Source organism: Peromyscus maniculatus, chromosome 6, assembly GCF_049852395.1.
Source record: "Peromyscus maniculatus bairdii isolate BWxNUB_F1_BW_parent chromosome 6, HU_Pman_BW_mat_3.1, whole genome shotgun sequence".
NCBI classification, from domain to species: domain Eukaryota; kingdom Metazoa; phylum Chordata; class Mammalia; order Rodentia; family Cricetidae; genus Peromyscus; species Peromyscus maniculatus.
In genome coordinates, this window is record NC_134857.1 from 82,519,668 (window position 1) to 82,591,756 (window position 72,089).

General features: G+C 45.3%; 1 long non-coding RNA gene across 1 annotated transcript; it reads left to right on the forward strand.

Annotated features, from left to right (window-relative positions):
* Positions 1 to 14,453: 14,453 nt before the first annotated feature.
* On the forward strand, positions 14,454 to 58,489 carry LOC143273939 (uncharacterized). The gene is made up of 2 exons (XR_013052276.1): positions 14,454 to 14,736; positions 58,349 to 58,489. It is a non-coding gene; the product is annotated as an uncharacterized LOC143273939 (long non-coding RNA).
* Positions 58,490 to 72,089: the final 13,600 nt, after the last annotated feature.

Below are 72,089 nucleotides of genomic sequence, written 5' to 3' on the forward strand. Positions count from 1 at the left end.
CCTCCAAAAATTAGACACTGTGTGCACTATGGGTGTGAAATGAAGGATGGGCTGTGGCATGGATTGGGTGCCCAGCAAAGGTAGGGGATAACTTTGAGGGTGCTCACAGGGGCAGAGAGGCAGACACAGTGTGATAGAGGTTATACGAGGGTGTTAGATCAGCCCCACATATATCACTACTAATGCTCGGGTAAAGCCCAAATGTCTACCAGGGAGAGGAATTAGCCAGCAGGGCACTGGTGCCAGAACACACTGGGACACCACATCACATAGCATTTGCTCAGGCATCCTCTCTTGGTCATCACAGCTGCCCTATGACCCAGGCCACATAAGACCAGGCACTGAGCAGTACCATGGGAAGGTGAGGCATCTTCGTGGTGTGGTTTGAGCGTTTGGTTTGGGGGAGGTCTCATGCCAGAGTGTGTGAAATTTCTATTGTTAAGGATTCAATATTACTATATTCTGTGCACTATATCATTTTAAAATGCAAATTTTTTGAGGCCGGGTCTCATGTAGCCCAGGCTGGCCCTGAGATCCCTATATAGCTAGGCAAGACCATAAACTTATGATTATAGGCATGTGCTACTATGCTTGATTTATACAGTGTTGGGGTAGAACCCAAGGCTTCATGCATGCCAAGCAAGCATATTACCAACTTAGCTAAATCCTCAGTCCCTAAAATGAAAATCTCTCCAAGAAAAGTAAAATATTTGATTTCCTTAATAATAACAGTGTGGGATTTGCATCTGTTAAGAAGTAAACTCCTGGCTCCATCCATTATCAGCAAAGAGCACAATAGAGCTTTTGGCTTTATTTTTTAGCCCTCTTGGACATTTGTTTCTTCATCGGGAAAAGTAAAAACATGATACTTAGCCACCAGGTCTGTTGAGAGCACGAAGCCAAATAATAAAGACAGAATACTTCCTACAATGGCTACCGCAAAAATCACCAATTCGTCTATCTAGTCACCAAATATTGACTGAGAGACTATGAAGTGTTACTTTGCTGGAGGTTCATCAGAAATCTCACTATCATAGATTTCATATGATAGCTCAGGAAATAAATAAATACACACTGGAAGTGAAGTGTTTTGGAGAACATTGACGCAAAAGGAGAGGAGAGAGTATCATGGAGGTGTGCGAGAGAAGGCCTCTCTTAGGAGGTGATGTTTGAGCTGGGGTCTGAGGTAAGCAAGGGAGCAAGCATCATCAGTCTTAGAGGGAGCCGGTAGAAGAGAGAAGAAGAAAAAGATAAGTTCTTGAGTTGGTGGCATGCTGGGAAAGCTGAAGAGCAGGAGCGGGAGGCAGAGTGGGAAATGAGGAGTGGAAGGAGATGAAGAGATGGAGCTGAGGGTCAGGAGAAGCTCTGTAGACAGTATGGCTTTTAGGCAAGGTAAGGGAGGAGGCAGCTCTGGCCTTGAGGTGGGAGACCCAGATGTGTGTAAGTGGTACTACCTGTGACCCGGCTGCCACAGGAAATAGAAACTGCAGAGAGGGGCAGGTGTAACTCCAGGGAGCTCATCAGGATGTGTTTGTAATAAAAGGAAATGATGGCTGTGAGGTGAGAAGAGATCAGATCCAGCCTGGAAAGCAGCTGACCGATGCTTGATGTGGTGAATGAGGGATGAGCGAGGAGGCAGACTGGCTGTTTACCGGAAGGACTGAGAGGAACAAGTTTGGAGAATAGTGAGCCCAAGAGAAAGGCCAAGCAGACAGATAAACATGGGGGTTATTACATGCAGGCAGAAGTGGGGGCTGGAACTAGAAATGGGCCTGAGAAATAGAGAAGAATCTGTACAACCATTCATCTTTTCCTCCCACTTAGGACACTGGTAGTGAGGTACACAGAAGGCTCTGGAAAAGAGAAGTGGGGTTGTGAATAGGCCCCACCCCTTCCTGGTGATGCCTACGCTTTATGCTTAATATCCCACGGAGAGTTACGTAAGACAATGTGGAGTAACATGCTCTAGTTGCCCAACTAAATAAGGGGTCATGAAGATGAAGACGTTCTAAAGAAGAGGTAGCACATCCAACTAGTATTAGCCAGTTGTCCTCCTGGGGAAGCAGAAAGAAGGTCCTGAAGAGTTAGAACTCTCAAAGAGCAGATACAGAGTGGTAGGTGAGGACGAAAGCCGAAGTGGGTGGGGCATGCTCTTCAGAGTAGGAGGGACAATGGCTTCCCGGCGCTTCCTGGGCTGTTCCCATAGCCCACGTCCCAGGCTGTTTCTGCAGGGAATTGGCCAGTCACTGCGGAGCCTATTTGCTTTTCAGCTCAAATCCCGAAGATCCAACCTGAAGGGTTTCTTAGGGCAACTGTATTCCTGCATGGAAGTCCACCACACACCAGCTGGGTAGCTCAGCACAGGCTTCTGCCTCACTGAAGGGAGTCTTTCTTGGGTCAGGAACTCGAGCAGTCTGTGACGGAGAGCCCATGATGACTACTTTCATGTGTCAGCTTGACAGTGGGATGTCTAGATAGCTGGTAAGAGGTTGTTTCTGGACTTGTCTTTGAGGGAATTTCCAGGAGAGATCGGCATTTGCATTAGCAGATTGAGCAAAGATCGCTATCACTAACGTGGGTGCCGTTATCTAACTGAGGGATCCAGTAAAGTAAAAAGGATGAATGGCAAGACTCTCTTCTTTGGGACATTTATCTCCTCCCTTGACATCAGGTTTCTTGATTCTTGGAGCTTTGGATTCTAAGACACGCCCCCAATCCGTTCCCACGCCTACCCTCCCTCCCTCCCCAGCCGCCTGTCCTAGTCCCCAGACACTGGTGTTCAGAACCACACCAGCTCCTCTGCTTCTCTAGCTTGCAGATGACACGTTGTGCAGCTTTGCTGCCTTCACAGTTCCTGGGTCCAGTCCAGAGCACAATCCACCTCCTCATGCACGTCTATGTAATCCCGTCGGCTCTGTTTGTCCAGGGAACCCTGAGACGTTCAATGGTCTAATGAGGTAGAGACTTCAAGCAGCCAAAAAGAAACTAAACGCTGCCGTTGGCATTTAAAACTGCCCGAGGGGTACACTTAGGTTCAAATTGTAATTAAATAAAAACAAAACAAATTAAATTAAATAAGAATATAAGTCAAGCCACTGGCACAGTAAAATGGGTAAGAATTTTACACATTCAGGACTTCCTGGAAGTTATGCAGATACAGAAGTAATGTCTACAATAGAGTCCCCTCTCTAAGCTACCCACAACAGAACAGATGCCACCTCTGTGGGTCCAAGGAAAGGCTTAGATATAAGAATCATCGAATGCATGTTTCTCAGGCACTGTTTTACACAATAACTATCTTTTTTTGTTGTGTTGTTTTGTTTTTCAGGACAGGGTTTCTCTGTGTAATAGCCCTCACTGTCCTGGAACTCACTCTGTAGACCAGGCTGGCCTCGAACTCACAGAGATCCGCCTGCCTCTGCCCCCCCCCCGCCCCCCAGTGCTGGGATTAAAGGCATGTGCCACCACCGCCTGGCCACAATAACTATCTTTTGACCAAGTAGATTGCAGGGTGTGGGAGGTGGCTCTGTAGGTAAGTGGTGTTGCACCAGCGTGAGATCTGAGTTTGATGCCCAGCACTCACGTTAAAACAAAAAAAGAAAAAGAAGAAAAAGGAAAAAGGAAAGCTAGCACAGTGCATGCCTGTCATCTCAGTAATCCCAGAACTAGCAGGCAGAGATGTGAAGACCCCTGTGGCTTGCTAGCCACCCAGCTGAGCTGAACCAGTGATGTTCAGGCTCAGTGAGAGACTCTCTAAGAAAGCAAAGTGGAGAGCAGTTGGAGAAGATGCCTAACACTGATATTCGGATTCTACATTCAGGCACATACATGTGTACATCCCTCCCATGAACATACACATGTATGTGTACACACAAAAACAAACAAACAAATGATAACAAAAAAGCCTGTATAGAATTCTATCTACATATGTACTTAGAGATTCACTATATCTCGGATGTGGCCTTCTGCCTTGCAGCAAGTACTTCAGGTGACTTTGAATGATCGTGGACCGCAACTGATGAGATGCTGGGATGGGAGAGGAAGTCTCAGACAAGGAGGCTGAGGGTTAGGATGGAGTTTCAGTGTTAGGGGAGTAGTTTGGCAGACAGAAAGAATCCCAGGTCTACAGGCAGCTCAGTAAAGTAGACATAGGATCAATTGCTAACTAAACCTGTGACAGGCTTCCTGTGGCGACCAAGTATGGGCCCATGTACACAAGCCCCTCCCCCACTCCAATTGGCAAGCAGAACATGGAAGAACTAAAAAGTGGAGTCAACAGTATGGGGGCCCCCACCTAGGGAAAGTACATAGCTTGCTGCTAAGCTGCATGGTATGGCAACATAATTTGTGAGGTGTGTGTATTTGTGTGTGTGTGTATGTGTGTACGTGTGTGTGTGTGTGTGTGTGTGTGTGTGTGTGTACATGTGTGTAAGTGTTTTAACCATGGCTACCTAATTAGAAGCACTGTTTCCTGAAGATTTATGAATTTATCTGTGGCACCCTTTGAGTATAAAACTATTGTTTCACAGCCATAAGATAAATGATATGAAGGCAGGCTCGTTTGTGTGTATGAACACCCCACTCAGAGCCATCACCTCTGTCTATGTCGTCAGAGAACTTTAGAAAAAGTGAATAATGGAACAGACAAGTGTGTGTCACATAGAGAGGATAAAGACACAGCTTCGGCCAACCGTGAGAGTTGGGCATGTCTAGCCTATGCCTTGGATAGCCTCATTCTGCTGACACAGAAATTTCCTCTCTTGATTGGGAGAGTGATGTATCACTTTGGACAGGTATCCAAATGAGTGTGGAATCCATGTCAAGAGGATGCACAATTCTTTCCTTTGGGCTGTGTTATGTGGTTCTGTTACAAGTCTTGAAAACATTAAAACCACCACTGCTGTCTGGCACAGGCTCTGTTTGCTTCCCCATTTTCATGATGTTTGAAATGAGTAAGAGACTTCGCTTTCCCATACTTACAGGACTGGTCTATTAATTTACAAAAGTATGTAATTGCTGGGGATAATTTGACTTGTTAATCTGACACATCAGGAGACTCTGACATGCTACATTTGTGATTGTAGCTTCATATGTCTCAAGAAAAGTACTGAATTAAAAAGCAAGTAGATAAACATTGAAAAGGATTTCATCTGTTAAACTTAAGTTGGCTGAACACTGACCAAAAAACCCAATATAATGATTTCTTAATTTTTTTCAGGGGCTGGAAAGGTGGCTCAGCAGTTAAGATCATGCTTTGCTCCTGCAGGACCCAAGTTTGTTTCCAGCACCCACACTGGGCAGCTTACAACTGCCTGTAACTATAGCTCCAGGAGATCCAGCTCCCTCTTCTGGCCTCACAGGCACCTGCACTCACTTGCACAGACTCATATACCATTCCAACATGCATACACATTAGGTGTTTTTTTTTTAAATCCAAACTCTTTACAATTGCTTCCAATTGCTAGATTTATAAGTAGAATAAGATAATTTGTAGTTTGAACTTAAAGACTTAAGGAAGAGTACTTTTTAAAAGTTAATATAGGGGCTAGAGAGATGGCTCAGAGGTTAAGAGCACTGACTGCTCTTCCAGAGGTCCTGAGTTTCAATTCCCAGCAACCACAGGGTGGCTCACAATCATCTGTAATGAGATCTGGTGCCCTCTTCTGGCCTGTAGTCATACATGCTGTATAATAAATAAATAAATAGGTAGATAGATAGATAGATAGATAGATAGATAGATAGATAGATAAATCTTTTTTAAAAAAGTTAATATATGTATATTAGATTTTTTATTATTTATTTATTTATTTATTTATTTATTTATTTATTTATTTATTTATTGTTTTTTCGAGACAGGGTTTCTCTGTGTAGCTTTGTGCCGTTCCTGGGGCTCACTTGGTAGCCCAGGCTGGCCTCGAACTCACAGAGATCCGCCTGGCTCTGCCTCCCGAGTGCTGGGATTAAAGGCGTGTGCCACCAACGCCCGGCTTAGATTTTTTTAATAAATGAATTGCAATATACATTTCCCATGTGCAAAGCATCCTTTCCTCTTAAAGAATTGCTCTAGATAGTTGCCATTATTACTCATATTAATTTCTGCCAATACTGAATCAAAAGAGACATGCCAATATTGCCTATTGCATTTACAGGATTTCAGTGAGCTTAGACGTTTAAAAAAATTTTGAATTGGGCATTTCTGATTGTCTTGAGTTTTTGGTTCAAGTTTCAAAGCTGAAATCAGTAGATGGAAAATTTGAACACATTCTAGAGAGTCGGCACCCTTCTTGGGCTTGTAAAGAGAAAGCAGGGCTCAGGGAGGAAGGGGGATGTCTGAGGAAGGGAGTCAACAGAGTAGAAACACCCATGCTCCTCTCCCCCGTGTGGGTGACCCCTTTCTATCAAGTCAGATACAAAGACTGCTAGGAGGACACATTTTGAACGTGGCAGAAGTTCTTTACATGCACCTTAAGGAAACTGATGTTTGTTGTCTGGCTAGTTGATGAGAAAAGAGAGAGGGGAGGTGCTATCTGCCTCCCACCCGGGGATGCTCCAAGGGCTCTGTGGTAATGAGGCTATACTTGCTGCAACCGCAGAGCCACAGACAAAGGAAGTTGCGGTATTGTTAGGGGTGATTGTTCCTAATTACTGTGCAGAGCTGTGATTGCTGAAGTGGATGGGAGTGAGAAAGACAAAGGGCCAGCCTCTCCCTTGGGCACTGACCAGGTGTGAAAGCACTGTTAAAATCACTATCCATGTTAATAACAAGTTATTGTCAGTTCCTACTGTAAGCATTTCTTCTGATGCTCATTTCCCTGTAAGTAAGCAAAACCTCTGAGGCAAGGTGCAACTCAGCTCCCTCATTGACTGCGGTTGGACTCTCCCTGATGCCTTGGCTGCCTTGAGCAGAAGGATCAAATCAAACACCTAGGGAGACTACTGCCCTTGTACTAGCAATTTTGAACACTCCATATACAGCTGGAGGAAGCTGCACAAGGACCCACAGCTCTTTGCTGTGGCTCCTTAAGGTACACTCGAGGCAGGACTAGTTCCAAACAGTTTGTCCTGGGTGTCTCGCCATCGCAAGTCTTGGTGAACTCTAGATGACCTGGAGTGACTCCTGTCCTGGTCACAGTGAGAGCGCTTCCCCTGACAGCTTAGCAAAGGGACTGTTGAGAGCCCCTGCAAGAGGTGATGCTGTGATTGGTGTAAAGACACACCTTCATTTGCATAAAAGTACAGTAATTGGTACAAACTCAAACCTTTGTTTGTAAGTTAGCTGTGATTGGTGCAAAGGCCGCTCCTCCAGATGTATCAGCTGGCTGTTCAACCTCACTCAGTGTGCAGCTGGCAGATACTTCCTGTGCGGTGGCCACTAATGTTGCAACATCAGTGAAAGGATGAACAGTGCTGGTGGGTCAGTGGGCGGGCAGAAAAGTTACGACTACCAGAGTTAGAAAGAGCTTTTTTAGAAAGAAACCAGGCCTGGAGAGACAGAAAGATGGCGGGAGCAGGTCCGTGTGGTGCGGCAGTACTCTGTGTAGCTTTGCGCCTGTCCTAGAACTCAGTTGATAGCCCAGGCTGGCCTTGAACTCACAGATATCCGCCTGGCTCTGCCTTCCAAGAGTGCTGGGATTAAAGGCCCGTGTGTGGCTTTTTAAGGCAGAGATTGCGTGACCACGAAGCAGTAGGCAGTCGCCCGTGCCCCTCTGCTGATGTAAGATGTTAGGCCCAGAAGAGTGAGAGCAGGATCCTAATAATCAGGCCCTTTAAACAGCTTTTCTTGTGTGGCATTTTCCTGCCGGCATTTAGTAGGGGGCTGCATTTGAGCTGGTAATATGGAAAGAAGCAGGGCAAGCGGCAAAGGGAGCCGTGGGGGTGAAACACCCGGGAGCCGTGGGGGTGAAACAGTGTAACAGGGACCCTCAAACAACCTACTGAAAGAATTAAAATGGCCTCAGAAAACTCCAGGTGCAGAGGAAGGGCTAAGGGGTAGGCGTCAGAGGAGGAGCTTGTCTCTCAGAAAGAGCTTTTCTCAGAGACAACTCAACATGGGCATTCAGCATAGCTCTGCCTCATAATTATCATAGAAGTGTAGCCTGCCTGCAGGAGGGGGGAGAATTTGAGATCTTTTCTCTCCCCAGTTCTGGTCAAACTAAATAAATTATTTTCCCTTTGTCAATTTCTATTTACTGACTTTCACATTTTTAAAAGCGATTTGTTTTTATTTATGTGACTGTGGGAGTGTATGCCACATGTATGCAGGCCCAAGAAGGCCAGAAGAGGGCATCAGACCCCTCTGGAGTGGGAGTTAGAAGTAGGCGTGAGCTGCTGGCTACAGGTGCTGAGAACTAACCTTTGGCCAGGTAGCAAGTGCTTTTAACCACTGAGCCATCTCCCTAGACCTGCTTCCTAAGTTCTTTTAAAATACGTAGCAACTAAGGCGGCAGGGCTATGGTTCAAAGTGCCTGGGTGAATGGCCATTTGGGCATATGACCAGGAAGTTTACATTTTGTTGGGCAGAGCACTCACTCTGTCGATTTTCTGTATAGCCTGGTTAAGGGTTTGTGTGTTTTTTATTTTGGTTTAATTTTAATTTCCTTGCCTGAGGTGCAAAAGCCACTTAGACTCACTTTGATTACTTCGTCACCATTGGCTCCTTTTCTCCATTGTCAGAGACTTGGGACATCCATCCAGGTGCTGCCACTGTTGTGCAGAAGAAAGGTTCGACAGGCCAAGGTACTTTGGAAGCGAGTCTGCTTGCATTTGAATATGAACGCGTCTGTTTTTGAGATCTCTATTACAGCGTGTGCAGGCATCAGGGATATTGCGTCTACGCTGTCATGGTGACCAACGGGTCTCTTATGATCTAAGAGTACATGCTAAGTTAACGTAACATTCCACGTGTCCTTTGTGTATTGTCTGAAGGTCTGCATCTGTGATGGTTGGTGTGGCAGTTTGAATGAGAATAGCTTCCAAAGGCTCACAGATTTGAATTCTTGGCCACCAGGCAGTGGTACTATTTGAAAGGATTAGGAAGTGTGGCCTTGTTGGAGGAAGTGTGTCATGGCGGGGGTGGGGCTTTGAGGTTTCAAAAGCCCATGCCAAGCCCAGAGTCTCTCTCTGTCTACTGCCTGTGGATCTGGATGTGGAACTCTCAGCTACTTCTCCAGCACCATGTCTGCCTGTGTGCCTCCATGCTTCCCACCATGATAGTAACAAACTAACCCTTTGAAAGTGTAAGCAAGCCCAAATGGCATGCTTTCCTTTATAAGAGTTGCTGTGGTCATGGTGTCTCTCCACAGCAATAGAACACTGAATAAGATTGTCCCATTAGAGATTTCTATATATCAGGAACCCCTGGATTATACAAACGGACCAATGCTTCCTCTATCCACTGCAGGAAACTCTAGATGGCTAGAGTATTAATAGAGACATCTGAGTGGTCCATCAGACACTGCAGTCTCAGAGAGAATCATCAGAACACAGCCCATTGAGGGCTGAAAGGCACACCCACAGCTTAGGCAGGAGGTGCACATAGCAGTTGGACCCCACTCCTGGAGCTCCCTTTCATCCTTGGCGTCAAGATTTCTGGGACACAAGTGGATAATTGGCCCACTGGTAATAAGAGATTTGTATTTTTTGGTGGCACATTTTCCTGATCTCAAATGTTCTTCAGCACCAACCCTTCGTTCAGCCACCCAAATGGGTCTCAAACATAAAACAGCACAGGACAAAGATTACCCAGCTTCTAGCGTTCCTGAAAACAAAGCTAGTGTGCCTGCAGTGGCTTCATTTTAGTTTTTTTTTTTTTTTAATACTGCATGCTAAATTGCCCTTATTGGCATGCCTAATTTAAAATGGGGGGGGGCATGAATTTTCAGGATGAATTCTGGATTGGGGGCTGCTGCCTATCTTTTGATTGGCTCTCTCTGGAGAAACTGGTTGCTCAGGGCCTTTCGTCCAATCAGGCCTCACTGAAATATGACTATTAAAATGCTCCAGAAGAGACGGCAACCCAGCTTACATGGAGGGCTAGAAAGACAGCAGATGGTCTCCGTTGGTTTCACTCCATCACAAACATAATTTGGATTTAACTATCTGTTTGTAGACTCAATAAATCTGCATGGCCTTACTTTATAAACGTAGGCACTCAAATTCTCAAAATCTATTAAAATGGTATGTTTTTGTGCCTGTTCACTATGTTTCATAAAACATTGAAATGTTTCTAATATGTCATCAAGAGATAGCTTATCTTCTAAAGCAAGTGTTTTTGAGAGACAATAAGTATCTACAAAAACAACTTTGCTAAAGATACAGTTTGCTTACATGAAACAATGTTTATTGAGTCATATGATAAAAGTTTGTTATGTTACAAAATTTTGTATAGGCTGCATGGATCCTAAGGAATTTCACTAAAAAAGATTCTAAAGAAATTATACTTTGCATTCATTATTTTCCCAAGTAGTCAAGGATAATCGAAAACAGGAGGATATAAAAATGCTTTATGAAAATGTATTATTTTAAGTGATTTGGGAAGCTAATATATAAAAAACCAAACATAATTGCTTTGTGACATTCTCTTAATATATGGGTGTTACCAGGCATTATTTTGCTGAGATATGGAAATATCTCAAAACACAATTATAGAAATAAAATTAAATAGCTCTAAATGATGTGCATTAAAAATCCTTTCATTACATTTTTGCCAGAGGCCTTTTTCAGGAGCACTCATCTGTACAATTGTTAAAGGTGAGGTTTTATTAAGGCAGAAGTTCCTACAAATTCATGGATATATACAGTGGTTGAAGACCTTCATGGTCCCTGGAGAAATGGCTCAGTGGTTAAGAACACTTGCTGCTCTTCCAGAGGACCTGAGTTCAATTCCCAGCACCAAATCAGGCAGCTCTCAACTATTCATAACTCTAGCTCCAAAGGCTCTTATGCCCTTTTCTGGCCTCCATGGTAGTGCGCGCGCACACACACACACACACATAAACTAAAACAACTCTTAAGAAAGATCTTTGAGGTAAATCTCTGTATCATAATGAGATCACACAAGACGACAATCCCTCCAAACAGTAAGAGGACTCAGGAAAGCTTTATATTATGTAATATGAACATAGACATAAGCATGTCTAGACAAAAGTATCAGATAGAAGTATCATATTACTAGACTTTAGCAAGAAGAGAGAAAACTAACATACTGTATTTAAACGGTGATTAAGTTGTTAAAATGTGATTTCATGAAATATTCAAACTGCTTTTTGTTAGGCACACTTAAAATGTAAACTTAAGAATTAATGATTAGAATAAATCAAAGAACTGGCCCTGTAAATAGAGGTACTTTTGAACATTTTTCTGGGCTTTTCTCCATATGAAATCTACAGATATTTTGTCAATATTGAGATGGGTTATTCTCACTAGTGGAATGATAAAATTGGTACTCAACATCAATTTATTACTAATACCTAATATCATGCATTTTGTTATAAATAATGTTATTATATTAAATATTTTAATATCTAATTTGGTATGAATATATATTATAAAATTAATAAGGCCACCACCGCCCGGCCCATAAAATTATTTTTGTTGCTACTTTATAACTGTAATTTTGCTACTGTTATGAATTGTAATGTATAAATATCTGTTTTTTCTGATGGTCTTAGGTGACTCCATGAAAGAGTTGTTGGACTTCTCCCAAAGGGGTCATGACCCGCAGGTTGAGAACTGCTGAGCTATGGCATCCTACAGTGCCATATGCAATGGGAATAGCTGAATTGTTTTGTCAGTTGGTAAAATTCTGCAAAATTCTGACTGGGGCTTCTCTAAGCATTTTCTTCCCACTTTTGATCCTTGCCTAAAGCATTTTCAGTCTAAGTCAATGAAGATGGCTCTCACAAATACTCATTTTCTAAGCAAATTCATTTTTCTTTAAATATTGGCTCTTGTTTGTTGTATTCTGTTTCCCTTGTGACTTTGTAACTCAGTCTGTTGGCATTTTGCAGCCACATGACTTCTAACAAAATAAGTATGATAATACCTTCGAGTCAGTGTAGCTATAGTTTTCCTGCCTTGCCCACAGTCAGGACAAATCTCTGTCACCCGCCAGTCCCACAGCTGCTCAGACCCAACCAAGTAAACACAGAGACTTATATTGCTTACAAACTGTATGGCCGTGGCAGGCTTCTTGCTAACTGTTCTTATAGCTTAAATTAATCCATTTCTATAAATATATACCTTGCCACGTGGCTTGTGGCTTACCGGCGCCTTCACATGCGGCTTGTCATGGTGGCGGCTGGCAGTTTCTCTGACTCAGCCTTCCACTTCCCAGAATTCTTCTCCTCCTTGTCCTGCCTATCCTTTCTCCTGCCTGGCCACTGCCAATCAGTGTTTTATTTATTGACCAATCAGAGCAACAGATTTGACATACAGACCATCCTACAGCAAGTCAGTAAACCACCATCCACAGGGAGATGGAACTCAGTTTACAAATGAGTCCAACAGTGTTTTACTTTGCATTTCCTTGATGGCCAGGGATATTGAACACTTAGAAAATGTTATTGGCCATTTGTGTTTATTTTTTGGAAATGTCTATTTAGTTTATCGGCCCATTTGTTGATTAGCAGTTTTGTTTCCTTGGTATTTAGTCTCTGCAGTTCTTGGTAAATTCTGGATGTTAGGCCCTTGTCCAAAGTGTAGCTGATAAAGATGTTCTCCCATCCCGTGAGATGTCTGTTAATTCTGATGACTGTTTTCTTTACTATTCAGAAACTTTATTTTCATGTAGTCTCATCTGTAGATACTTAGGGTTATTCTGAGGTGCCACCTCACCCCAGTAAAAATGGTTAACATTAATAAATGTGATTACAAATGTTGGAGATGATGTAGGCAGAGAGGGACCCCCATTCACCATTGATGTTGTTGCTAGCTAATATAGCCATATGGAAACCAGTTTGTAGCGTTCTAAAAAAATTAAAACTAGAACTACCATGTGACCCAGTTATTTCATCCCTAGGCATCTATATCTATATCTATATTTATATATATTCAGAGAACTCCATACCCTAACACAGAGATATTTGCACCCCATGTTTATTGCTGCTTTATAGCAAAGAATTGGAATCAACCTAATTGTTCAACAACAGATGAACAGGCAATCAAAGCTATAAAGAGAAATGCAATAAAAAATCTACATGAAAATAGATGGACTTAGATTTATAATATTAAACAAGGTCATATCATCTCAGAAAGAAAAAACAGCATGAAGCATCTTCTCCCTCATATGCGGAATTTAATCAATAATGTATCTATATATGTATGCAAAGGTACTTGTGGTACAGCATAAGATGTTGAACAGAAACAAGAAAGGCTGATTGTTACGGGATGAGGAAGAACTGAATTCAGGCAATGAACACGAGTTGGGAGGGAGGGTATAAAGCTAATCACTTTTCTGGTTCTAATTCTACCATGGATTTTCTGGTGGGTGGTAAATAAGTGCATAAAAGTATAGTCAACAATAAGAATATAAAATCTAACACGAAGTTCCACGTCTTCCATTATGTATGGTTGCTCTAACTGCAGACAAATTCATGTGCTATACAGCCTTTGGGTGAATTTCTATGTGTGATGGTTTTGTTATTTGCAATGTTATTTTCATAATGATGTTCAAACCAAAAATAGGAAGAGAAGGATCTCTGCAAGCGAGGTGCAGAGAAACCACCGACCTAGACCGCTCTGTGGGTAGAAAAACAGTTTATTGGGGACAAACTGCCAGGCTGCCTCATGACAGTGGAGATCAGCAGCTGGGCGGGACGCAAGCAGATTTTATATAGATCAGCAGAGTGGGGGGCTGTGGGCTGTTGCAGGCTGTTCAGGTTAATCAGGAACCAGAGGCACTTGCCTGTGGTAGTTGACTGTTGGGGGCAGAGAAGCAGTGGCTTTCTTGACAAAACAGAAAGGCCATGTCACGAGGCTTCTGAGGACACTCAGTTTAGGCTTCTGTTTGTTTACCAGTTAAGTAAGAGTCCTGCCTGGGGCTGGGCCTGGGCCTGGAGTTGTCCTATCTTAGGACACTGTCAGCAGCACTGCCATGTTGTTACCCTCTGTGACCTGACAACCTCTAAGTAAATTCAGACTGAGAACCCTTCTTTCCAAGCCGCTCAGTTGCTTCAATTTGGCCAAGAAAAGGAGCCTGTGGTGTCTCTGGGAGGGCCTGCCACAGGTGTGGGATCAGACCAGCTGGGGAAAAGCCTCCTATTAGTGACAAGGAGGATGAAGCCAAGCTACGCAACAGTTTATAGTGTTGTCAGCAGGGTGAGTTAAAGGGGAAATTCTCATCATCAAGATGGCACCACTCATGTTGACCCTTACGACGGTTGCTACAGCAGAGCGTCACAGAGAAAGACTCCTGCACAGGCGCCTGACACCAGCCACACTCCTTTTCACTGCTAGAATTTTGCTGCTGTTCTTCGTTTCAGGCACAACAGACCTCAGAGGGTGCTAATACCATCCGAGCATCCATGTCACGGTATCTCAGACCCCTCAAGATGGAGGCGCGAACAAAGAAAGCAAGGAGACTGAAGGCGAGTCACTGGCCCTAAACATTGGACCCCAAAGAATGAGCACTTCCCCAGAAATCCCGCGTCGGAGAAGGGAAGGCTGAAGCCCTGGAGTCAGAGGGAGCTAACCCCCCAGAAGAGATTCCGCAGTTCTGACTGACGGCTCGTCTCACAGGTGGGTCAACACATGCACATTTGTTTCCTGGCCTGTGGGCTTAAGTTCTTTTCTTGAAAATTTTAATATTGCTACAGGAAAGATGGAGAGAATTTGAAAACCTTTGTCCTGTTTTCTGTTTTTGTTTTTCGACTTGACTCAAGCTAGAGCTGTCTGAGAAGAAGAAATTACAACTGAGAAAATGGAAAATGTCCTACAAGACTGGCCTGTAGGCAAGCCTGTGGACCATTTTCTTAGTGATTGATAAGGGGAGTCCAGCCCATTTTTTGTTGGTACTATCAAGGCCAAATGGTCTTAGGCTGTGTAAGAAAGGTAGCTAAGCAAGCCACGGAGAACAAGCCAGTAAGCAGTGTTCCTCCATGGTCTCAGCTTCAGTTCCTGCTGTGAGGTTCCTGCCACAAGTTCCTGCCCCAACTTCCTTGGATGAAGGACTGCAAGCTGTAAGATAAAATAAACCCTTTCCTCCTCAAGTTGCTTTTGGTCATAATGTTTATCACAACATAGAAACCCTAGGACCTCCCCCACCCCAACTTCTGGTCAAACTGTAAATCTGCCCCACCCATTTCTGTTTTCTATTTTCCTTTGAAACACAGGGAACTAAGGTGAAACATGAGCCAAAAGGGTGTATCTGTGAATATATACCAATTTATTAATGGATACTATGGGAAAACAGACTCACGGGTACAGGATAAGGTAGATCTAGTTGCAGAGTCCTTCCATTGTGCCCAGGAAAGATGGAGATCGACACACGCTGCTCCACGCTGCCTGACTCGGTCTCCACCACCCAAGAGTGACCTCCTCTCTCTCCTCTTTGAAGTGGTCACATAGGCAGACAAGAAGCCACGCCCTAAGGCTTGTACCCCAAAGCTATTGGTGGAATGAATTCCTATAACACCTCCCTTTTTTTTGTCTAAATAAGAGGGTTCTAAACCTAACACAAAAGTATATACAATAAGAACAATGACCAAGTATTGCCCAGGAGAAAAGTTAATAATACAAACAATAATGGAACTACAACCAACAAGAGCAACATCAAGCAAGAAACACATACTAAATGTCCAGACCATAAGGAAATGGCAAATTACAGAGATGATTGCAATAGCTGTCCTATCCTGAAGAATCTAAATCTAGTACCTGATGTGCTCTTAGCTAAATCACGAGAGGATTGTCACTGTAGCTATCTAGTCTGCGGAGTGGCCCATACACCAAGCTGTGGAAATGGTGCAACATCTGGAAGCTTTGCTGGCTGCAGAGGAGAGCAACCTCAGGAATCAGGCAACCCTGACAAGTGGCAGAGGTGGAGCCCCAGCAAGGTGTCCCATAGCCTTGACAAATAACAGGGACAGGGCTGAGGGGTCCGCAGGCAGAGCTGGGAGCACAGGGATGTGGTCAGAGGGCTTTACTGGCAGCTGCAGAGAAGAGCTGTGGAAGCAGCAGAGGCAGCCACAGCAGCAGAAGGAAGTGTGGCAGCTCTTTTCCTAGTGATGTCATCCGTGGACGTGGCCATAGCCGTGGACATGGCCATAGCCACGAATGTGCAATGCAGCTGTAGCTCAGACCTGCGCTTAGCTGATTGCCCCAGTGGGAAAGCTGAGTTCCTGAGGAGAGGTAAAGCTGGACATTAAAGATGACTAATACCACCAACTTCCCTTCCCACCATCCAGATTCATGCCTAACGCTGAGTCCCGCAGTTAGAGCGTCATGTGTAGTCATATTTAACAGACATGTTGTAACAAATAAACTAGTGGACAGCTGCCTCTGGTACCAAGGCTGTCACTTCTGCTCCTAGCCCTCCTTCTCTGTCTGCTACTCACTTTAGACTTCCCGTCTACCTACCTGGGCTTCAGTGGGGCCCAGATGCTCGGGGCGTTGCACATGCCTAGTTCTGCATATCTGTTTGACATGTCTCTTCCATGGAGTTTCTGCAGTTCTGCCATGTGGTATACCCACATGAGTCCCCTTGGCCATTGTGGGGTGTAGGCAAACTGGAAGTCTAGGGAGCGGGTGCCCATGTGGATCTCCCTGACTGCTCCAGGAAACAGATAGAATTCTGAGTGAAAGGTGCTAGCGTGGGTACAGCTCCTGTGAGAACAGAACTGGGTAGGGAAAGCCTTAAGGCAATGCAGAGCAGACACCTGTGAAATGGAACTGGGGCTGGACAGGGGGATCCCCAAATGATGAGGCAGCTCTTCCAAGTCTCAGCTGGCAGAGAGCACTGAAACAAAATTGGCCCATACTAGGTCAGAATGGCAAAGCCCCAGCCGAGTGTGGTGGCACACGCCTTTAATCCAACACTTGGGAGACAGAGGCAGGCGGATCTATGTGAGTTTGAGGGCAGCCTAGTCCACAGAGCGAGATCCAGAAGTCAGGGCTACACAGAGAAACTCTGTCTCGGGGGTGGGGGTGGGGGTCAAAGTCAAAGCACCAGGACCCTGACACACTCCCTCGAAGGGAGCTCTCTCAAGCATGCTTCAGTGGTAGCATGTGAACCAGTGGGGATTACATCCTTTCTGCATCTACCTTGAAGCATACAGCTCTGCGTGTTCCATGCTTCCAAAGAGGGCTCTCAGAGAGACGGAACTCTTGCTGCCTGCAGCAACAATCCGCTGTCTAATGCACTTGTGGTTTGATGTTTCCTTCTTCCCCTCATCTCTAAAGAAGTCTACTGGTAAGAAAGAACTCATCTTCTCCGGAGCAGCTGTGTACTGGGGTTCTTAATTCAACAGCGCCCTCTGCTGTTGATACAATGAAATTCAGTTTCTTTAATGAAGGGTGTCGTGTGTGTGTGTGTGTGTGTGTGTGTGTGTGTGTGTGTGTGTGTGTGTGTGTGTGTGTGTGAGTGTTTTAGCATCTTAGCTGGCATGCTCCGGATTTTATGACAGTGTTTCCAAGGACAGATAATCCCAAGGTTTTATGTTTTGTTTTATTAACAAACCTCTAAGGATTGTTGCCCTTTTTCCAAGCACCCCCTTTCTCCTCCTATAGTCTCTAAGGCTTACACACTTTCTAAGGCTCTTTATTTTCTTCAGATACTGACTTAATTCCGAGGTTATTATCACTAACTCTCCATTCAGGGTAGAAGGCTCTTATTCTGACACTGTAAATCTGACAAGATTATTTATCATATCCTTCTATTTATTTTATGTAGCCCAGGCTGGCCTCAAACTTTCTATGAAGCCAAGGATGACCTTGAACTCCTAATCCTCAAGCCTCCACCTCCCAAGTGGGATTTCAAGTGTTCACATCCACAGCTGACTGGTGGAGGTTGTTTATTCTCTGTTACTATATGGGTCTAGCCTCAGCTCTCTTGCACAAAACTCTTGCTTCATTCTTGGCTTCTCCGCTGAAGAAAAGGTTAGTCATGTGACTCTGCTCCTTGGGCAAATTTACTCCTCATATGTATGCAAATTGCTTTCCCATGTTGGTGTGGCAGAACAGTAATTCTGCTGTGTATATTGTCCTGTGTAGCTTTAGGAGTAAATCCGGAGAGACCTATCTTTGGAGGACTACCCCGACTCCCTGTAGGAGTCAGAAGTCTTGACCCAATGTTACTCTTTTTCTTGAGTCAGTATTCAAGTCATAGCTAAGAACTGTCATTTTTATTAAGGCTCCAAATATGCCCAAATAAAATTTACCTCAAATATTTTATTACTAGCTTTAAAATCTTTACTATAGATTTTCTGGCTCTCTTCATTACTAGTATGGTATTTGTGCCATTTTTCTCTGTTATATCACAGAGTTTCTAATGTGTTTATATTTCCAATGAACCATTGTTTGGGTTTACTGGTTTATATCTTTGCCTTTCATTTCATTTCTATTTCTTTGAACTTCCTATGTTCTTTCCTCTATATATTTTTTAGTTCTATTAATCCTCCAGTCTTCTTTAATATAAAGCACAAGGTCTCAGATGCATTCCTCAGGATTTTGTAGGTAAGTTTCTTTTTTAATCATATTTTATAAAATGTCTTAACCCAGTTCAGAAAGCAGCGCCTAGCTGGTCACAGCTCTATGATCCTAGCACTGAGGAGGCTGAGGCAGGAGGACGGCATGAGTTCCAGACCAGCCTGGACAACAGAGACCTTCCCACCTCCAAGAAAAAAGAAAACAGGAGTCTGAAGCAATAATGATAGTAATACTTCAAGGCAGTAAAAACCCAAGCCAGAGAAAGCAACCGGGAAAGAATTGAGGCGAGAACCTGCATCCAGCGCTGAACTACGCTGCCCGCTACTCACAGGAATCACGAGGGCAACTGATTCTTCTGGCGTCTGTGTTCACTCAGTGGGCAAGGAGGGCCCTCCCCTCGGAGTTATCTGCAGGGGAGAGAAAGGAGAGGGAATTCTTTTCTCAGCTGCCTTTCACAGCCCACTTCCCATGAGCCAACATGCAGACCACAGGAAGCTCATTCACCGATGTCTCCAGGATGGACCCTATGGCACTTCAGCATCTGCTCAAGCAGCTGAATCCAGACCCCACAGGAAGGTGTTTCACCAACACCCAGAGCACAGAGGGACCCGTGTGGGGACCACAGACCAAGAGGTGTTCAAGACTGTGGGGGCACATGGGTTTGTTTCTCAGACACTCACAAGATGTCTACTTTAGAGTGTAGGTGTTTCATCCCACGAGTTATTAAGTATGTTGCTAAATTTCCATGTACAGATTTTAAGGCCATCCTGTTTTTAAAATTAACTTTATGTGTGCCCGGAGAAAACGTGTCTTCTCTCACTGTTAGATGCAGAGTTTCCTGTGTGCACATTAGATAACTATGTCGTCCAAATCTTACAGATTTCCCTTCAGACGGTCTTGCTAATTACTGAGGTGATAAAATGGACTCCACTGTGAAAGTGATGAATTTTTCTCTGCTGGTCAATTTGCTTTACATAGAAAGGATTTGCTAGGGGCTTGTAAGCCTAGAAATGCTGGTTTTCCAGACAGAAGAAATCTTTTATCTCCACGTGGAGTCTCTTTAGCTCAAATAACTCTATTAGACTTAGAGTGTATGTTGATGATTTTAACATATAGTTACATATTTCCTGTTGGGGTATTTTAAAATTTATTATTATTATTATTATTATTATTATTATTATTATTATTATTATTATTATATGTGAGGGATATGATGTGTGTAGGGGGGTTGATGTGTGTGTAGGTTTGATGTGTGTGTGGGGTTATGATGTGTGTGGAGGGTATGATGTGTGTGTGGGGTATGGTGTGTGTAGGGGGTATGATGTGTGTGTGTGGGGGGTATGATGTGTGTGAGGATATGATGTATGTGTGGGTATGAGGTGTGTGTGAGTATGATGTGTGTGTGTGGCTATGATGTATGTGTGGGTATGATGTATGTGTGTGGGTATGATGTATGTGGGGGTATGATGCATGGGGGTATGATGTGTGTGTGGGTATGATGTGTGCGGGTATGATGTGTGTATGGGTATGATGTGTATGTGTGGGTATGATGTGTGGGGGTATGATGCATGGGGGTATGATGTGTGTGTGAGTATGATGTGTGGGGGGGTATGATGTATGTGTGGATATTATGTGAGGGGTATGATATATGGGGGTGTACACATGTCACAGTGTACATGTGGAGGGCAGAGGGCGACTTGGTGGAGTTGGTCCCCTTGTTCCACTTTATGTGGGTTCTAAGGGTCCCCAAGCTTACATGGAATATTTTTCCAGCTTTTGCATTCAGTATTTCCTTGGTGATTAGTGCCTGCCTGTCTTGGAAACAACACCTATGTGAATTAAAGGAAAACCTAGTCTGGCCATCTTGGTCATATAATGAGAACTTTAGAGGCATCCGCACACGCCGTGATTACTGCTACTGTGAGCTCTCTCTCTTATTATTCCCCTTTTTCTTGTCCTCCTGCGGGCTCAACACCCTTCCTCCCTGTATTTTCCCCACCTTGTTAGATTGATAGTTTTAAAGTCTTTTGCTCACATAGTAGTCTACTCATGCTCCCACAAACAACTGTAGAAACTCAGGGGTCTCTCTCTGTCCCCCACGGACACACAGACACAAAAGAAAAAGGGGAAATGGGTGGTGGGGTGGGGTGGTTCAGTGGTTGCTGTACCAACCCTCCCTGCCGAGGTTTACAGGCGAAGAAGTTAGACACAGCGGCACGCATATGTGACCCCAGCACTCCTGTGACAAGATGGGTCGTGCAGACAGGAGAATGTCCCCAAAGCTGGGAGCTAGGCTCAGAGACTCCTTAGAAACAAGGAGGAGGGCAAGGGCTGACTTGTGGTTGTCCTCTCACCTCCACAGTCATACCACGGCACCCACGCGCCCCCCAAATATTAAAATAAGAAAGCAGAAGGGGGCCCGGACAGGAAGAAGGTGGAGATAGGTGGGAACTGGAAGAGAATAAGAGAGGGCAGTGGGGTTTGGGGTGAAAATGATAGAAATATACAATAGACAAGAGTGAAAATGTCACTGCAATGCACTGTTATGGAGGATTAATATATACTACTAAAAACATTAGAAAAGACCCCTTCCCATGCGCGCTAGCCCTCCCTCAGAACACAAGGCACTCGGGACATTCACTCTGGCCTTCCCACCCATTTTTGGTGCAGTTACTTGTAGATGGACTTTTCTTTCTGCCACCAGCCCCGAATAACAACAGGGAGACTTATTATTAATTATGAAAGCTCGGCCTTAGCTTAGGCCTGTCCCACTCACTCTTATAACTGAAATTAACCCATTTATATTGATCTACCTTTTGCCTCATGGCTTTCTATATCTCTTTCATTCTGTATGTCTGATTCCCTCTATGTCTCGTTGGCATCTCTTCTGCATGCCTAGAATCATCTTCAGTTCCTTCCTTTTTCCTGGAAGTCCTGCCGATCTCTTCTGCCTAGCTATTGGCCATTCAGCTTTTTATCCCACCAATCACAGCAACACATCTTCACACAGTGTACAAATATCCTACAACAGTTGCTACGCTAACGTTATTTGTTTTCTAAATTCATAGGGTCTGTCATCCTTACATCGTATAAGGCATGCAGCTTAGGCGTATTTGTGGCATTACTGTTTTATTTTTATCATTCTGGCTTACAGTCAGATATTGTTCTTCTATAGTAATTCTTCTTGTTTTAAAAGAATACCCCCTGAATTTTTTAATTAATTAATTAATTAATTAATTAATTAATTATTATTATTATTTTTTCGAGACAGGGTTTCTCTGTGTAGCTTGTGCCTTTCCTAGAACTCACTTGGTAGCCCAGGCTGGCCTCGAACTCACAGAGATCCGCCTGCCTCTGCCTCCCGAGTGCTGGGATTAAAGGCGTGTGCCACCACCGCCCGGCCCTATTTATTTATTTTTAACTGTGTGTGTGTGTGTGTGTGTGTGTGTGTGTTCACATGAGGGCTGATGCCTGTGGAGGCCAGAAGAGGGTATCAGGTCCTCTGGAATTGCGAGTTATGCAGTGTGGGTGCTGGGACCTGAACCTATGTCCTCTAGGAGAACTGTACAAGTTCTTACTGTTATGCCAAAATCTTTCCAGCTCCCATGAATTCCTTTTAATGATGGTCTCTTGTGGTTAATTCTCTAATTTTTTAACTGAAGATGAATTATTCTGCCTTTGTATTTGAAAGTTATTTTTATCTAATTCATGTTACTGTACTCTGCCATCCATTGTTGCCTTTGAGAAAGCACCCAGAAAAAGAGCTAAGCAACTGCAACTCTCCATTGCCTTGGTTCAAAGCACACCTCTACTTCCAGCCCGGTGCTCTCCAGGAGGATACACAAGGCCTGTTTAATTGCTAATTGTAAAAAGACAAAAGGGAACCCATCTTAGATTTTTTTTTTTTTTTTGGTGTTCTGCAATCTTATGTGGATTTACTTTTACATTGTTCATTTATTTAAGATGCAGAGCACATTACTCAGCATGTTTAAAGGCAGGCATTGTGCACATACTAGTTCAAAATAATCTTAGATGGTATTATTAAATATCTTTACATATCAGGAAGCCAAGGCCCAGAGAAGTTAAACGACCTCCTCAAGCTCACACAGCAAGGGGATGATAGAGCTCTGTTTTCAACCAGGTCACTCTGGACCTGGAGTCTCATTTAGAACTCTAAGAAGGTTCTAGTAGATTAGCATCTTGGATAATTTGTGTCTGTCAAGACATTGATTCATTTATCTGCACTTTGTTAGCTTAGAGTCTCTCATAGCATTCCTTTGCTTTCTTTCAAAGCCCCTGGGTGGTCTAAAGAGGCTCCCCTTCATTCTGGACATTGACAGTTGAAGTTGTCTTGTCTTTACTTGCTTGCTTCAGGCTTAATAATTTATTAAATAATTTTAACTGAGAGTGAGATTACTGATTTAAAACCTTTCTGGTATAAACAGAATACTGCTTTCATTGAAGTTTTTGTTGGCATATATTGATTATACACAACAATGGGTCTCGTTATGACATTTCCATACATGTATACAATGTATTGTGATTATATTCACCCTCAGTTACCCTCTCTTGTCTCCCTCCTAGTCCTACTGATCCCCTTTCTTGTTCCAACTCATTTTCCTTCGACTCTCATGACTTTATGTGTGTCTGTGCACGAGTGTGTGCGATATATGTGTGAGTGAGTGTATGCATGTGTGTGTGTGCATGTCTATGCATGTCTTTATGTTTGTTTGTATGTGTATCTGCATTTATGGTGTATGTGTGTATGTCTGTGTCTGTACATGTCTATATGTTTGTGTGTGAATGTGTGTACAATGCGCTTGTGAGTGTGTATGTCTGTCTCTGTGCATGTTTGTGTGTGTCATGTGTGTGTGTGCATCTGTTCGTGTGTGTATATGTGCATATGATGTGTGTATGTGGTGAAGTACATATTATATTTGGTTTTAATGTCAATTTCCCACAAATTAGAATCACCTAAGTTAGGACCCCCAGCTGAAGAATTGTTCTCATTGCCTTAATCCGTGTAGGAAGACCCATCTGGAATGTGGGCACCGCCTTCTGGTAATAGTCCAGGCAAAAGGGCCTGGCTGCAGGAAGGTTGATTGTTCACTTGCCCTTGGATCTCTCGGCCTTCCCGGAGCTGATTTACCCCATCTCTCGGCCTTCCCGGAGCTGATTTACCCCATCTCTCGGCCTTCCCGGAGCTGATTTACCCCATCTCTCGGCCTTCCCGGAGCTGATTTACCCCATCTCTCGGCCTTCCCGGAGCTGATTTACCTCGTTCCAGTGGCTGCTGACTCCTTCACTCATATCAGAACCAGGACTTCCATGCCGCCACCATGCACTAAAGATCAGTGGCTCTCCAGAAACCCTCCAAGTTTTAGGCACCAGATTGGGACTTGTAAGACACCCCAGAGTCAAGGACTGAGTAACTCCTGGGTTCTCAGCCTCTTGGGGGCAAGATAACTGTTGTCACTATTTTAATGTAAAGTGATTTAATAAATTCTCTCTATATAGAGAAGTAAGGCAACTTACATAAAGAAATATAATAGATTATGTATATATGTATGTATGTGTGTGTATGTATATGTATGTATGTGTGTATGTATGTATGTATGTATATTCATCCTGTTGGTTCTGTTCCTCTAGAGAACTCTGAGTAATACAATACCCTTCAAGTAAAAACTTTGCCAACCTCTGCTCCAGGTCATGGGAATGATGGGAGTTCAAAAGTGATTACATCTTAAAGAGTGAGTCAAGAAATACATCACTTTGACTAACGTGTAAAGAACAGATTTAAGAAAGTAAGAGAGAGCGGCAGCAAGGCCAGTTAGCAGAGCTGTTGAGTTGCCTGTGGAAGAACGGCAGGGCCTGAATTCAAGCAGGACAGGAAGGAGGCGACGTAACAGCCCAGAATCTTCATCAGCATCTTTGGATCAGCCAAGGAGGGTTACCAACTTCCTATTTGGTGGCTGGAATACAGTGATACCTATATGAGCTGGAGAAAGGAGGAAGGTGGTATATTGTTCATACCTCTCAGCACTGTGACTGATACCTGAGGAAGTTAACCCGAGGAGGAATTCCGTTTCCAGAATCCTCGGTCCATAGTTGGCTTGCTGGTCTCACAGGCCTGTGGTGAGGCAGCACACCACGATGGAGGGGCATGGTGGAATCAAGCTTCTCTTCTCATGGTAGCCAGGAATCAGAGAAGGGGAGGGGGGTGGGGGGGCTCAGAACCAATGACCCTTGAAAGGCACACCCTCCCTCCATGATTTACTTCTTCCAACACGCTCCACCTCAGAAAGTTTCCCTCATGTCCTATGTCACACAGCAGCTGAGACCCAAGCCTTCAACACCTGAGGCCATGGGGGGTGGGGGGTGGGGGTGGGGATCCCATATCTAAACTCCAACAGACAGCTCATTCTGTATACCAACCTAACCATGGCTTCCTCGGGTATCTGGTAGTTGTGGTGGTATTGTGTTCCCCAAAATATTGTGCACGCCAATAAACTTATCTGGGGTCAGAGAAGAGAACAGCCACAATATTAAACATAGAGGCAGTACTTTGCCAGACACAGGTCTGAAGACCGTATTTGCTTTGAATCAGAATAGTACATGGTGCTGTTTTCTCATAACTGGGATTCATGGGTTCAGGAACTGGGGGTGTAAATGGGGGTGGTACCTCTCACCATCACCTCTAGTGATACGCTAATGAGATTTTGTTTCTCCTTACTCCTGTGAACTTGTACTCAGCTGACTTGGAGATGTTGGGTGCAGCTTCTGCTAGGAGTCACAACAGGGATCCCACTGAACTAGGCTTCAAGACTGGCTTCGAAGGAGGGCCCAGTCACTGACTTCGCTAACTCCTGTTCGTTTCTGAGTCCATCTTGTGTCCTTCTGAGTTCCTGTGAGTCCTTCTCCACTACAGTTACCTCGGATCCCGGGAACAGCAGGCTAGAAGGATAAACTTATTAAGAGAAAAAGTGTAAACTACTCCCTAGTCGGCAGAGATCTTGGTATCACTTAGCCGTGCAAGGTAGATCCTGAGATAATGATCAGCTAAACTAAGGCCAGACTCTGAGACCAGGACTACCCGACTCACCACCGCTTGTCTCTTCAGTTGATGCTCTGGGAGGTATTCCTGACCCTGTCTGTTGGGAGCCCCAGCAGCTGGGGCTTCTCTAACCTTCAGGAACACCTTCACTTGGCCACTTCTGGATCTTCATGCTTCTGGCCACCAGGTCAAGGAAGGAGATGCTTGGTGTAGCAGGCTTTCTTTTAGACCCCCAACCGGCTCCCAAATAAGGTCAAGGAGACTTAACATTAGTTATGAGTGCTCGGCCTTATCTTATGCCCTTGTTCCACTAGCTCTTACAACTTAAATTAACTGGCTTCTCTTCATCTCTGTTTTGCCTCAGGGCTTTTAACCTTCCTTTCATTCTGTATGTCCCACTCCATGTCTGGCTGCCTGGCCCCGGGCATCTCTGTCACTTTCTCACCCTCCACCTTCTCTCCCTCCCTCCGAGCCTAGATTCCTCTTCCTACTCATTCTCTCTGCCCACCAGCCCTGCCTATCCCTCTACTGCCTAACTACTGGCCATTCAGCTTTTTATTAGACCAATCAGGTGCCTTAGGCAAGCAAAGCAACGCATCTTTATATTGTTAAACAAATGTAGCATAAACAAATGTAACACATCTTTGCATAGTAACATTCCACAACATAAGCAAATGTAACACACTTTTACACAGTTAAAGTAATATTCCACAACAGCTTAGTGTGATTTGCCTGGTTACTGATCTTTCCAGGGGGACATTAGACTGTTCCAGAGGTAAGGAAGAGTATCTGTGAGTACAGAAGGCTCTTACACTACCTCTTAGGATTACTGGACCCTGTGAATAAGAGCAATGGGAAACCACAAGGACCCAATGCAGACAAGATTGTTAACAACCAAGACCCCTCAGAAATGAAAGTTTGTGTCACCTTACCAGGTAAAGAACCATGACCAGCTGAGTAAGTTTCTTATTGGCAATGATGGAGACAGAGTTCATAGTAGAATAGGAGTCCTGTACTTGAAATAAGAAATGTTCCCCCTACCCCAGGCTCTTGTATTTGAATACTCGGTCCCCAGTTGATGGCACCATTTGGGAAGGGTTTGGAACCTTTAGGGGTGGAGACTTGCTGGACTAGTGAACTTTGTCCCTGTGGTGGGCTTTGAATGTTATAGCCCACCTCTATTGCTTGTTTCTGCTTCCTGTGTATGGATGGAAACATGATCTTTCTGCTTCCTGCTCCTGTGGCTCTGCCTTCCTAGACACCCTGGACTCCATCCCTCTGGAACTGTAAGCCAAAATTAATCCTTCCCTAAATTGCCTGGGTCATGGTATTTTATCTCAGCAACAGGAGGTAAACTAATATGAGGGTACTGATAGAGAGACAGAGACAGAGACGGGGGGGGGGAGAGAGAGAGAGAGAGAGAGAGAGAGAGAGAGAGAGAGAGAGAGAGAGAGAGAGAAAGAGAGACAGAAAGATTGAATGTGTATGTATTTATGGATTATTTGTGATTTCCTCCATTTTTCTCCTCCTCATATAATAGTTTTATAATATAATTATAGTGTATTTATAATATAGCACTGTGCCTTGCATATGAATGTCCCCCAGAAGCCTCTTGTATTGAAAGGCTGGTCCCAGCTGGTGGTATTGTTTTAGGAGGTTCTAGAAGTTTCAGAAGGCAGCAACCGGTGGAGAAAGTAGGTCATTGTCGTGTGGCTGTGTATTGTCACTGGCTGCTGCTTGGCACAGTCTGCTCCTTGGCTGGTGTGAACTGCGTGGCTCTCATGCCCTGACTCCCATCGCCAAGTGCACAATGGATGATGGACTGAGCCCTTGGAAGTGGAAAGAAAACCAACCTATCTTCTCTTAGGTTGTCCTCTTAGGTATTTTGGCCACACAGAGACAAGAATAACCAATACAGGTCGCATATTGAAACACTTTAACTTTTATATCATAATATTAAAAAGTTGTCAAATTAGGAGCATACATCACTCAAAGTCTTGGCCTCCTTTCCTTGGCAAGAGTCCAGTGCATTGTTTCCAGTTGCACACAGGGGTGTTGTGTTTCTGTAAGTGGATTCATGACCATTTTTATTGCTTTCATTTAAAGGCTAAAGATGTTTTAAGAAAGTGTGTATGGCCGGGCGGTGGTGGTGCACGCCTTTAATCCCAGTACTCGGGAGGCAGAGCCAGGCAGATCTCTGTGAGTTCGAGGTCAGCCTGGTCTACAGAGTGAGATTCAGGACAGGCACCAAAACTACACAGAGAAACCCTTTCTCGAAAAACAAAAAAAGAAAAAAAAAAGTGTATGTGTGCGCACATGGCAGGTCAACACAGGTAGACTAGTGAGGATTAATTTTATGTGTTAACTTGGCCATGGGATACTAAGATATTTGGTCAAACATTATTATTATATTTGTGGAAGTTTTTTAAATTGAGATTAACATTCAGGTCAATTGGCTGCATAAACTTAACCTGGGTGGGTCTCACTTGATCAGCTAACGTACGAGGAGAAGAAAACACAGACTCGGCTGTGAAGAAGAGAGAGTGCCTTCCACCCAGGTATCTGAGCCGGAGCAGGGAACTTTCCCAGTCTTCAGACTCTGACTAAAACATCACTCCTTAGGTTTTGAGCCTCTCTGTTTTTGGACTAGAACCCGAGTTCTTTCTCCCTAATCTCCAGCAGATTTGGGGATTTATAGTTGTACGAGCCAACGCCTCAGATCAAACCTATTCCTATACCTGTGACATTGTGTTGGTCCAGTTTGGAGAACCCTGGATAGCACAAGACTTATGTCGACATTAGAGGTGAGATATTGAGATTAAGAATTCAAAAGTGGCCATGTTATTCTAGAAATGGTCAGCATGTGTCTCAAAAAACAGTCTGCATAGTTATTCAGCGGGAACATTTAGGAGAAACAATCCTTCGCTAGTGGTTTTCATCCTATGCTCCAGAGAGCTGTCTCATGAACTCCTTTTCTTTTTTTTCTCTTTTCTTTTTTTTACCCTGAGATATTTTCTAGAAAAACACATTGGAGCTGTGTGTAGCTCAGTGGAACAGCACTTGATGAGCGTGCACAAGGCCCTGGGTTCAACCTCAGTGCTTGGATGTTTGAGGAACCACATCCTTAGATTCCACACCAGGCAAATGAACTTAAAACATCGAGCTGACATCAAGCTCATTTCCAGCAAGCATCTCAGGGAATCTTCACACGCTGCAACGTCAAAGACAGGACTCTGTGACAGCCACCTGGCCAAGCAGTGGCATATGCTTCACACTAGATGGCGCCACAAGCACAGTCTAGAATTAGATGCTGATTGGCTTCCTCAACCCTAGCCCTTCTCTGCCTCAGGAGAAGAGAAAGATGGCTCTACCTTTAGTCACGCGGCTCTCAGTCTGCTCATGAAAGGCCTGCCTGGAAGAGGCTAAAGTTACTGGCATCAGACAGGTGAGGAATCTTCTCTTCTGAGCCATCACCTGGAACCACGCTTTGGTCCACCAGCAGTTCTGGCGAGGAGTCATGGAGCATTGAAGAAGACCCAGTCAGAGGCAGGGCAGTGGAGAGCCAGAAGGGGCGCTCCCTTCCCAAACCACCATCCCTCCTGGTCAGTGTCCACATTCCCCCATCAGGCTCCTTCGCTTCTAGCAGAAGTGGGAACCACACACCTCGGTACCCTCCCTCTGCCTTCACCCTTGGACACAGTGCTTCACACTGAAGCCTTTGCTGCCGCTTTGACCTTCACGTCACCCCAGTCTCCGTCCCCTCCCCTTGGGTGTGTGTTTCCAGCTGTTAGAGTTTTAAATTAGAGGTTTTTACTTCATGTGCATGAGTGCTTCTCTTACATCTATGTGTACCCACCACGTGGGTTCAGTGCCCCTAGAAGCCAGGAGAAGGGGTCAGACCCTCGGGAACTAGAGTTACAGATGGTCGGGAGCTGCCATGTGGGTTCTGGGGACAGAGATCACAGTGACAAGAGTGACAAGTGCTTGTACCTGCTACATCCCCTCTCTGGCCCCAGCTGTTAGGCATTAGGGCACTGCTATTCAAGTCTCACCCCCTTAGCCCAGCACTGACACCTCTCACCTCTGGCTTAATGTCAGAACTGCTGACATTATTCCTGGAAGAAGAGCGTTCTAGAATTCCTCAGGCCAGAGAATTGATAGAGAGGACCTGGGGCGCAGAAGAGACCAGGTGCCATGTTTTGGGGGAAGGATGGCGGGGGTAGCCTGAGCAGCAGGCATGATCCCCATGGAAGAAAAGGATCACCTAAGCAAGTTGACTGTGGAGTTGCATAGAGCATAAGGGATGAAGGAGTGGACCTGATTAGGGAAACCATAGGTAATGAGTCATGTGATGTTAATAAGGGGACTAGACAACTACTGTCTGTCTTGGTCCCCTTTCTAGTGTCATGACAGAATAATGGAGGCTGGGTGCTTGATTCAGAAAAGAGGCTGCTAGGATCTTAGTGCCAGCCCCTCTGGTTCTGGCAAGTGCCTTCTGGTTCCAGTGCTTCAAATAGCATCATGGCCAAAGTATATGAGAGAAGGATTGATCACACAGTGAGGGGGGGAGAGGGAGAGAGTGAGAGAGAGAGCTGTGACCTTGCTTTATAACAATCCGTTCCAATGAGACTGGATCCACTTCCTCACTCCAGCTTTAATGCCCCAGGGTAGTACCTCATGACCTAGTTACCCGCCATTAGGCTCTACCTCAGAGAGATTCTTCCGCCTCTCACTATTAGCACATGGGGACCAAGCCTCTACACACGGACATTTAGAGGACACTCTCAAACCACATGCACATTACAGCAGAATCTCCAAGACAAAGGTGAAGGGGGGGGTCATTGCATGTGTCAGGAGAGCCACCGCGTAAGAGAGAACCAGGCCTACATGGAAGCGGGGCAGTCAGCCCTTCTCCCACGTCTGCCTCTCACTTCTACTTCTGACCACATCATCCCAGTATCTTCCTGAGGCCTGTGGAAAACCAGAGAGCAGTGGACACCTCTGACGAACATCCGGTGAGAACTGGGCAGAAAAACAAACAAATCAGGACAAGAATGTTGGACGCATTGGAGGAAGGTGACCTGGGTGTGACCGTCACCTGACAAGAAGCAGCTTTAAGGAGGCAGTGTTGTGGACTGTTCCTTTACATGGTGTGAAGATGTGTCACTGTGATTGGTTGTTGTGGAATACTGTTTTAAGGTGTGCTACTTTTGTTTATGTTGTGTTTGCTTAACTCTGTGAAGCTGTGATACTGTGCCTGTCTAAAATACCTGATGGCCTAATAAAGAACTGAACGGCCAATAGCAAGGCAGGAGAAAGAAATGGCAGGCAGAGAGTATATAGGAGAAATCTGGGAAGAGAAAAAAAGGAACAAACCAGAAAAGGAGGAGGACCCAGGGGCCAGCCACCCAGCTACACAACCAGTAATGGAGTAACAAAGAAAGGTACACAGGAATAGAGGAAGGGAAAAGCCCAGAGGCAAAAGACAGACAGGATAATTTAAAGTTAAGGGAAGCTGGCAAGAAACAAGCCAAGCTAAGGCCGAGCATTCATAATTAAGAATAAACCTCCATGTGTGATTTATTTGGGAGCTGGGTGGTGTGGGCCTTCCAAAAGAACAAAAACAAACAACAGCAAGGAATCTTGAGAAGGACTGGTCAGAGGTCCTCAGTTGGGAAGCAGAGAGCCCTGAATGCTGGAACCCAGGTAGCCTTCTCCTTCCCCGCTCTGAGTGAGCGATGGTGTCATGCATTTATGGGGAGGTTAATCCTCTTTGGAAAAGCCCTCACACACACACCGATGGAGTGCCTCATCAATGCCCCAGGCATTTCTTAGTCCCTCACACCGGAAGAACGAGAGAATGACCAGCATAAGAAGCTGGGACTATGAGCAACACACCTCAACTTTCAGCACTCACAGTATCGTCACTGTTGTGAGGGCCAAGTGCTCCACCAGGATCTGTCCCCACCACAGACACTTGGTCAGGTGCCTCTAATGCCTAACATGGGACAGTGGGGATTATAACAAGTATCTTCTGTGTTTGTACAGACTCCTCCGAGTGTGGCAGCACGTATTGGGTTCAAATTGTTACATTTGGTTATTTTTGACCCGCTGATAGCATGTCTTAGAGTGAAAGGTGTTCAATTCCCATTATCTCCCTCCTCTTCTCAGAGTGTTCTAAGAAGACAGTTGGGGAGACAGAGACCAGACCTTGCCTTCAAGTCTCACTATCTAGAGGCCTGACTTCTACTCTTTCCAGAGACAGGGAGCTTCCAGGCCACGCCATTGTCTTCTTCTGCTCTGTCCATCCTTCTTGTCCTCAGTGTCCCACTGCTGCCCACCCTGTTCCCAGGACCCAGCAAGCATCTCACCTAGGGCAGATGGGGCACAGCAGCCCTCCTGAGGCACAGGAGCCTACCTGCAGCAGAGGTTCTTGTAGTTTTAGGGTCAAAGAAAAAAAATTGACCTATGAACATCAGTCAGGATTGAAGTGGCCCCAAGGTTGCCAGCGGCTGGTGAAGAAATGTCTGTGCTCTGGTCTCCCCACTCCCAGATTAGGTCACCAGAGGTTTCACCTTATGTAGACAGCAGCAGCATGGCATCTACAGCTACTACACTTCTGTTCTCATACACACGCACACACACACACAGAGAGGCACACACACGCAGGCACACACACACACACATACACTCACACACACACACAGAGGCACATACACATAGGCACACACAGGCACACACACATACACACACACACACACACACACACACACACACACACATACGCACACACATGCTGCTCCACTTGCATAGAATGTCTGTGGGAACCTTGGCAGAGAGCAAGGGATGTGGGCTCAGCCTCCCTTGCCCAGAGAGCCTGAAGCATGAGTGCTGTACAGCCTCCATATGTCAAGTATTCAGAGACACTCTTGCAATTGTTGTAGACATTAAGGGGAACATTTGCAATTTGCCCTTTTAATGATCCCAGTACATATGTGTGCATTCTCTAAAATGAAGCTGAGCCATCCAGAAACAGCAGATTGGAGTTTTTCTGGTTGTGAAAGGCCTGGTGCCCATCAGGTCACACCCTACCTAAGATGAAGTCACAACTAGTAGACAGGAGACTTCCAGCCTACGGCCCATCCGGCCCCACCCTTCCTCTCTAAGAGATAGCCTTGACTTAGAAGAAGCCCACATAGTAATTCTAGACTGGGGAGACCTGGGGCTCCCCAGCCCTCCCTCTGCTTCCTCTTGGTGGGTGGGCTATCTCTCCTCTCACACCAGGGGCCAAGGCTACTGTCCACACAAGGCAAGAGGCAGCTCTCAGTGAGGCCTCTCCAGCTTCAGCAGCCAAAACATACACGTAGAATTTGCAGGGGACACGACAGAGAGCTTCCCCAGGATTGAACTCTGAAGCTGGGTGCAGTCACCTGGGGCATCCAGAGTCTCCGAGTCCCAGAAATACACACCCAGCTCAGGAAAGATTGCAAATCCCAGGCCCTGGCCTCCAGAGGCAAAAGCCTTGCAAGTAGAAGCAGACACTGAGGATTAAAAATGTGTTAAGGGTAAGCAATTAGATCAGCCCTCTTCTTGATCTGCTAAATGGAACAGAGGGAAAATCCCAAGGGAGGAAGCAGGGATAATAATACAATAGCCACTTTCACTCTGTGCCAGTAACTGGGCTCCGTGTTTCATATGCATTAAATCCTAACAGCCCTGCTAGAATTTGGATATTGGATATCGTTTTTCTCACCCAGAGAGGAAGAAAAATTAAGAAATTTGCTTGCTCACCAGATGTGAGGAGTAGGGATTCCACACCAGATCGACCTCACAAGCTCTTTTTGTTGGCAATGTCTTCTGCACTACTTTAATTTTTGATTAATATGTGTTATTGGACATAGTAATGAGGATTTACATTCCCACTTCTGGAGTGGAGTTGTCACTGATGGCGTAGATCTAGACTGGGTGTTTATAAGTTTGGGCCTCTCATCCAGAGACTTGAAAATAAGGGCTCATGCAGGTGTGTAGAAGCAAAGTAACTTTATTAGGAGTGAAGCAATAGTCACCGTGGGCCAGGTGGATGAGAGTAGGCAGGGGTCCCAATAATGTTTAGGGATCCCTTCTATGAAGTTCAGGAGAGGGGATAGGTGGTTACTAAGGGATACAGTAAGAGTGAGATTCTCTTTTTGATTGATAGATTAGGTCATATATTAATGTTTCTTACTGTGCATAGTTCTTCCCACAGTGCATCTGATTTTGATCATATACCTACTCTATTAAGCATGGGTCTAAGATGGTAAATAGAGGACTCTCACTAAAAGTTTACTGGAGGACGTGACTTACTGTGTTTACACCCCAAACCAGTTCAGGTCAGATCGATCCTCCTAGACTTCCTACCTAGATACATTGGGAATGCACTTGAATAGAAACTGTCTAACTTTGATTTACTAGGGGTGAGGAGACTTACACTTTGTTCAGAACTGGGATACATGCAGCCTGATGCTGATGAGAATAGAGAGGGTTGTGAGGCTGCTAAGCATACTGTTTGAAGATGGGTGTGTGTGTGATCCTCAAATTTGTTAAGGATCTTAGCTTTCTGGAAAAGCAGCTACTTTTTTCCTTCCTTATTCCTTTCTCTCTCTCTCTCTCTCTCTCTCTCTCTCTCTCTCTCTCTCTCTCTCTCTCTCTCCCTTCCTTCTTTCCTTCCTTCCTTCCTTCCTTCCTTCCTTCCTTCCTTCCTTCCTTCCTTCCTTCCTTCCTTTCTTTCTTAGAATGGTTTCTTTTGGCTTACAGTTCCAAGGGATCACAGTCCATCAAGGGAATACAGTAAGAAAGACAGACAGCAGACAGGAACTGAGGCTGGCTGGCCACATTGCATTTGCTCTTAGGAAGCAGAGAGTGGGTAGGAAGTGGGGCTGGGTTACAGCTGGGAGCCTCAAAGCCTGCCCCCCAGTGACCCACTTCCTTCAGTGAGACGCTACTCAAACTCCTCAGACAGTGGCAGCAGCTGAGCACTGTTCGATCATGTGAACCTATGGGGACATTTCATATTCAAACACAACACTGGGTTACAGAAGGAGCAAGCCATTTGAAGAATTCTTTAAGCAGATAGCTGAGCAAGTGCCAACATTCTGAAGCAAGCCTAGATTTACTTGTTTGCTGAACAGGATGGCGGAGGCAGAGAGACAGAAAACACAGGGGTGAGTGGGGCAGAGCTCATGGAGGGTCTTGATCTAAAGCAGGCCAGGCACACATGCAAATAAACATGGTGATGTGTGGACAGAACATACCATTTGTATTTGCAAATTCCAACATTCAATTTCTGGGGCAATTCGAGAAACCATGACTTAGCCAGGAGTGACAATTCTGAGTGAATGTCTTCAATGGCACTCTTTAAATTGTAGTCTTTCTTTTCTCCCATGAAGCCATGTTTAATGAAAGACAATTACAATTTAATTCATATGAGCAAAAACCAACTGTAAGCTGTGTATCCCTTCATGGCATGTGGGTGCATGGATGTCTGGTCCCCGGAACCCTAGTAAAGGCAGAACTGATTCCGTAAAGTTGTCTTGTGACCTCCACACATGTGCCATGGATCTGTGCTCATGTAGACACACACACACACACACACACACACACACACTGAAAACTTAAAAACACTGTCAAGAAGAAGACTGGAGAAACAGGAAGCTAACAGAGTGACATTTCAATTAATTCTACTTGGATGTCACTTCCTGGAGCCAAGGAAAATCTTTTCTGTCCTTAAGTGTGTGCTCCTCTTACTTGGTTCCAACAAGGGCATCCATTCAATTGTCAGATAACTTCCAATTACTGAAAGATAACCCTTCGGGAAAGGTAAAAAGATAATTCAGACAAAGTAGACAGCTTAAAGAGTTTACTTTCCTCTTAATGCCAGGAGAATACAAAGAACAGGGATGTATATAAGACATGTTTAGTCCAACATTCCCAGTGGAATGCTGCTTAATTTTACATAGTGAGTCAGTATCCACATAGTGATAGTCAGTTATAACTTTACCAAACACAGTCTGCATTTCCATGGACAGGGATCAGATCAACTGCTTAATTCCTTCAGCACACAGAACTGTAAGTGATTTCACAGACAAAGATAAAAGGTAGAGGCAGAGTGTCTGGGACAGGACCCCACCTAAAACACTGCTCTCCTTCCACAGCCTTCTGTGATGTGATGTCCCTGGCAGAGCACTGTGTGGGCATAGGCTCCTTCTCTGTTCCTTTTCTCATGTTATTCGGTAAGAATCCTTTCTGAACCTGTCACTCCAGGTTCAGCCTTGGATGGTGTATTAGTCAGAGTTCTCTAGAGGAACAGAATTTACAGAATGAATCTCTCTCTAGAAAAGGGATTTATTAGGATGGCTTACAGGCTGTGGTCCAGCTGAACCAACAATAACTGCCTGTGAACTGAAGGTCCGAGAATCCAGTACTTGTTCAGTGCGTGAGGCTGGATGTCTCAGCTGGTCTTTGGTATACACTGGAATCCTGAAGTAGGCTCTAATGCCAGTGAAGGAAGGGACTTGCTAGAGAAGCGAGAACAACAGGCAAAGAGCAGAAGACCTTCTTCCATGTCCTTAGACAGGCTTCCAGCAGAAGGCACAACCAAGGTTAGAGTTTTTGATGGGTTTTCCCAGCTCAAAAGATCCAATTTAAAGGTGTGTATTTCCACCTCAAGACCCGAGGTTAAAGGTATGTCTTTCTACCTTAAAGATCTGGGTTAGAAGTAGACCTTCTTACTTCAGATTAAGCAAAATTCCCTCACAGATGTGCCCTTCCACTTTTAGGTTTTAGTTGATTACAGACGTAATCAAGCTGACAAGCAAGAACAGCCACCACAGGTGGGTGGTAGTCATTGGCTTCAATTCTAACTGGAAACAAGGGAGGCAGATTATCACCGACGACTACATTGCTGAAGGGAAGTTAGGAAACTCCATGAGAACTTCCGATTTGGGGACCAGATGATCTGTGGCAGGTGGGAATTAGAGACCTTTATTCCAGGTAGAAAACCAGAGTCTGGTACACTGAGGATTAGAACTGCCTAAGGAGGAGAACACTATACACTACACACACACACACACACACACACAGAGAGAGAGAGAGAGAGAGAGAGAGAGAGAGAGAGAGAGAGAGAGAGAGAGAGAGGAGAGAGAGAGAGAGGAGAGAGAGGGAGGGAGGGAGGGAGGGAGGGAGGGAGGGAGGGAGGGAGGGAGGAAGAAACATGTGCAATGTAGGGTAAAGCTCTAAAACCTGAAAGCCCACGCCCAGTGATGTCCTTCTTCCTGCAAGGCTTCACCTCCCAAAGGGTCCATAACCTCTCCAAACAGCTCCACCAACTAGGAACTGAGTGTTTAAATAATTATGGGGGGGACATTTCTCATTCAAACCACCACAATAAATAAAGAAACCATTTTTTTCAACAATAGAAGTCATGATAGAGTTAGATAAAGCATAGAAAATCATTCTGTTAAGATGTGAAACTTTTTATCTCTAGAGAGATTCCAGAGGTGGTGACTAACAACTTTTTACATTCTAGACGAAGGCATTTGATTTTTATTTTGAAATTTGTGTTAATTTCTTTATTTTGTGTATTATGTGGTGGGAGGGTGAGTTCATGCCATGGTGTGTATGTGTGAAGGTCAGTGGGCTGGCATCTGTTCCCTCCCTCCCCCACGTGGGGCCTGAGGACAGAACTCAGGTTGTCGGGCTTTAAAGTGAATGCCCTTACCCACTGAGCCATCTCACCGGCCCGATGAAGGCATGTTTAAACCAGGGAGCAAACCCATCAAAAGTAACCAGAAGTTTAGCAGAGTTCATAATTTCTGTTTGCATCCAGATGGTTTGCACCCATCTAAGAAGCTGGGCATAGCAGTATGCACCTTTAACCCCATCCCTGAGGTGGCAGAGGCAGGAGGATTCCTGGGGCTTGCCACCCAGCCAGTCCAGTGAATTGGTGAGCTGCAGGTTCAGTCAGAGACCTTGTCTCAAAATGTGATTGAGGAAAACATATGCCATCAACTTTGGTCTTCACGTGCACAAGCGTGTGCACACATAAATACCAACAAACAATTCTTTTTCCTTTTCAGTACTGTTCTTGTATCACCTCGATTGGCGGTGTTATTACTTTTTTGTTTCCTTGGAAACAGGGTCTAACTATGTGGTAACACAGGTCTAGAACTCTCTACATAGCTCAGGACTCACAATTCTCCTGCTTCTGTATCCCAAGTGCTGACATTTTAGGTATATGCCATCTATAGCCGGCTTATTGTTGACAAGTAATTCACTTCTATTTTACAGAGAGGAGTGAGAGAGAGAGAATTAACCTCTTCAAATATGGGGTGTTTTAGTAGAGCAGCAAAGATCTTGCCTGTACAAAACACAGCCTCTTATAGCCACCTGTAGGTAGTTACTCCCTCCAAGTTAAAACATTCCCTCCTGGAATGAGGAGGAAGGCTCCTCAGAGTCAGGAAGCCAATGAAACTTACAAGGCTCAGGAAATGCTGTAAAGTTACAGGATTCACAAAGCCGCTGTACCTCTACTGTCTGTGCATGAGTCAAGGAGCCCAGGCAAGCAGCAGCAGCAGCAGCATCCATGCTGTGGTGGATGTCTGTGATCCAGATGCCTGCGACTCACCTGTGCTCCTGGAAGGAACCTCAACAGACCCATGGGTTCATCGAGCTCAGACACAGTGCAACTGTTTCTTTGGTTTGCTGTTGGAACCGTATCTGGAGTACAAAGAGGTTTATGTTGTGTGACCCACAAAGAGTCACATTAAGACCATCTAATCATGTATCTATTAAATACATATCAAAGTCTCACTATGTGGTCCAAGCTGGCCTCAAACTTGTGGTCCCCCTGCTTTACCCTCCAGAGTGTTGGGATTTCAAGTGTGCATCACCAGACCCAGCCTTCTTAAGGTGACAGAAATGAACCCAAAGATAAGGCCTCTCTGTAGTACATAAAAATAAGAAGTAAATAAATCATTATTATCCTTAGAAATCTGTGTTTATATCCAGTATTTCTTTTATTGGCTCACTTTAATATTGGCTTCAGGTTTTAATTACTTAGGGTCTTTAAAAATATATTTAAGTTGAACCCCACAAGCCACACTTTGGATGATATAAAAAGTTTGTTGATCAGGAAAAGCAAAGTTCTGTTTCTACGTGGAGCTGCTCTGGGAGCTGAGGAAACAATGTCATTGAAATAACATGGCCTGTGACATTCAAGTAGTTGATGTGTGATCCTAATTAGTCTTGTCAATAAAAACCTGGAGTCGGATATCAGGGTGAAAGCCTTAAGACCAGAAAAGCAGAGCAGCAGCCACTAGAGACTTCTTAACTCTAGGAATCCTCAAACCAAACAGAGGGCCAAGATCCTCTCTCCGCCCTGCCTTATTACTTCCTGTCTCCACCTCCCAAGTGCTGGGATTAAAGCTGTGTGCCATCACTGCCTGGATTCTATGGTTAACTAGTGGCTAACTCCACCCTCTGATCTCTAGGCAAACTTTGTCAGAACACAGAATGTCACACAACCTAGCTTGTGCTGCCATTTGCCTATACCCCTCTGGAGAAGCCCATGGGGCATTTTAGGGGATGGTCTCCAAACCTACTAAAATATATATATTTTTTTCAAAACTGAAAATTCATTACTCTCATAGAAAATTTTAATTTATAAGGAAGATTCCTTCCTTAAATGAGGAAGGAACCTCAGTGAAGTCCATTGGATCAGAATTTGGTGTCTAGTGATTTATAGCCATGATGGGACAGCAGTTATTGACATTGTTACAGAGAGAAATCATTTGCATTGCTGTGGAAGAAAACATTCTGACTGCTATCAGTTTCCTGAAACTTAGCTTCTGACCCCAGAGAGTCATAAAGTAGACTCATGAATCAAAGCAGTCACAGGCTCACGGCCCACAGTCATGTTGTCCCACAGTCCCACAAAACAAGGCCAGCGTCCTCTGGAAGGTATTCCTAGCAATTTGCTTTATTTTACGTCTTCAACAGAAGTTTTTAACCTGCGGAGAGAATAGTTTTGATGGAGAGAGAGAAGGTGAAGGGGTGAGGATATGGTAAGTCACTTTATGAGTTTAAAAAGGTTATGTGTCTTTGTGTCGTTGGAAACAGTCCAGGGAAGACAGACTTGGAGGTGGGAAGTCCAGTTAGCAAGTCTGTGAATGGTCCTAGGAAGAATAACTAGGTCATTAGATTGTCTGGAAGGGGACGAGGCATGGTATTTCAGGGGTCAAACCAAGGTATTGGTAAGAAAGGTGAAAATAAATAAAACTCACCTACTCTTGGCAAGATATTCTATTCAGAAACCCAGACAGAGTCCACAAATATGGTCTAATATTTCTAGCTTGTAGCCATTGTCAGAGTCTGGGACTAGAGATGGGGTGGTAGGTTCTAGAAAGAGCTCAGTTTTAGGGATGCTGTATGAGAGGTCTAGAAGCCTTTAACGATGATGGACATCTAGAAGGCGAAAACAAGATTGGGAGACAGGAGGACAGTGAGAGCAAGGTGGGGGGGAGCAAAACTGAAGGGGCGGTGTTACCTTCTACATCAGGACAGAACAGGGTGAAGTCATTCCGGGAAAAGAGGCAGGGGCCCCGGAGGAAGCGGAAAACTGAGTTCAAGGGAGACCAACGGGGCAGTTCCTTCCACTACCGCTATAACACAGCCAACTGCAAACGATCTGCTCCAGGGAGAAAAACACATGCACATTAAGTTAGCTAAAACAGGTGGATTCTTCACAAACAGGCAAGATTAAACAGAGCCTAGAATTCATGATCGGAGGGTCCACTCAGGCTCTGCAAAGCTGCTCTGGGTAGGCGGAGTCTCATTTGCATCCCATGGGACATCACCCTCGAATTGCTGAGCCCAAACGTTGAGAAACAATCCCTTCAAGGAGAAAAGAGCTCACAAGCTGGGTGACTCCAGACAATTCCTCCCTATCTCAGAATATTCCAGTCCTTGTGTGTTTAGAAACTACCCTGGCAGCTACAGGCAAGGACAGAGAGAGCTGGGAAGCCAGGGAGAGAGCGTGCTCAGCAGAGTGCTTGCCTTCCAAGTATGGATGCCTGAGTACAAAAAGCTAATGTGGTGGCACACGCTTGTAATCCAGCGATGGGAAGGTAGAGATAGGAGGGTCTCTGGGGCTGACCGGTCAGCCAGTCTAGCCTACTTGGTGGGTTTTAGCGAGAGACTTTGTCTCAGAAACATGGTGAACTGATGCTGAGAAATAATACCTAAGGGCTTCCTCTGACCTTCAAACACTTATGCACACACACGTGCTCATGTACACATATGTGCCTATAGATATGAATGCATACATATCAGAGAGGGGGAAGGAATAGGGGGCATTTGGAGTATTAGCCTACTACAAATGTCATTTTTTTTTTTTTTTTTTTAGACTTTGGAGAGGCTCTTTGGTGATATATTTCTCTGACCTGACCCAGCAGTGTTTCATGCTTTAGCTCCAGAAGCTAGCCATGGCTTTGAGGGAAACGTCGACCTGAGACAGAAAACTGGGGACACCACAGGGCAACATTTGGAAGGATGACATGAGTAAGTCCCTCTGCCTTGGCATCAGTGCAGTGCCCCAGGGCAGATGTGCTGTAGGATGCTGTCTGCTGGTGCCCACAAGCCCTGATTGCCTTCTAACCACCTGGGTAGCGGAGGCACTTGGAGGGAGACTCCTGTGGAGAGGAACAGGATCTCCTACACAGCTAGCTGATTGGCTGCTGATAGTATCAGTTTATTAACATCCACAAGGATGGAAAATATCTGTCTCCTTATGAATCTTTAATTTCTATTTCGTTTCATCTCTGTGCTAGAATGACCATTAGATTCTCTTGGTCAACACATGTGCTTGCCCATTGCTATAGTTTGGATAAGTTTTCTCCAAAGGCCTGTGTATCAGAGACTCAGTGCCAGCCTGTGGCACCAATGTTGTCTGAATCTTAAATGGTCTTATTAGTAGAAAACCTGGAGCCAGATATCAGGGTGAAAGCTGAAAGATCAGAGAAGCAGAACAGGCCACAGCCACCACCTACCACCTCACCAACTCCACCAATCCTCAGACGGAAATCCTCTGAGTCCTCACCCAAAAGGGTCTCAGCTGAACTGCCTTAGTTCCTGTTTCCTCAAGTCTTATAGACCTTCCTCTGCCCAGCCATGTCACTTCCTGGGCTTAAAGTCATGTGTGCTTCCCATTACTGGGATTAAAGGTGTGTGCCACCACTGCCTGGCTCTGTTTCCAGTGTGGCCTTGAACTCACAGAGATCCAGATGGATCTCTGCCTCCCGAGTGATAGGATTAAGGATGTATGCCACCACTGTCTGGCCTCTATGTCTAATCTAGTGGCTGGCTCGACCCTTCGATCCCCAGGCAAGTTTGTTAGGGTGCACAGTATATCACTACACAGCACTGGGAAGTGGTAGAAGTTTTAAGGAGTGTGGCCCAGTGGAAGGAAGTTAGGTAGTCAGGGCATGTGCTTGAAGGAGATCCCAGGACTCTAGCTTTCTGGCTGCTAGGGGATGAGCTGCTCCTCACACATACTCCCAGCATGATGTCCTGCCTCCTCAGAGGCCCCAAAGGGACAGGTCCTGGTCCCAAACCTCCAAAGCTGCAAACAAAAAACTTGATTGTGGTATATGTATATATTTTTCTCAGTGACAAGAGCTCATTAACACACTCATTGTCTTCCTGCCTTTTCTCTGGTTACTGGCTGGCACCTTTCTTACTTAGAGTCATCATCTGGAACTTTAGAAAACTATCTTCGGATTTTATTAATCAGAAGTTAACAAATTCTATGCTACATTAGTTTATAGTCTTGTTTTATAATTAAAACTAGCTTGGAGAATAGGGTTTTTCTTAAATGTTTTACTTATTTTGTGTGTGTGTGTGTGTGTGTGTGTGTATACAGGCATGTGTACTGTGGGACATACAGAGGTCACAGGACAGGCTGAGGGAGTCTGTCCTGTCCTTCTACCGTGGGTCTCAGGGAACGAACTTGGGTTATAAGGCTTGGTGGCAAGCCCCTTCCCCTGTTGAGGCATCTCAGCTTTACACTTGCCTCCTGCGAGGCAATGCTGCACTTTCCATTGACCTGGGACTTCATCTCTGCACTGTGTCACTTAACGCTCATAGGAGCCAGAGGTGGGTGAGGTGGCCTTGGCTGTGGGTGAGGGCATCCAGCATGGCACAGTCTGTCCAGGCCGAGAAGAACACACTGCAGCTTCTTCTTTTAGCAATAGAACAGGAGTGAGCAAGCTTTCCCAAACACTTCTATCTAATATCCATGACTCGCACAGAAAGCAGAGCAATAATTACAGTGACACTTTCAGAATCCGTTAATATCATTCCAAATGCAAGAAACCCCCAATACTTGAAGCTTTTGGCAGGTAGTGTGCTTTTTTTAAAGCAGAGGTTCCTATTGCTTTCAGCTAGAAGAGTCTCAATCTAGACAAAGCAGATGAACTCAAGAGAAGATCTGAAGCTTTGCTTTTAAGAAACAGTTTGTGTATGTGTGTGTTTGTGTATGAGTGTGTACACTATGTGTGCCCAGGTGCGTGTGTGTGTGTGTGTGTGTGTGTGTGTGTGTGTGTGTGTGTGTGCAGGTGCTCTGTGTGTGTGCATATACCATGTGTGTGAAGGTACTTGTGTGTGTGTGTGTGTGTGTGTGTGTATGTGTGTGTATATGTTTGTACCGTGTGTGTGTTGGTACCCATATAGACAAAAAGGCATCAAATTCCCTGGAGCTGGAGTTATAGGCAGTTGTGGACCCTCAGGCATGGGTGCTAGGAACTGAACTCAGGTCCTCTGAAGGAGTAGTAAATGCTCTTAACTGCTGAGCTGCCTCTCCAGCCCCCAGGAGCTAAAGCGTTAATGTACAGCTAATAACTGAGAAAATATTAGGACCATAAACTGCTGTGTGTTGATTTTGTAATCCTTTTCAATTTTATTTGTGTGTGTGTGTGTGTGTGTGTGTGTGTGTGTGTGTGTGTGTGTGTAGTGCAGGTACATGGGTGCTTCAATGTGCACATAGAGGTCAGAGGACAGCTCTCAAGAGTCAGTTCTCTCCTGCTACCCTGTGGCATCCAGGAATACAGCTCAGGTCACCAGGCACACCCACAAGTGCCTCTCTCCCCTGAGCCAGCTCATCTTACTGGCTGTACGATCTAGTGATCTAGTTAAGAGTCTATCAGTGAATCAGGGTGCTGCAGATGCTCACACCAGTGAGCTGCCAGCACTCACATCTCCTGGCTAGTGTCTTGTCACTGACTGCGGGCAGCGGCTTGTAGCCTGCTGTGGCCACATCAGTAAACTCTATACCAGCCGTTTGGTGAGACGTGGCTACGGAGCTTTGCCTTAGTTCAGCTGTGATCACAGGAGGAAGATGCCCTCTTTCTTACAAACAAGTCTGTGTGGGGAAGTCTGTAGGCCGAGTTATTGGTACAGCCTCCAGCAGACTGTAGCCGTATCAGTGATCCAATGCCAATGCAGAAGAATCGCCCAGCCAGGCCACAGAATCATGAAAGTAACGAATCATGTTAGGTCATTAAGTTTGGGGGCAGTTTGTTATGTAGCAAAGATAATAAGTTGTATTGCACAAGTGGAAATATAGAAATATGTACATAAGTGAAGCACCATTTATTCATTCATTGATAAATGTTTTTTCAAGGGCTGGTGAATGCATATTATCTAGTCTTCTCTCAGAGATGCCTCTGCCAAAGAGTGCAAAAACCCTTTATAATAACTCTGTGGCGCCTAGAAAATCTAGAATCAGGAAGGAAATCTCAAATTAGGATAATATTCTACAAAGAATGATTTCAAAGTTAGGAAAAACTAGACTCACCCTTCACCCCTCAGTCCAGGCCTGTAATGCAAGCCGACTGGTGCATTTCAACAGGAAATAACCCTGCTGTGTTTTGTGGTTTCAGAGCTAATAACTTTCCTTTTTTTGGACTTCATGGCAGCTTTCTATGCAGTGAAGTCAATTTTCTGTCCAGTGGGTTCTGCCCAAATGGTCTGTCTTTATCAGATAATGATGTGTTCCTGTATCGCATTCCAGATTACAAAGTGCTCTTTGTTTTGCAAAACTCTCTTGTGCATTATCTCATTCAACCTGTCACAATGCAGAAAGGTTATTTGTCCCAGATCTGCTGGACAGACATGCCTGTGGAGGGCTGGTGTCACCTGTCACCACCGCTGGACAGATGATTTAAACACAGACATTACAAGTGGTCCAGCCTTTCATAACCCTGTACTGAAGATGACGTGCTTGTGATCTTCAGTGTCAAGAAGATGAAGAATGGAGTCTTCCCAAGATGGGTCAAAAGTCGATTTCCCATTATCTGTGGTATTAAGCAGTTTTTAATTACGATTTTAGGTCAATTTCTATTTCATTCTGCGGAAGTTTTAATTAAGGCAGAACTTCAACACCTCGCTTTCTTCACAACAGTCACCAAAGCTTTGCATTTTTCTTTCTGAAGCTCTCACTCCCTCAGGCACATTTTAGCAAAAAGATGTGATTCCAAGCTTTCCAGATGTTGCCTCTCAGATGTGCCTCAGCACGAATCCAGGAGCCATCTGGCCACAGCAACAGCTGGACTGCTTCCAAACGTAGATGCTTGTGCAGGTAAGGGGTGTGAGGAGAGGAATGTGGACTCCTCGGGACTTTGTCAACTAAGTTTGTGATACTGTTTGACCAGCTGTTGAAATGAGCTCTCAGCAACGAAGGCAGCTTTTAGAATTTCCCAGTCAGTTTTCCTGTCTGGATGCCCGATGGTTATCTTCCAGGGGCAGGTGCCACAAGCTTAGCACCCAGTGTGGTAAGGTTGAGGGGGAAACCCTAGGAGGTGATGCTTTGCAGGCTGTGGTTAGCAAGTACCTGTAATCCCAGCAGGCTGTGAACAAGGCTAGTTCTCCACCCCATCCCCCAGCAGTCAAAGAGCATTTCTCCAGTCCTTCCCTGGCTCTGAAGCCCTTCATGACCAAATTCACCCCAACACACACACACACACACACACACACACACACACACACACACACACACACACACACACCACTCTTCCTTCTTTCCTCCCTTCCTTCTAGTAGATTCGGTCAGCCTCACTTTTCACTTCTCACGGTGGGACTTTTTCCCCTCATTCTTCTGCTCCTTCCTCTCTTTACGGTATGGACATTTCAGCATAATAATGACTCAGTGTAGGGAGAGGTGATCATTTAGCCAGAAGAGAAGAGCTGACTCAGCAGACTTGCAGAAACTGCTCTTTAAGGACAGCGCTCTTGTGAGTTGAGACTCAGGGCTTGGCAGCAGGCTAAGAGGAAGCAGCAGGAGGTGAAGGCAAGACGGGAGCTGTGGAGAAGTGAGACAGAAAGGAGGCTGTGGAAGGGGAAAGAGACCTCCCAGAAACCTTTGGGAGGTACAGTTAGCTTTAACCCAAGGGGGAGAGCAGAGGGCTATTTGTCCTGACTTCTCTGCTCTAGTATCTTCATGGTCAACTGTACACTGTGTCCTTTTTGGAAATGGACCCTGTATGTGTTTTCCATCACTGTGGGGTGTATCTTCAAGATGCTCCCACCTTCCAGTTGTATGGAAAGGCTCCTTGTTTCTTGTCCTCAGCCCATGCTCCCCTTCTGTCTTTACTCCGTGCTTGTCTTGGCCAGGACCCCTTACACACTCCTACTCACCAGCCAGTCTGAGCCAGTCTTTAGGAGTCTGCTCAAATGCCAGCTCATTGGTCTCCTGAAGCCTGGACCATAGTTAGAACTGAAAAGTAGAGAATAAAAGAAGCATGGATGTATGTGATGTACGTGTGTGTGTTGTGTAGGCTGGGGCTGTGTGGAGAAGTGGTCTCTTCTAGATTTTCAAAGACTTAAGAGTTAAGATAACTAAGTGCATTTTGGACTGAATCCCTACTACTCCCAAAGCTATAAGATTTTGAGATTTAGAGATAGTTGGTGTGGCGGTTTGAAAGAAAATGGCCCCCCCAAAGGGAGTGGCACTATTAGGAGGTGTGGCCTTGTTGAAGTAGGTGTGGTCTTGTTGGAGGAAGTGTGTCACTGTGGGGGTGGGCTTTGAGATCTCTTTCCTCAAGCTTCACTCAGTGTGACAGTCAGTCAGCTTCCTGCTGCCTTCTGGTCAAGCAAGATTAGGCAGCACCATGTCTGCCTGTACACTGCCTTGCTCCCCACCATGATGATAATGGACCGAACCTCTGAAACTGTAAGCTGCCACCTCAACTAAATGTTTTCTTTGTAAGAGTTGCCGTGGTCATGGTGTCTCTTCAAAGCAATAAAAAACAAAAAAGCCTAAGTAAAACTGTTGGTGTGGTGGTTTGACTAAAAATGGTCCCCATAGACTCAAATATTTGAATGCTCAGTCGCCAGGGAGTGGCACTATTTGAAAGGATTATAAAGACTAGAAAGTCCCTTGTTGGAGGAAGTGTGTCACTGGCGGTGGGCTTTGAAGTTTCAAAAGCTCATGCTAGGCCCAGCTTCTTTCTCTCTACTCGTAGATCAGGATGAAGCTCTCAGCTACTTCTCCAGCCCCATGTCTGCCTGCCTGCCGCCATGCTCTCTACCATGATGATAATGGACTAAACCTCTGAAACAGTAGGCAATTCAGTGCTTGCTTTTATAAAAGCTGCCTTGGCCACAGTATCTCTTCACAGCAATTGAACAGTGACTAAGACAGTCAGGAAAATATTAACAGGAATTATATAACAGGTGGTATTAAGGAACTGTTGTTTAGTTTTTACAGTGATGTTAAAGTTAAATGAAAAGATGGCATCTTTTGTAGATGACTAATAAAGAATCATTATGATTATAATAACTTAGAAAATATGTATATTTGTATACACACTTATAATGCTGTGGGATGGTCTGTATGTGCTCTGATTGGTCAATAAATAAAACACTGATTGGCCAGTGGCCAGGCAGGAAGTATAGGTGGGACTAACATAGAGGAGAATTGAGAGAACAGGAAGGTGGAGGGAGACATTGCCAGCCGCTGCCATGACAAACAGCATGTGAAGATGCCGGTAAGCCATGAGCCACGTGGCAAGTTATAGATGTATGGAAATGGATTAATTTAAGCTATAAGAACAGTTAGCAAGAAGCCTGCCATGGCCATACAGTTTGTAAGCAATATAAGTCTCTGTGTTTGCTTGGTTGGGTCTGAGCGGCTGTGGGACTGGAGGGTGACAGAGATTTGTCCTGACTGTGGGCCAGGCAGGAAAACTCTAGCTACACTTATAATGTGGCAAAATGGTATCATTTAGAACTAGTTGGTGGATTGTTCATTTTTTCCAGGCTTTAAATGATTCTGTAAAGGTAAAATCTTTCATAATACAATTACTTTTTAAATATTTATTTTATTTTTAATTATGTGTATTTATGTATGCAGATGCCCTCAGAGGCCAGGAGAGGGCATCAGATCTCCTGGATCTGGAGTTACAGGTGGTTGTACACCAACCAACAGGGTTCTGGGAACTGAACTGAAGTCATCTGGAAGAGCAGCCAGTGTTCTTGATCTCTGAGCCATCTCTTCAGCTACATAAGGAAATATCCTTAAATAAAAGAATAGAATTTATTGTTTGTAACTACTTTAGAGGTCAAACTCGATCCTTTCACAGGGGTCTGTCTCCTAAGACCGTTGGAAAACACAGACATTCACATTATAGTTCATATCAGAGGCAAAATTGCAGTTATGAGGTAGCAACAAAAATAGTTTCATGGTTGGAGGTCACCACAGCATGAGGAGCTGATTAAAGGGTGGCAGCATTAGGAAGGCTGAGAACCACAGCTCTAGAGCATCACCAGACTTCCTGGCCAAGGCCAAGATTCCAGGACCAGGACAGACTGCAGCGCTTCCTTTGCCAGAGACTCGATTTCAGCCATACACAGGGCCCCTTTGCCTGAGGCAATGCTTTCTTCACCTTAACTACGAGGAGGGGGAATGAGAGGACCTGTCTTCAGTCTCTCACTTCAGCAATCCATTCAAAATTTGATAAAACCCTACTCCATTCCAGATGCATTCAGACACGACAATTTACTTAATTCTCACAATCATTGGGTGTGACAATTTTTGTTCTTGCTAGTCCCATTTCATGGGCAAGGGAAAATAAGCCTCCAAATTTAGTAGGACCCCTCCCCCTTTTCCTTTGAGATCACAGAACTAGCCCATGGCAGCAGATGAGAATTTGATCTCAGTTGTGCTGATGTCCCACATGAGGTCTTTCTAGACCAGTGCTTCTTACCCTCCCTAATGCTGTGACCCTCTAATACAGTCCTCATGTTGTGGTGACCCCCAACCATGACATTGTTTTCATGGCTACTTCATAACTGTGATTTTACTGCTATGAGGTGTAAATGTAAACATCTATGTTTTCCAGTGGTCTTAGGCAACCCACGTGAAAAGGTCATTCAACTGCTAAAGGGTCACGACCCACAGGTTGAGAACCACTGTTTTAGTTTTTTTTTTTTTTTTTTTTTCTAGTGCTTTTGCCCAGCAATAGGGCTCAAAGCCCTCAGGCCAAAGCCATAAGCTCAAGGAGCGAGCATGAAGTATTAAGGCTCCTATCTGGGCCTGTTGGAGTACATTTAGGGTATGCTATTTTGTGAAAATAGTCCGTGTTGTGTCCCCGCCAGACCTAACTGGAGGAGCATGTTGTTCCCTGGCTTCTTCACAGCATCCCGGAGCTTACAGGTTTGTTAACTGCCTGTGCATGTGTTTGAAGACCCCATGTCTAACCACTGAGCTAGCGTGCACCCCACTGGGACTTCTCCAATTCCACCGAGGGAGCGCTGACAGTGATTTGCAGAAGGAGTCAGGAAATCCATCTGCAGCCAGGAGTCAGGTTCTCCTGGCAGAGGGGTTTCTGAATCAGAGCAGAAGCAGACACCCCACCACATCAAGGGGGAATGAGCTCTCAGGCAGACGCCAAGCTGCTGCATTCGGGACTGCCTACTGATTAGCCGACCGCAGGGTGGAACAGGCCGGGCTCCTCAGCCAGGCCAGAGGACAGTGAGGCTGGAAGGTGAACGAAGCAGGCGGGGAGCACAAAGTGTAAGGTCTGCGAACATCTGGGGATGCTTAATCGGGAGGAAATGCGGACCTCCCACACAGTAGCACTTTTATGAGCTCTGATTATACACCAGAGAACACGGAAAAATAACAGAAACTAATGCCCTGGTAATGCATAGCCTTCTGATGGTGAATCATGCTGCCTTCCCTTTCATGGAAGGGATGAGAAGGGAGCTGAGCAGGTGTCCATGTATTGTCAGCTCCCGGGAGACCCCGAGTCATAGAAGATGAAGGTTTGGGGACACTGGAGAAATGGGACTCCAAACCAGCTCAGGAAGTGAAGACTAGGGTAGGAGGTAAGGGTTGAGGGAGGAAGGGAGCAAGTCGCACTTATTCCTCCATCCCTCCATTCATTCGGTGTTAAAAACTAGTGCTCTGGACTGAGCTGCATCTGGACTCCAACCAGACTTCGCCACCTGGGAGCCCTATGAATACCGATAGTTGTTTGGTATCTTTAGGTTTCTGTTTCTTCATGTAATGAAAGAGATCTGTGCCATAGAAGTGTGTGTGTGTGTGTGTGTGTGTGTGTGTGTGTGTGTGTGTGTGTGTGTGTGTGTGTAAGTCAGAAGTTATACCTTCAGGTGTTTTCCTCTATTTTCCCCACCCATTTGAAGACAGGGTCTCTCACTGAGCCTAGAGTTTGGCATTTTGATTGGACTACCTGCCAGCAAGCCCTGGGAATGCACCTGTCTCTGCCTCACCCCTTGTAACCCCCAGGATCCAGGGTTCCAGACATATGCCACCAGCCTTGGCTCTTACACGGGTGTGGGGATCTGAACTCAGGTCTTCAGCCTTGAGCAGCAAACACTTTACTCAGTCATTTCCCCAGACCCTCCAGAAACATTTTGGAAAATAAAGTGCTCAGTCCAGCAATACAACAGTTCACTGCGCCTGACACACACTGATTGCTCAACACCTCCTATTGTTAAGTCTTAGATTAGATATGTAGAGTCCCGGGCTGCCTGCTGAGGGCCCAGGGGTGGTGGGTTTGGAGACATAATTTTACTCTGCACTTGTGAAATGAGACACTTACCCAACTTCTCCCCTTTCGCTCCCTTTCTTCCCAGTTTCCCACAGACAGGGCACGGAACACGTGCAAAAGAGAAGGGAAGTCCTAAGGGCAGAGGGGAGATAAGGAAGCAGGAACTGTGGACTGGAGAGTTCTTTGTACCCAGTTCACAATAGACACTTGACAGTGGGATCAATGGTTACTTCCAAGGGTCAAACACTCAGGAAGATGGGAACCTTATTTTTACTTTTCTGGTGTTTTGATTAAAATAGAGTCACTCATTTGGAATTCCAGGGCTGTGAGCTGGTGGTCCAAGGACCAGGTCTGACCCAGCAACATGTTTTATTTGGCCTGAACAGTACGTTAAAAATTGGAAAATTCAGCCCACGGTTCTGGCTTCTTTTGAAAACAGAAGATCTGGTGGTCCTGGGCTGCAGTTCCTCAAGGTAGCAGGCAGAGGGAGCCTGGCAGAGGCTGGGGTTTTAGGAGACTTCCCCGCTGATGCCCTCAGGCACCCCATCCCTAACCCAGTACAGCACAGTCCCTTCTCACACGCCCAAGGAGCTGTGATTACAGAGATGGCCTCATCCTGGAAGGGGATTGCAGGGGAGGCCAGTGGGGACAGAAGGGCCATCGCTGCTCCTCGATCCATCCTCTTGACTATGTCTGGGGAGACTGATTGACACCTCACTTTCTGTTCAGATACAATGGCCTCATGTCAGTGCCACCAAGATGAGCCTTCCTTCATGGGACCTGCCCTTCCAGAACCAAGAAAGTGACTGAACGGTCCAGGGCAGCTTCCCTCTGGTTAGGGAACCACAGGACGGAGCCTGAGTGAGAATTCTTCACATGCTTCTGATGTGATAGGGAAGTTGCTTCTCATGGCTTCTATGATTCAGAGCCCAGCATGTTTCCAAGTGGGAGCTTGGATACCACAAAGCACCATGGCTCCATGCTTACCTTGTCTTTATTGTTTTTGACCACAGGTACAACCTTATTTTTTTTTCTCTCTCTTTTTAAAGATTTATTTTGTGTTTTAATTGTGTGTGTGTGTGTGTGTGTGTGTGTGTGTGTGTGGCACTGGAGTCTGGACCTCTGAGTGTGACCCAGCTGGGCAGATGTGACTGTCACTCTGCAGGGTTCTAGCTAGACTTGTGTGCTGAGCAACAGTACTCTGGGGACCGTGGCTCTGAGTTTCAGGTTTCCTAATGTACTACCACAATTGAATTCTGCTCTCTGGGGTCTCCATACTCCAAGACGGCCACCAGTAGCCTCTTCAGCCATGTTTTGTTCAGTCACCTCCCACTTTATACCAGGCTTGTGAGCATGGCCAACAGAACGTGGTAGATGTGAAGGGTGTCGCACTGTCTTCTCTGTCTCCCAGGTCACTCACTGTGGTAGAGACTTCATTGTCAACATCTCTGTGGCCAGCTGACAGGGCGAGCAGCCGAAGCCCGTGCTCTAGACAGGGGAGGGTACAGAAGCATGGCCGACAGCGCCAGGCATATTCTCAGCATTGCAGCATTCGAGGCTAGCTCAACAGAAACTGTCTGAGGGACCCTGAGCCAGAGTAAACCATAACAGCCTGACTTAGCTGCTCTCAGATGCCTGCTCTTCAGGAGTGGTGGGACTGCTTGTCTTAAGTTGCTGAGTCTTGGGGTGATTTGTTACACAGTGATAGGTAACCGATACACTTTCACAGTAGCAGAGACCTGAACAGCTCACCTTCACCAGCACTGGAGGGTAGACACTGAAGTCAGTTTAGTACTAAACTGGGTGGCTTAATCACAGAACGTCTATTAGTTACACTTCTGGAGGCTGGGAGCTCCAAGATCAAGGCACTGGCAGAGTTTGTGTCTAGTGAGGACTTTTTCCTGCTTCAAAGATGGCAGCCCTTAGGCTGGCTTCTCATAAGGCAGCGAGGAAGCAACTTCTATCGGGACTGCTAGGGATGCTAATCCCATTCATGAAAGCTTAACCCTTGCTACAGTTTGTATATGGTTCATCCCCAGAATTCCTGTTGAGGATTGCTTGTCAATGTAGTGGCATTGGGAGGTTGGGTCGAAGCGAAGGATGTCTTTGATAAGGACCGGATTATTTTTTGTAGACATGGGTTGCTTCTCATGAGAGCAGGTTGTCATAATGCTGGTAATCTTGTTTGTCCTCCCCTTCCCCCCTTTTTTGGCAATCGCTTCTCCTGTGCTTTTCTACCTGTGTGAGGGAGGACGGGAGTCTCATCAGAAGCTGGACATGCTTCCAGACTTCCGGGTCTGTGAGTGAAGGTAAAGTTCTTCCTTTATACAATGTCTCAGATGTTCTGTCACACCCCTCACAACCCCATCTACAGCTAGCTACCACCCAAATGGCCCTGACACCATCACACTGTAAGGTTGAGGTCAATGAGTTCATGGGGGGCACACAAGCATTAGGTCCATGACAAGCATCCTTCAGAAAAATTCAAAGTCCACAAGCATTAGGTCCAAGACAAGCATCTTTCAGAAAAATTCCAAGTCCTATCAAAGCATCATAAATGTTTTACTTCTTATAACTAAAATGTAAGAAATTTTAAAAAAAGAATTTATGTGTTATTTACCACACACACACACACATTGCTGAAGTTTTTTTTTTCTTTCTTAAAAGAAACTCTGTATGAAACCAGAGATAGTATTTTTAAATTGAGATGTAACTCACACAGCAGGAAATCCACCATTCTGAAGTGTTTCATTTAGTGGTTTTTAGTGTACTTACTATGTTGCACAATCTTTACCACTAACTCTAGAATATTTTTATTCTTCCAAGGAGAAGCTCCATACTTTCCCCTCTCTCTTCTCATTCTCTGCCAACCATTAATCTGCTTTCTGTCTCGACAGATGTGTTTATTCTGGACATTTCAGCTCGGTGTAATCATACAGTATGCGGTCTTTTGTGTCTGGCTTCTTTCACTCAGCGTGTTTACAGGGTCCTCTATGACTCAACATGCATCAGAACTGCACTGCTTTTTTCTGCTGAGTCACAGTTTGGTGTGTGGTTCTTCTACAGTTTGCTTTTCCATTCATCCACTGATGGGCATTGGTAGTGTCTCCACCGTGGGGCTGCTGTGAATAGTGCTGTATGCATTTGTGTGCATATCTTTACATGCACATGTGGTTCCATTCTCTTAGATACATACCTAGGAGTGGAACAGTGGCCTCATGCCATAAATCTAGGTTCAACTTCTTGAGGAACTGCTAAATCGTTTTCTACAGTGGCACACCATTTTGCATGCACGATGGATGTTTCAGTCTATTAAATACTCTAGCAACTGAACCAAAATAAAACATCAAAATGTGTAGAAAATTGAGACTTGAAAATTTTCCCTTATTATATTCAAGTCTCTGCTTCTTACTTATTCTTGTCCATAATTATATTTGCCGCTATAAGCTCTGGTCTAATGGGTTGTTGAGCCCGCTAGCTGGACTCTGACACTCATTCTTCCCTTCTAGAACTGAACCCTGACTCTAAGCTGGGCACTTCCCTGCCAAAACAAAAATGACATTTTCTCACCCCCACTGAGCTTTTGTGGCCATTGGCTATGTTATGGTAGATGAGGTAGGAATAGACATCTAGAAGACGACTTTCAAAAAATTCTCTCAAAGGAAGGAAACCTGCCCCCTTTCTTCTCCCCCAGCTCCTGCTGGCTGGAATGCAGACGCAATGGCTGAGCTCAGGCTGCAATGTTGGACCGGATGGTAGACTACACAATAAGGAAGGCAGAGCGAGAAAATGGAAGCTGTGTGGAAATCCTTAACATGACACAACCCTAAACTAATTACAGATTGGCTGGCTGAAATACGTTTGTATCTCATTTTAATCTCTGGTAATTAGGACTTCATTAAGGTCATATCAGTTGAGCTTAACTTTGAATGACTGAAAGAGTAGTGTGTAGATGTAACTAACCATCTAATTAAATAAGAAACACAGAAACAATGTAAAAGAGAAAGCCGAGAGGTCAGAGCTCAGAGCTAAAATCTCACCCTTCTGCCTACAGTGTCCCAGCTTCCCGAAAAGAGACCTATTTCCTGTCTGTTCGTCTATTTATAGTATTTTGTTCTGCCTTCTCATTGGTTGTAAACCCAAACACGTGACTGCCTCGTCACTGTCTGAATGTACAGCCCCCTAGGTCTTAAAGGTATATGTCTCCAATGCTGGCTGTATCCCTGAACACACAGAGATCTATGGAATTAAAGGCGTGTGCCACCACCGCCACACTCTTGCTATGGCTCTAATAGCTCTGACCCCCGGGCAACTTTATTTATTAACATACAATCAAAATCACATTTCAGTACAATTAGAATACCACCACAGTAGTGGTCGAAGCTCAAACCACTATTGTGTTTCTCCTGGACTTGTAGCATCACTGACTGTGTGGTCACACACCCACACCTTGTTTCTTTTTAACCTGCCTTCCACATGGGACTCAATGAGATCTTTTCAACCCAATTCTGCCTCCCTGTTGTCCCATTTACCTTCTCAGAAAGACCAAGGTTCTCAAAGGCTCCACAGGATTGCCTGAGCGCAGCCTCTTCTGCTGGCCTCTGTCCTCTTCAGGTTCACCGAGATTTGGTTCCTTTAGTTGGTCCCACTGAATCTATGACAAGCTTTGTACATATTTCAGCTGGAGGAAACGCTCTCCCGTAGTCCATACCCTCTTTGCTCTTGGTCATACCTAAGCTCTAATTGAACCCGTCTCTGATTTTCCTCCTTTGCATCTGTTTTTCCACCACATGTGACCTAGATTCTGCTCTCTATTATACAGGGGCCAGCATGTGGCAGAGGTTCATGTTGGAATGTCTCTGAGTGCTAAGCGAAGAAATGCTGGTACCGTGTTGTCTAAATCTGTTTTCTGTTACTATGGCAAAATACCTGAGCATTCGCCCTTGGCACCCCCAAAGCCAAGGCACTGGGAAGATATTGGTTGTACTATTAAGGCAACTCCACGTAGTTAAAAGGGAGGTTTATTTTGTGGGGTAACTTACAAGTAAAGGGATAGGTTACAGGGTCCGGGAAAGGTGTAGCGCAGTCCGGCGGTGTTCTCTGGAGAACTCTGCTCAGTCTACCTCCAGCGTCCAGGGTCCAGGAACCAAGAGAGCTGGCACATCTGGATCTCAGGTCTTAAGGGCTCCTGTCTTGGCCCCGCCTTGTAGGGGCTTAGTTACCAAAGCCTCAATGGAGGTTGGAACTTCCAGATCAAAGCTGGAATGGCTACCCACTACAGGAAGATATGAAGACCTTGGTGAGAGCATTGTGCCTGTCAGTTCATGATAGAAGCAGGTAATGGCAGGCAAGGGAAAAGGAGGTTGAACTCTGTAGATAGCCAACCTATGTCCCTAAGAAAGGCGTTAATGCACTCCTGAAGGCTCTGGCCGCATGACCCAAATACCTCCTCCCAGACCCTGGCTTTCCACTCTGCCTCACTGACAGTCCAAGTTCAACATGAGTTCAGGAGGGAACAAGGTATACGCAAGCCACAGCACATGAACGTCCTCAATATCCACCCTCACCACCCTCTGTTTTCAGCTACCTGTTGGAAAAGTGGGTGATCGAGGAGTAAATGGTTATCTATTCTCCTTGAATATCCACTTACTCATCCATAAAATAGGGAGGCACAGGCACCACCTTCAATGACAGCAGTGTGTTGGGTTAAAATGTGAAGATGGTTTATATCTAACAAGTGCTCAAAACCCAGAAGAAGCCAGGACTAGTTACTGCTTACCAGCCAAAATTAACATTCTCCTATTTGCACTCTTCTGGGGCAGTCAGGCCAGAGCACCAGGCCACGGTGTGGACAGCCAGCGAGTGGGATCTGCTGATAGGGGCCTCAGGCCTAGGGCCAGGCAGAAGACAGCAAGGATCAAGAGGTCTTGGACTTTCTGGGGCTGTTTCCCGTTTCTTCGGCTTCTCCTCTCCTGATCCCACCACTGAAGTTTGGAGTCAATGACTTGTTTCGCATTTGCAGGCTCAGGGACCACAGGCATCCCGCAAAGACAAACCACACCTTGATTCCAATGCAAATGTGGACTTGGGAGTTGGTGCTGAAATGACTCAGACTTTTGGGTCTGATAGGGAGGGATGAGTATGTTTGCTATGACTTAGATGTGGTCCACTTCCTCCAAAACTCATATGGAAATGTAGTTACTGAGGTGACAGTACGGAGCGTTGGTGAGCCCGGAAGAGGAATCTTATCATGAGGACTTCGCCCATCTGAAGGGACGCCCCGTTGCTCTTGCAGGAGGTAGTCCGCATGGATGGCAAGAACAGGTGGATGAGAGGGAGCTCAGTGTCCTCTGGTTCCTCCGGCTCTGCCACCGCAGACCCCCCCACTCTTCCGTCGCGGTCTGAGGCAGTAGGAGGCTGAGCGGAAGCGGAACTTCACCAGCACCTTGCTTTTAGACTTCCCAGCCCCTAGAGCTGTGGACTAAACAAGCTTTTATTTTTTATAAATTATTCAGTCTCAGGTAATCTGGGGTTGTCACAGAAAACGGATTATAACACTGGTCTTCTATACATTGCCTGCTCTGTCAGAGTTTTATTAACCTCTCATGAGCCTACACATACCTGAGATCTCAACTGAAGACTTGTCTCCATTGGATGGGCCTGTAGGCATGTCTGAGCTGCATTTTCTTAACTAATGACTGACATGAGAGGGTCCAGCCCACCATGGGTGGTACAGTTAGTTCCCAGGCAGCTAGCTAAGAAAGTAGATGAGTAAGCCAATAAGCATTGCATCTCCATGGGGTCTGCTACAGTTCCTGCCTCCAGGTTCCAGGTTTCTGCTTTGAGTTCCTACCCTAACTTCTTTGAGTGGTTGACTGTGATATGGAAGTGTAAGCCAAATAAAACCTGTCCTCCCCAAGTTGTGTTTGGTTAAAAGTTTTATCAAGGCCATAGAAAACAAACATAAGATACATTGCTTGTTCCCTAAATGACATAGATTGATTTCCCTCTCTCCCTCCCTCCAAACACTTACAAAATATTACCACTGCTTCCCAAAAGAAAACTAAAAAATGAAACCAACCTGACATCTGGGCCAGGCTTCTTCCATGCTTGTGGGTAGCTAATAACTCTGCAAAGTGGTCTTCATTTAACTCCTTGATTTGGGGTGGAGCTTAAATTGGCACTTATTTTGAATTGAGAGACAGGAATCTTTCTAGAAGTGCTCCGAGAATCCTGAGGATGTGGACCATCGGTCCATGTAGACTCTTGGCAGGACATCACTTTGTGTGGTTCACAACCATCTTTAGATTCCAACAAAATTCAAATAATCACAGTACAAAAACAAAGAATATGGGAGGCTTGCTTGCTGCCCAGATAAAAATCTTACTCAGCTTTCTGATGACATGTGTTGAAATCTTCATCCTCTCATCAGGTTTGCAATTGCTCCAGCACAACATGGGGCCGGGTTCGGTCCCTCTGGAGACTTAGATAAACACTCCAGTTCCTTGGGTGAACAATTCGCCAAATCGCAAATTGCTTTGCTTCCTACTAGATGGTTTCCAGCCGCCTGCATGTTCTGCCTCCCACCTCCTGGCCTGCAGCTGGAGTGTCCACTCTGAGCCTCACCCTTGGCCGCTCTCCCAAGAAGACGAAAGCTGACAATGGAATTTGAATGAAAAATCACTAGAGATGAGCCAGGCGTGTTAGCTCATGCTGGTAATCATGGCACGTGGAAGACCGAGGTCTGGGAGAACACGGTGAGTTTGAGGCCAGTCTGCGTTTATATGGAAGACGCTGTCTCAAAAAAAAAATCATTAAAAATGGAAAATAAGACTAGAAGGTACATAATAAGAGCCTGCTAAGTACTTCAAAAGATGAATGGGTGAGGGAATAAAAGACTGAATCAATTTTCACTCCACAAACTAGCCATTTTACTAATAGTTTAGAAACCGATAGGGAGGGTTTTCAAAGAGTTGGCAGGTTCAGGGTCCAGATCCTGATCTCTGAGACTTTGGCTTCTGCTAACAAACTCTTCAGGGAGTTTCTTAGGTTAATGAAGATTGGACAGAAGTTTCACTGCAGGCACCTGTGCCTGAGGAATTCTGAACAAAAGCCCACCAGTCAAGGAGCTTTGCCACCAACATTAATGCCAAGTGGCTCCTTTAGGGCTCAGTGGCTTGGAGGAAAGATTAACAAATTCTCACTTTGGTTTGTGGGCTGCACTAAAATAAGAACAGCCTGGAAGTGTTAAAGGACTCAGAAAAGCAAGGACCTGAAACATGCTTCTTCTGCTCTCTGATGAAAGAGAACTAGTGACCATGATTACTCAGAGGAAGGTGCATCAGTACAGGGCTGGCTTAGCAGTAATGTCCCTGAACATGCCTGGGAGCTTCATTTCATGCAGACTGTAAGCAGCAGGAGGTAGAGGTGCAGATGGGAAGTGGGAAGGGGAAGGTCGGGTAGCCCAAGAGTCATCGGATCTCAGAAACAAGACACCAAACAGAAAAAACAGAAGTGCGTTCCTTGACAATTATTTCCCCTTTGAAAACACCAAGTGTGAGCTATAGACCACATGTGGAGGCCCACACAATATTGAGTGGAGTTGGGAAGGTTGGAGCGTGGTTCCATAAGGAATATTCCATGTCTGCCAAAATAACATTAATGTTACTCAGTGAAACTGCATCGGGAAGGGTTGGGATGTACTCAGTCAGTAGAGTGCTTGCCTTGGACGGTACAAAACGCTGGTGGGAAGTAGAGGCAATGGTGTGTGTGTGTGTGTGTGTGTGTGTGTGTGTGTGTGTGTATGTATGTGTGCCAGAAGTTCAAGGTGATCCCTAGCTGTGTAGAGAACTGGAAACAAGTCTGGGTTGCATGATTTTGGGATGTCTCAGAACAACAACAAAACGAAACAAAAACCAAACCAAAGAAACGAAAAACTGCCTGAGGTTCCAACAATTTGTCTATACGACTCTGATGAACCAGACTGCCTCCATCGTAGGTAAAGACAAACTAGATCCATTCCTGTTTATGACTGACTCTGTTTCTCGAGGATTGGACTATGCCCACCCTGTAACCTTAACTACACATGGTTTGGTACTGCGTGGAAATGGCAACCATGTCTTTGCTTCAAAAAGTTATAACTACCTTGCAACCCTACGTTTGTTTCAAAGGTTGTTGTGACTACCTGTTGTTATGACTACCTTGTAATCACCTTGCAGTCATGTCTTGCAACTGTGGCTTCCTCCTCCTGGATGACTGCACCCTGACCCAGCTCACCTACAAAGTCCTCCCACTAGCTAACCACCCCCCCCCCCCGGGGGGGGGGAATGCACATCATAAAGCACAACAGTTCCAGGCTGTTTGTGTAGTGGGTGCTGGCCCAGCACAGTGAGCACAGTCCACTGGCTCCCAGCATTTCTATTAGCGCGTCTCTGTGTCTGTCCTTTATTCTTTCCATGCCCCAGTCAGGTTTTCAGGGTCAAGCTGGGCAGGACTCGGTGGACACCAGTGTGAAGATAAACAAGCATTTTGATATGCAAAGCATAAGGCTGTTCTGTGGCCTAAAGGCCAGTGAGGGTGGAATAGGCTAATTGCGGTGCTTATGAAGTGGGCTCTATTTATTTGTCAGATGGCTTTTTCCGATAGACCCAAGAGAACTATGCTTTATCTCCACATGACCTTTCTGTACTTTATCTCCTACATGACTGACAGATAAGAGCCACTCATTAAGTGTTTTTGAGTGAATCAATAAAATAATGATAAAAAGAAGTAGGGTGGAGTGAGGTTGAGTCCAGCCAGAGTGAGACTAGCCTGCATAATGATCTAATTGCCTTGAAATCCATCAGAGGCTTTATGGACGCCTGCCAAGAAGCAATAGCTCTCAGAGCTAAGAGTTCACAAGCAGCAAGACTCCTACACCTGCAGGTCCTTAAACACAATGCGGTAGCGCTTGATTTTGTACATGGAATCCACGGAAGGGTGGTTGGTAGCTCTCTGCTTTTCATTTACTTTGCTCCATGAAAAAACAAGTTGGTATGCTTTTAAGAATAAATTAAAGAATCCAAACTATTAGTTGCTCCTTCATGGTGATTCTAATATATATATTAGAATGCCAAAGAGAAAACCCTAAGCTTCACCATGAAGGCATGGTGAGGCAGGCCTTTAATCCTAGAGCTGAGGCAGAGGCAGAGGCAGAGGCAGGGGCAGGGGCAGGGGCAGGGGCAGGGGCAGAGAGGCAGAGAGGCAGAGAGGCAGAGAGGCAGAGAGGCAGAGAGGCAGAGAGGCAGAGAGGCAGAGGCAGAGGCAGAGGCAGAGGCAGAGGCAGAGGCAGAGGCAGAGGCAGACTGAGCTCCACCAGTGCCAGGCTACCCTGGTCTACACAATGAATTACACATTAGTAATAGTGAGTAATTAGTAATAGTCTGCATAGTGAGACCTCATTTTAAAAAGTCCCTGCTTGCCTTCCACATATTCTTTCTTCCCAGAATCATATGTGGCAGCTGCTGGCCTCACTGACAGGTTCAGAAGCTGGTGTTTAATCTGAGCCAAGGTGATTCCATCACCCCATTTCCATGTCCACAGAGATAAGCATAGGCGAGTCAGAGATAAGACACGAGTGCACCTCCCTGGGACTGTCTTGAGGGCCTCAGACCTCTGGGTACACAGATGTGACCTGGCCGGATAGCCACATCACCCACGGGGCAGGGGAGATAGACACCAAATGTAAAGATACCGAGCCAGGAAACGGCTTAGTGAGCGTGCATGTGTCCCTTCCTGTGGGTGTGTGGAACCTGTCTCCCAGCCCAGCTCGAATGGGATTTGTTATCTGCAACCAGAATAATCCCAGTTCATCCGTGTTGATGCTGAGACTCAGCACTTCCAGGTAAGGTCATTGCTTTTCTGGTCTAAAAGATGGTTTTATCACATTCACATGAGTTATCATTGTCTTCACGCAATCACCAGCATCCAGCTGCCGAGGCAAGTGGCTTCCTATGCAATTAAACTGCTTTTGATACCAAACACAAGCAGCTTGTTTTCTAAATGCAGGTTTATTTGTTTGTTTGCCATGAAAGATGCAGCTTTATTACTCATTCGCAGCAGTCTTTTATTTTGATGGTTTAGAAATTCACTTGGAAGCTTTCAGAGGTCTCTGTCTGCTTTAACATACTTCTAGACCGTGTCAATCAAATCACAGTCCTTTAAAGAAAATATTTTGTCCTCCCCCCACCTCTGCATCTGGTTCTGTCTCATGTCAGCCAAAAAGACAAAGAAAAAGTCAAAGTGGTAAAATAAATGATACCCAGGTGAAGGACATGAAGCTTTTTAGAAAACTTTGCAAAGTTGATCTGTACAGTCAACCTCTGAAGCTGTCAGAAAAGCTATTTCTGTCCCAATCTGGATAATGAAAATATTCTTTCCATCACAAGGATGGTGGTTTTCAGCTTTTCATTGGTCAGCCAGTGCTGAGTACATAATTCAGGAGACCATGCTGTCTTCGTTTGGTTTTCTATTGTTGTGGTAAAACACCACACCGTGACCAAAAGCAACCCAAGAAAGGAAAAGGTTTATTTTTATCTTGTCTGTCCAGTCCATCACCCAAGAAGTCAGGCAGAAGTTCAAGGCAGGAACCGGGGTCGTGGGGTGGGTTGGGGGGTGGGGGGTCAGTGGGGGGATTGAAGCTGAGACCACAGAGACGCAGCAGTAGACATGCCGCTTCCTGCTTGCTTCCGGGCTCTCATTCACCTACCTTTTTGTACAGCCCGGGCCCACCTGCCTAGGAAATGGCACCACCCACAGTAGGCTGGGCCTTCCTACATCAACCAGCCACCAAGACAATGCCCCACAGACGTGCCCACAGGCCCATATGATGGAGGCAGTTCTGTAATTGAGGTTCCCTCTTCCCAACCCTCTTTTAGGTTTGTGTCAAGTTGACAGCTGAAGTTAACTATGACACATGTCCTAGTATCGTACTCACAAAACCAATCAAGATCTAGTGTCTGGGAAGCTGAAGATCTGATGTCTATGGCATTTTGAAGAGCATGTGATTTGGGGCTTAGAACACTTAGAAAACCAAGAATATGCTGCTTTGAGCTTCAAATTTAGAGCAGAGTGAGACCTCAAAATATGCTACCTGAAATATGTTTCTTTGGCATATTCCTACGGGGCATTGTAGACCTCTACAGACACAGTCAACACAGAAGGAATCTTGTTTTGTTAAAGAAGTTTCCATCTATACAGGAAAGTTGCTTAGTGACTTTAGTTGGAGCCTACCTCGGATTCCTAGTGGCTTTACCCAGCAGGACTGCATAAGAGGATGATTGGACCATGGGCCTGAGTACCAGGTGTTTGGAAGGGTCTACACTTGGTTGTAGCAAGGGGAGGTCTTTTTGCATCGCCCCTTGGCATTGTTATAAAAAGCCCTTTTGAATAAAGTTCTGGGCTGGTGAGATTTTACCCAGGCCCTCCCGAGGCTATCCTGTGCTTCTGTCTTTCCTCTCATCATCTAGGTCTCTCTTCCCACTTCTCCCTGCTCAAGAGTACCCTGGTTGTAAAAGTGGGGGCTGGTCCCCCACAAGTGACAGGGGCCATGTAGAGACCAGTGGCAGATACCAGTGGCTCCCTTCCCACCTGGGATCTTGCTTTCTGTCCAGGAAAGACCTTGTCACCGGAAGAAGAGAGGAGACCGACGCCTGTTCAGACAGGGATGACCACAGGTGGCTGTTGCCCAGGAAACTTCACTGCTTGACAAGACAACCTTTATTTCTTGCTCTGCACCCCTGCTGCGCCTCCACCGCTTGCCCAGTCCCTCTCCCTATATACCCAGGCCCATCCCTTCCTTCAGCTCTGTAGAGGGTTCCCACATCTTACCCTTCCTTTGAGTCTCTTATCTTGCATAAAGGTGGGAACTTCTAGAAGATATTCTGTCTCTAGAATCCTCTCCTAAATATCTTCAAGCAGGAAGAGATTACACTTGACACCACTTGTAAAATCCAGACAAACTCTCTGGCTATGTCCATTCTCTGGCCTCATTCATCGCCCCTAAAATAATTCACTCATTATTTAAAGTGGCCTGTACCCCCCACTAGCCCTCTCCCTTACCAAGAGGACAGCATAAAGGAGTTTAGTAGAGCTTTGAAAAGCTTCCACATCTTTCTTGGCGGTTTGGTACTTGTTTTCCTGTGATGGCTTCATGTACAAGCTGAGTTTATATTTCTTTGTGTTTTGTGTTCGGTTTGTTTCCTCATTAGTTTCTAGAGATTGAACACATGCTAGGAAAACTCTCCACCACTGAGCTGGGACCCTGGCCTTTCTACTTTTTGTATGAGTCATGGATGGTCTCACTAAGTTGCCCCTGCTGACCTTGAGATCATTATGTAGCCCAGTCTAGGTTTGAACATTTTTTTTTCCCAGCAAGGAAGAAGTTTCCTGGTCACTTTGAGGTCTATTTCTCTGTGTCCTGCCCCCAGTGTGTGTGGTGTGTTTAACAATAGAGTCTTACCCTGTGGTTATGGTAGGTAACTGTGTTGGTTGGTTTTGTCGACTTGACACAAACCAACAGTTATCAAGGATAAGAAACATCAAGTGAGAAAATGCCCCCATCAGATAACTCATAGGCCTCATTGGATTAGGTGTGGCCTTGTTGGAGGAATCGTGTCACTGTGGGGCTTGGTTCAGTTGTCTCTGTAGGACTCCCCATCATGATCTTAATGTCCCTTGCTGAATCCCTCTTCCCTCTCTTCAACTGGACTCCTGGGGCTCAGCTGTGGATTCTGTCAGTTACTGGATGAAGGCTCTATGATGACAGTTAGGGTATTCACCAATCTGATTACTGGGGTAAGCCAGCTCAGGCCCCCTCTCCACTGTAGCTAGTGGTCTAAGCTGGGGTCATCCTTGTAGATTCCTGGGAACTTCCCTACCACCAGGTTCCTCCCTATCCCCATGATGTTTCCCTCTATCATGGTATTTCTTTCATTGCTCTCCCACTCTATCCCTGTTCCAGCTCGACCATCCCATTCCCTTATGTTCTCACCCCCCATCCCCTACCCTCTATTGCGCCCCTCAACCTGCAGTTCACTCATGGAGAGCTCATCTATTTTCCCTTCCCAGGGCGATCTGTGTGTCCCTTGTGGAGTCCCCCATGTTAGTGGCAGTAGGATCAGGATTCATCCTTGGTGCATGAACTGGCTTTTCGGAGCCCATTACCTATGGTGGGACACCTTGCACAGCCTTGATACAGGGGGAGGGGCTTGGACCTGCCTCAACTGAATGTACCCATGGGAGGCCTTACCTTTTCAGAGGTGGGAATGGGGAGTGGTTGGGGTGGGAAGGCTGGGGGGGGCAGGAAGAGGGAAGAGAGGGGGATCTGTGGTTGATAGGTAAAATGAATAAAACATTTCTTAAAAAAGAAAAAAATAAAAAGAGTTGCTGTGGACGTGGCATCTCTTCACAGCAAAAGAAACTCTAACAAAGATACACCCCGCCAGGAAAAATATTGAGTGAGAAAAACTAGAAATATATTTTAGGATATGAACATGAAGGGCTTGCCAACCGTCAGATGGAAGAGGGTAGCAGTTTACCAGGGGCTTCATGGAGGGGTGCAAGGAGTGTGTCGTGGAGACATGACGTGAACACCCCAACAAAGGTTCACATCTTGGAAGTCCATTGTTGAGCAGTGAGTATAAATCATGGAAGTTCTGACTTGATTACTAATAATCCTACTAATTTCTTGATAGAGCCATAACATTATGGGACATTGATGCTTCAATTTGCTGCCTCTACCAGAAAATACCACCACTGACACACACACACACACACACACACACACACACACACACACACACACACACACACCAGGAAACAGGTTGGTAGAGGAATCAGGTTCTTTTTTTATAATTTAAATTTCACTTATTTTTATTCCACACGAGGGTCTGATAAGTATGTGTGTGAGGACATGTGTGCCGCAGATATGTGCGAAGGTCAGAGGGCCACTTTCAGGAGTCCAGTAATTGTTTTTCTTTTTCCGCTGTCTGATCTGGATATCAAACACGGACTGTTAGTTGTGTGGCAAGTGGTTTGTCCCACTGAACCTTACTGCCAGCCCGGGGAACCAGTTTTTACTCAGGTCTGTGCTGGGGAAATGGGGTAGACTCTCTTTCCTCAAAGAAAAATTATTCCACATTTTCCAAACAGGAAGCACCTAAGGGGTTATATGGAGCGATGGGTGGAACATTCCTGCTCACTCTACTCTAGGCAGAATCACTGGACCTCAGCATCATTCACATCTTATATTTTCTCACAGTACTTTTATTGGTTGCTATTCATATACATCTTAAAGTACTGGGTTTCACAAAGAGAATTTGTTTCCAGCATACCATGTCCTTTGCCCACAGTCTCCATCTTTTAGTCTCTCTGTTTAGAGACTCTGAGGGGAAAACACTTCAGATCTAGGCACAGGCGAGGACTTTCTGAAAAGGATTCCAACAGCCCAGCAAACAATGCCAAGAATTGACACATGGGACTACACGGAGCTAAAAAGCTGCTGCACAGTAAAGGAAATGACGACGTGTAGAGGCAGTGCACAGGATGGGGAAACATTGGCTAGCTCTACATTTGACAGGATTAATGTCTGCATAATATCTCCATAAAAGTAAAGCATATTAAACACCAAGAAGTCAAACAACCCAACCAACAAATGAGCCAGTGAAACCAACAGACGGTTCTCAAACATGAAATACAGAGGATCGGGCAACATCAAATACATTCATAGTCATTAGGGAAATATAAAAAAAAACCACAGTAGGACCCCATCTTATCTTATTCAGAGGGCTATCATTAGGAAAACAGCAACAGATGCTGGTGAGGATGCAGGGGAAAAGGAAATCCTTTGATGCAGATGTAGATTGGTCCAGTCACTATGGAAATCAGTATGGATGTTCTTCAAAAGACCAAAACCGGAACTACCGTATGACCCAGCTGCACCACCCCTAGGTGTATGGCTAGCTCCAGAGCACTGTCAACACACTGAGAGGAACCCACACAGCCATGTTTGCTGCTGCCCTACTCACAACCGCCACGTCAGGGACTCAGCCCAGGCATCTGTCAGTAGATGAGTGAGTGCAAAAAGAAAATTAGGTCCTAGGGAGAGGTGCAGTTCAAGAGAGGCAGAGTCCGATTATCCTTTAAGCAGAAAGTTTATTAAAGCTGACAGCATGGAAGGGTCTGAAATAAGGCTTCGCGGGCCTAAGGAAAACAAGGCTGCTCATCTAAGATCCCTTATGGGGAAGGAGGGCTGGAGGGGGGATGTGCCAAGAAAAAGTGGTTCCACAGTTGGCTGACATTACCAAATTAGGCTAAGAGGCACTGTGTTCTTTTCGGTTTAGGTTGGGCAGGTGTTTGAAAGTCCCAAGGACATTTATGGATAGGGGTAGTATGAAAAAGTCTGCAGAACGACGGACTTAGTGAAACACGACTTGTGTAACATGACAGTGGTCAGCCTGCTTCTAGGCCTGGGCAGCCAGGGGACCGGGTGTGTTCCTAAGCCTGCCTGCGAGCCTCTCCATTCAGTGTTGTGCTACCTGGAAGACCTGTTTCCAGGAGGGACAGGTCCTTACTTGTGTGACATGTTTGTGCAAGGGAAAAAGAGGGACAATTTTATAGGAAAAATCTTACAGATGGGAGGTAACCTAAGGGGTTATGGAGTGTCAAGATCATTCTGGCTACTTCTTCCTGAACTGGGGTGTCACTTGATTAAGAACCCCTCTCCACCTTCCCGTCACCCCCGGTTTTATAGCAGATAGTCAGGTGTCACCTTTGGGGTGGAGGTTGGTAGGTGAATTTACCCACCAGGAGGACGTTGTCCACATGAGTCTGTGCGGCATCCTGGACAGTAGCAGGGATAAGTCAGAGTAGTGGGTGGTCTAGAGTGAGACCTTGTAAGAATCACAATGGCTGTAGCACCATGCATCAAGGCCTCCCACGCCATTATGGATGCTTTTTCTGGAACCACAAGGCAAAATAAACTCTTTGTTCCATACTCTGATCCTGGTCATGGTATCTTATCACAGTTACAGAAAGTAATTCTCGCAGGGAGGGAGAAGGCAGAGGCCCTTTACCTTTGATGGATTTTGTCTTTCCCTTTGAAATCCTCAAGCTTGAACCCCTGCATTCTGTTAACACACTAATTTTGCAAGTGAAAAATTGATCCTCAAAAGGGAGGAGGAGGTGTCACAAGTGTTTTTATTATACTTTAGAGTGCCATGTGCAGAGGATAGGTTGTCACAGCGTAGATGAAGGAAGGACTGTGAATTGGTGGACATCATTAACCATGAAGGTCGAAACTTATCAGAGAACGATAGGTCAGTTTCCTCCTGGTAAGACACCATTATTTTTCATAAATGTATTTTCAGTTTTCATCTACTCTGTTACAATAACCCAACGTTATTGGGAGGTAGAACCTGATTGGTGGAGGTAGGACACTAAGGAAGTGACCTGGAAAGGTCTGCCATGTTCCTGTCCCTCCCACTTTCTGAATACTGTGTCAGTGGTCAGCACCTTGTCCATCACATAGTCTTACAGCCCTGAAGGCCTCATCACAGGCCCACATAATGGAACTAACTGACTATGGCCCGAAACTGTAGTAGACGCTTAAACACGCTTTTGTGAAGAAGCACCGACTGCTCACATGGCTCCACAAAGTAACTGAATACGGGCTAAGAGCCCGACATGGCTGTCCTTGTTTTCCATCTGGCTCCTTGCCTCCCTGTCACTGGCTTCCTGCTTCATGCTAGCATGTTCACTCAAGCAGTGCACATCCAGAAACCAGTGATTCCTAACCTAGCCCATCACCTGTCAAATTTAAAGGCACAAGGTAAGACCCAATGAGGCATCTAATGGTCAAGGTCTCATAATGTCCTATCCCAAGTCCCCCAACAGTACCCCAAGCTCTCCAGGCACTGTCACAAACTTGTACTTACCCTGGATTTCAGGATCAGCTACCTCTCTCAGGACAGACCACTACTGGATGAAATCAGTCATCAGTGAGACTGTATCCCAGAGCATAAGATCGTCTCCCAAGAATCACTTTGCATCTGAAAGCATTAATTGTTCCTTTGGACTATCTGGTAGAACCCAAACTCAGACAATGATCAACTGGACCACATTCTGACTAGCCCCGCCTGACTCTGCATACTTCTCATCCCTGGTCCCAATTCTTGCTCGTTTTAAGCCCAGAGCTCAGGCCAGTATCCTGAAGAAGGACTCGGGGTACCTGGAGCCTTTGTCTGGCCCTTCTCCCAGTGCACATGGACCAGCGCACCCCCTTTTCTGTTTTTCAAAATTGCTTCGCTCTTTAATTGGCGTACGAGGGATGAGTGGCCAAGCATAGCCTGGGATTTTGCCTTAAAAATCTGGTTACAAAAACTCTTAAAACCGTGAAATAAATCTCTGTCTTTTAAGACATTCTCTCTGGTTTTGTCACAGTGAAGAGAGCTGGCCAACACACAGAATGTGAAAGTTTAGACTTCCAGAGTGTCTTCCTCAGGACCCAGCCATGCGATGACACAGCACGGTGGAATCTGGGGTTCAGATTTATAACAGAGGGGAACAACTCCAGCTTCCCCCACCCTCCCAGGTTGTGTTTTTTTTTTTAACGAAACTACAATACAAATTTAACAATTGACAAAAGACAGATTAACAGAAGGAAACAATTTAGAAGGGAAATGAGGCAAAAATCTGTGTCAAGTCAGAGTTCAGAGAGAAAAACAAGCAGAAAACCAAATGCCCTGCTAATGAATGTCTTGGAAAACTTTAAAGATTAAGCAACAGCTAATGAAATGTGTGAAAAAGAAAACAGTACAAACGTGGACAAGGGTAAACTCAACCCAGAGGTGAATCATTATCCCATGCTGTATAAAGTATACTGGGAATGGAAATGTTCACTTATTCTGGGGCTTTTTGCAGCCAGGTATGGCTTATGGGAGTCAGGGGCCACATGGCTGGGCCAGAGCCTGTTAGGACCGAGGAGCTGGCTTCTGTTTCAAGTACAATAGGCCAGAGGACAGTTCTGCGCCCCCTTCGACCTGAACCAACCGTGCCAAGATGGCTGGGGGTGGGGAGATGCACAGCCACCGAGATCGCACCACAGGATGAGGTTGGATGGTTCTTGTGAGGTAACTGTGGACTATGGAAAGTTAGATGGAACAGTGTCCCCCATCCATGGTGCTGTATTCAACATTGCTCTTTGGGTGGAATAACTGATACAAATAATGATATGTTTTCTTACTGGGTAGGGCCTTGCTAATATGCATTTATTACTATCCCTTTAGCTACCCAAGACAAATTGGCACTGACTTGGAATGGATAGTGATTCCAATTCGCAGAAACTGTCAAGCTTTTGTAAAAAGGTTTTCATTATATTATGTAAACCACTGAGTATTGCACAGATATGAAAAATAATCTTGAATAACAGCAAAAACAGAAGCTAAAGCAGTGACTTTCCACCTGTGGGACATGACCCCTGTGGGGGTCAAATGACCTTTTCACAGGGATTGCCTAAGATGATCACAAAACATAGATATTTACATTACTATTCATAACAGGAGCAAAATCACAGTTATGAAGCAGCAATGAAAATAATTTCATGGTTGGGAGTCACCACAACATGAGGTGGTGTATAGGATCATAGAATTAGGAAGGTTGAAAACTGCCGCACAAGACTGTTGAACGAAAATTCTAGTACTAGAAGTGGGCTACCTCCCGATGAGTCACTGCCCAGGAAGGTCCGTGAACCACAAGGCCATTGCCACTGCTGTTGGCTGCATGATGAAACTAGATGCTAAATCTTTATTGCTGAATATAGCTTGTTTTGTCTGGAACACGAAGAAATCAGACTGGGACTGAGAAGAAAGCTCTCCCTCTGTTGGTAGTCTTTTATAGTGACAGAAGACAACATGTGAGGGATGAGAGAAAACTGTCACCAGCAGTCCTGTGTGAACATGAAAACTGTGTGCTGCATTATCAATATATCTGTCAAGATTGGTCTACTGATGCAATAGTGCTATAAGGGTGAAACCAATTGCCCTTCAATTGGGTGTAAGGCCCACTGCACAGGAAGAACTCATATCTGGTCCTGTAAGCCAGAGCAAAAGCTTGTACCTTGGAAGATGATAGAACACACCAAGGGAAATAACTATTACCATGGTAGATAGATCTGACATGCTCATCAAATTACCTCCTAAAACATTGTGTTTAGACCCATAAATTATTGCTGTAGTAATTTTCAGTCATGGAGGGAAAGTTGTTGTGGGATATTATTTTAAGATATGTTACATTTATTTATGTTGTGTAATTTTGTTTAATGATGCAAAGACGTGTTGCATTCTTTTATGTTGCATTTGTTTAACCATGTGAAACTGTGTTACCTCGCCTGCCTAAAACACCTGATTGGTCTAATAAAGAGCTGAATGGCCAATAGCAAGGCAGGAGAGAGAAATAAGCGAGGCTGGCATGCAGAAAAAATAAATAGGAGAAGAAATCTGGGAAAGAATACTAAGGAGTAATAAAAAGGAAGAGAGGAGGACACCAGGGACCAGCCACCCAGTGACAAAGCAAGCCATGGAGTAAGAAGTAAAGAAAGACGTATAGAAAGGTAAAAGCCCAGAGGCAAATGATATATAAAATAGTTTAAGTTAAGAAAAGATGGCTAGAAACAAGCCAAGCTAAGGCTAGCATTCATAAGAAGGAATAAATCTCTGTGTATTTATTTGGGAGCCAGGTGACGGGCCCCCAAAGAGTTAAGAGTGAAAAAGAAAAACTACAGAAGGTTCTTTTCCCATAGCCAGTGTGCTGCAGGTGCTGATAACTATTGAAGTTCCGAAGAATAAAGAACTGATGCACTGGCATAGTGGTCCAATGCTCAGCCACAAACGGAAGAAAATCATCAGATATCCATGTCATCCCTGCCGAAGCTCTAGAAACTCCACAGAAGAGGATGTAGGAAGAGGGTAAGAACAAGAAGAGAGGGTGAAATATTGTGTAGTTGTTCCCACCAAATGGAAACATTCCTTCCTTGAGAGAGGAAGGAAGCTTAGGACTCTGGAAGCCAACCAATTCACAAGGCCCAGGAAGTTTCTGAAACATACAAAATACACAAGGTCCCTCCTTAAAGTTATAAAAATAGTGACTGTTGTTGCAGAGAGAGATTCTTCAGTTGACTAAATGCCTGCAAGTTAGGCAGAACTCCGAAGTAAAGCCTTGATAAGTCATCACCCACACTGGGGTGGGTTCTTGGGTAGTGA